This window comes from Salmo salar, chromosome 12, assembly GCF_965601325.2.
Source record: "Salmo salar chromosome 12, fSalSal1, whole genome shotgun sequence".
NCBI lineage: Eukaryota > Metazoa > Chordata > Actinopteri > Salmoniformes > Salmonidae > Salmo > Salmo salar.
This window is the reverse complement of record NC_138302.1, coordinates 92,976,238-93,048,326: the sequence shown is the minus strand read 5'-3', so window position 1 is coordinate 93,048,326 and position 72,089 is coordinate 92,976,238. Positions and strand designations below refer to the sequence as shown.

At 43.7% G+C, this 72,089-nt stretch overlaps 3 protein-coding genes across 5 annotated transcripts in view; all 3 read left to right on the top strand.

The window, feature by feature from the left end:
- LOC106566018 (immunoglobulin-like and fibronectin type III domain-containing protein 1) overlaps window positions 1–9,217 on the top strand; it is a 36,359-nt gene extending 27,142 nt beyond the window's left edge. For all 3 annotated transcript variants that reach the window (XM_014133803.3, XM_014133802.3, XM_014133800.3), the window contains 11 exons: window positions 1–124; window positions 232–525; window positions 699–1,001; window positions 4,160–4,336; window positions 4,533–4,661; window positions 4,861–5,169; window positions 5,315–5,397; window positions 5,535–5,727; window positions 5,896–6,192; window positions 6,366–6,692; window positions 6,998–9,217. The exon at window positions 1–124 is cut by the window's left edge and continues 18 nt beyond it. In XM_014133803.3, coding sequence (XP_013989278.2) covers window positions 1–124; window positions 232–525; window positions 699–1,001; window positions 4,160–4,336; window positions 4,533–4,661; window positions 4,861–5,169; window positions 5,315–5,397; window positions 5,535–5,727; window positions 5,896–6,192; window positions 6,366–6,692; window positions 6,998–7,002 — 2,241 coding nt within the window. In that variant the 3' untranslated portion in view covers window positions 7,003–9,217. The remainder of the gene's footprint in view (window positions 125–231; window positions 526–698; window positions 1,002–4,159; window positions 4,337–4,532; window positions 4,662–4,860; window positions 5,170–5,314; window positions 5,398–5,534; window positions 5,728–5,895; window positions 6,193–6,365; window positions 6,693–6,997) is intronic.
- A 28,804-nt stretch (window positions 9,218–38,021) lies between these two features.
- Window positions 38,022–56,300, top strand: LOC106566020 (uncharacterized). The gene is made up of 4 exons (XM_014133804.3): window positions 38,022–38,535; window positions 53,467–53,945; window positions 54,150–54,255; window positions 54,872–56,300. Exons 1-4 carry the CDS (start codon window positions 38,257–38,259, stop codon window positions 55,268–55,270), a joined length of 1,263 nt encoding a protein of 420 aa, XP_013989279.3. The 5' UTR covers window positions 38,022–38,256; the 3' UTR covers window positions 55,271–56,300.
- A 4,084-nt stretch (window positions 56,301–60,384) lies between these two features.
- On the top strand, window positions 60,385–71,106 carry LOC106566021 (protein phosphatase 1 regulatory subunit 12B). The gene is made up of 7 exons (XM_014133805.3): window positions 60,385–60,747; window positions 63,734–63,750; window positions 63,964–64,075; window positions 64,449–64,553; window positions 66,816–66,875; window positions 69,019–69,069; window positions 70,625–71,106. The coding sequence occupies exons 1-7, from the start codon at window positions 60,640–60,642 to the stop codon at window positions 70,709–70,711; spliced, it is 540 nt and encodes a 179-aa protein (XP_013989280.1). The 5' UTR covers window positions 60,385–60,639; the 3' UTR covers window positions 70,712–71,106.
- The last annotated feature ends 983 nt before the right edge of the window (window positions 71,107–72,089 follow it).

Sequence of the window (72,089 nt, the reverse complement as noted above, 5' to 3'; positions counted from 1 at the left end):
GTGAAAATCATCAAAGAAGGAGCCTGTCACAAGTTGGTCATTGATAACTGTAAAAAAGACGATGCAGGAGTCTATCGCTTTGAGGTGGATGGTCGAATATCTGAGGGATCACTCACTGTGCAGAGTAAGAATGGACAGTTACAGTATGTGGGTTACATCCAGGGTTATGAAAAGCTTCAGTAAGGCTGTTGTTCCCTTGATTAGAGAATTTTCTTTTCTTTCATATTTAAGACCCACCAACATTCAACATGGATTCTCTGAGAGAATTCTCTAAGCCGGTCATTGTGAGAGCATGTGAAACGGCTGAGTGGAAATTGGCCTTTTCGGGTGGTGAGCCAATGAAGATAAAGTGGATCAAGGAGGATGAGGAACTCCTGGAAGGCCTCAATGTCAAGATAGAACAGACTGACATAAAAGCCGGCTTGTGTCTTACCGATTGTCAAAGGAAGAACTGTGGAGAGGTCAAAATCAATATAAAAAATGACTATGGTACATTGGAAGCCACATCCAGACTGATTGTTCTTGGTGAGTTAGGAAGCAGGATATGAAATTAGATTCCTGGCAAGTCCGATGCAGAACATTTTTACAAAATGCCTCAATGATGACATACATTTCGCTTGAAGCCTTTTGTGGAATATCACAAACATCTCATTCTGTTGTTAGGCCACGTTTTCATTTTCATAGTTTTCTCCCAACAGACAAACCCACTCCACCACAAAGACCTGTGGAAATTGTGGAAACTTCTCTAACCGCCATTGAATTCAAATGGAAACCCCCAAAGGATGACGGTGGCTGTCCAGTCAAACACTACATTTTGGAGCGCCAGCAAGTGGGGGGAAGCAAAACATGGACAAATGTAGGGGAGCTCCCAAATGACCCCCTTAAATACAGGGATACTAATGTAAAGCCTGGGAAAAGATACTGTTACCACATCAGAGCCAAGAATGAGGAGGGAGTCAGTGATGTGCTGGAGACAGAGGACATCCAGGCTGGCATGTTGTGTAAGTATTGTTAAAAATCCATATATTTTAGGACAGATCTCTCAATCATTTCAGTTATCAAGAGGGACAAGACAGGGATGCCTGATGTCTATTTTCTTTAGCCACATAAACTCTAGAATCATAATTACAACTCATGGCTTAATCCGGGGCATAGAGATTGGTGGAGATCAACATGCGATCTCATTGTATGCAGATTACATTTTACTTTATTTAACTGAACCAGAACATTCTCTGTCATTTATTTTACTATTGATGGATACATAATGCTGTATCAGGATTCAAAGTGAATTGTGAATCATAATTTCTCAAGCTAAGAAAGTAAATGTAAGTGGAAATGGACAAAGACAAATGAAATACCTTGGAGTACTGATTCCATGCAATCTGGAGGAGGCCTATGAAATCAATTACTCTCCTTTGAATTCAAACCTATCTATTAATGTTCAGAGATTGAGATCTCTCCCTATCTCTATGTTAAGTAGGGTCAACATAATCAAAATGAATATATTACCAAGGTTGATGTATTTATTCCAGACCCTGCCCATTTCAATTCCATCCAACTTTTTTAATAAAATAAACTGCCGGCTCTCCAACTTTATTTGGAATGGAAAGATCTCAAGAGTCAAATTGACTGTTTTACAATTACCCTATAAAGCTGGTGGTCTTGGACTACCTCATATGAATATGTATTACTGGACTGCACAACTGCCTTCCCTTAAACAATGGACAGCTGGCTATACTTGTGCAGGGAGGAGTATCAAAGCCATAAATATAATACCTTATGATTTACAATATATTCACTATTTCGGTTCCAAGGCGTTGAAGAAAAAACAGACAATCCAAAATGATATTGAATCGCTTCAACAGAATCTGGATGAACCTAAGGAATTGCCAAGTTATATCAAGGGTTGATTGAAACTTTACCTAATGGTTCAGAACCTAAAAGGAAAAAATGTGAAACAGATCTTTAGGAAGAAAATGAGGAGATATGTGAAAATGCTCATACCTGCTCCTACAATTTAAGACATAAACTACCACAATTTAATAAGATAATCATAGGACTTACTACACTCCTGCCAGAATGCATGTATTGCACCCAGAAATGTTATATCTCTGTTGGAGACGCAAAAAGCACAAAGGAACCCTATTACATATGCTGGGGTCCTGTGATAAACTGACACCCTTTTGGGATACTGCATGTGCTATCATTTCATTATGTCTAGGAATTTATATCCATCCATCCACGTTATGTCTGTTGGGAAATGTAAATATAGGTGATCAATATTAGAGAAAGTTGTGCAATCAAGGTCTAATTGCTGCAAAAAATGTATAGATTGGAAAGCCTCATTCACCCTCAATAACTATTTGGAGGACTGAACTATCTAGTTACAGATTTGGTATATTATAAAGTTAAACAAAAATCTAAAATATTTGACTGAATTTGGAAAACCTATGTTGATCACATTATTAAATAATGTTTTGTACACTGACGAGGTCTACACTGAGTGTACAAAACATTAGGAACACCTTCCTAATATTGGGTTGCACCCCCTTTTGCCCTCAGAACAGCCTCAATTTGTCAGGCCATGGACTCTACAAGGTGTCGAAAGCATTCCACAGGGATGCTGGCCCATGTTGACTCCAATGCTTCCCACAGTTGTGTCAAGTTGGCTGGATGACCTTCGGGTGGTGGACCATTCTTGATACACACGGGAAACTGTTGAGCATGATAAAAACAGCAGTGGTGCAGTTCTTGACACACTCTAACCAGTGCACCTGGCACCTACTACCAAATAAAATAAAATTGTATTTATCACATGCGCTGAACACAACTGGTGTAGACTTTAGTGGAATACTTGCTTACGAACCTTTCCCAATGATGCAGAGTTAAAAAAAGAAAAAAGTAATCACCACGAGGAATAAAACAAAATACACTAAAATGAAGCTATATACACGGAGTACTAGTACCAGATCAATGTGCAGAGGTACGAGGTACTTGAGGTAGATATGTTCATGAAGGAAAGATAAAGTGACTAGGCATCCAGGTGTGTGTGGACCATGTTAAGTCCTTAGTGAAGTGGACACCAAGGAACTTAAAGCTCTCGACCCGCTCCACAACAGCCCCGTTGACGTAGATGGGGGTGTGCTTTACCCTCTTTCTCCTATAGTCCATGATCAGCTCCTTGGTCTTACTGATGGTGAGGGAGAGGTTGTTGTCCTGGCACCACACTGCTACATCTCCGACCTCCTCCCTGTAGGCTGAGTCATTGCTGTCGGTGATCAGGCCTACCACTGTCGTGTCGTCAGCAAGCTGATGATGGTGTTAGAGTCGTACGCAGCCTTGCAATCGTGGGTGAACTGGGAGTACAGGACTTTTTTTCAAGTCTCTATGGTAGGAAAATCTCAAACTAATCTTATTCTCGAGTGAATGGACATTTGCCAATAAAATGGAGGGGAGCAACATTTGGATTACTCTACGCCTCAATTACACCAGGGCTCCACCTCGTCTCCCGTGTTAAAGTCGTATTTGAAGTCGAAATCAAGGGTTGTAACTGTCGATCTGATGTCCAGAAGTGCTTGGTGGTCACATGATAATAGTATGAACTTTCTGTAAAAAAATGTTTTAAGATAAACACAATACAAGTCACTAAATAGCAAAGTTGGGTTGGAAAGCGTGAGATATTGCCCTTCTCCGTCGGCGCCATCTTAATACATACACAATCCATGTCTCAATTGCGTCAAGGCTTAAAACGCTTTCTTTAACCTGTGTCCACCCCTTCATCTACACTGACTGAAGTTGATTTAACAGGTGACATCAATAAGGTATCATTGTTTTCACCTTGATTCACCTGGTCAGTCTATGTCATGGAAAGAGCAGGTGTTCCTAATGTTTTATACATTCAGAGGGCGTTTTGTTTTTGTTGTTTGTGAAGTCCTATTATTTTTATCGAAACAAAGCAAATCAGTATTTTTACATGAAGAGAGTGTTCTGCCTGACATTACATCCAGCTGGATCGTTCTCTTATTCTACACAGAACATCTTTTTGTTATACCGACTTTACATACAGATTCTGTCATTTCTAGGAAGAATTCTCCACTGTGATTAGATTTGGCACTATATGCATGGTAATGGAAAGCAGAATAACAAGTTATTCTCTCAGGTTACCCAGGACCCCCTTCGGCACCCAAAGTGGTCAGTGCCTTCAAGGACTGCATCAACCTGGCTTGGTCTCCCCCTATCAACACTGGAGAAACTGAAATTTGGGCTTACAACCTTGAGAGACGCAAGAAGGGAAGCAACTTTTGGAGCCCTGCGAACCTAGATGGGCCTATCAAAGGTGCGGCCTCCTCATAGGCAATGGCTCAAGGAAATATATCTACAAATGTGTTAATTTACCTGGAAGTGTACAACAAGAACCTTTCGTAAAAATATATAACTTGCAACCGCGACTCATCACACTTTACTTTTATGTGTAAGACTTTGTAAGTATGCTCTGGCATAATGATACTCTGAACTTTTTTATTTTCTCTCAGACACAACGTTTGCATTGAAAGATGTTATTGAGGGAGCAGCTTATGAATTTCGAGTGTCAGCTATTAACATCTCTGGTGTCGGCGAGCCCAGTCCTCCCTCTGTTATAGTCTTTGCCAGAGATCCCAAAAGTAAGTCATGGTCATCAAAACCATTTATGTTTTTGAAATATTAGAACTATCAGTTACACCAATAGCCTGGCAGAACTAGGCTGATCGCTGTCTTCACCCTGAAATAGAATAGTGAACGCAATGATCAGGCTGGTTCCAACGTAATATTGCACATGTCAACTAAAATACTAACTACTGTATCACATTGCTGTAATTCCAGAACCCCCTGGTAAAGTCATAGACCTAAAGCTAACAGATTCCAGTTACACCACGTTTTCTCTGGCTTGGACTAAACCAAAGGAGGTGGAAGGGGTGGAGGATGAGGCCAAAGGCTACTTTGTGGAGATCAGACCAAATGAGAGCCCAGAGTGGACTCGCTGTAACATCAACCCCATCATCCCCACCTCCTTCAATGTGATTGGCCTGAAGGCAATGGGAATGTACTGGGTGAGAGTGATCGCCACAAACGATGGAGGCGAGGGCGAGCCCCAAGGCTTTGATAATTACATCATCGCCATGCCTCCTCCTGGTAAGGAATAGCAACTAATTTAAATCACTATTGTGATGTTCAATAGTGAATATTGTATATAAGTCGACTGTATCCCTGAAATGTAATTTGATATTCAATAAAAAATGTAATCTGACCGATACTTGAATTTTCTTTACCCTGCAAGTGAGGCCACAATTTACAGGAAAAACAAAGAGCTTCATGGTTGTGAGAAAGGGGAATACTGTACGGTTCAACATCAACTTTGAGGTAAAGGGAAGCAAATGCAGCTTTCAGCCAACAAAATCGACTGTAAAAAGATAAACGCTTTCACTGTAATGACTACTGCTGTATGCTGCTTGTGTCACCAAGTTCTCTGTGTTTACATGGTTTCACATGGTCCACAGGCCTCTCCTTTGCCAGATATCTATTGGTTGAAGGACTGCGTTCCTGTGTCCAAACGTGTCACCATAACCAACTCTGACAGAGGTTCACAGCTTCTGATCCCCACGTCAGAGCGCTCTGATACGGGCATCTTTACCATCATTGTCAAGAACATGGTCGGTCAGGAGACCTTCAGTGTCGAGATCAGAGTTACAGGTGAATGTTAATCATTTTGCCTATATGTTTTTTATAATTTCAACTATAATCTTATGGCATCGGTAGATGAGAATCGTAAGTGAAGTTTTTAATGCCAGTATTAATGCAGTTACTGGAGGTAAGTTCAGCTTCGAATCAGATGACCATGTCTTTCTGACCTGGTTCCAGATGATCCCAAGCCTCCTGGCCCGGTGGAGTTGGAACAGAATGTTCCTGGAACAGTGACTGTGACCTGGACTCCCTCCCCAGATGAGAAGAAGGATGACAGGCTGCACTACATTGTGTACAAACGTGACTCTGTCAAGCGCACCTGGAGGATGGTCGCTGACAGCCTCTTCAACCATAAGTTCACAGTTATCAACATTCTACCCGGCAGAGAGTATAACTTCAGGGTGTTTGCTAAGAATGACATGGGCCTCTCAGAACCTGCTGTGTCCCCTACATGGGGAACCACAAGGAGAAAAGGTTTGTGGCGACAGCAACTAGCCTCCTTGCATTTGTTGAATGAAAGATCATTGAATCGTAAAACTTTTAGCATAGGCCACATCACAGAGAATACTGTAAGTTTGAAATGTTGCCTGTATACAAAACAGTATTAGTTGCGAGGTAATCTTTCTCTCTTTTCTCCTGTAACTCAGAAAAGTTCATACTGGACATGCCAGACGTAAAGGGCTTGGACCTCCAGTGTCCACCATCGTTTTTACTCCGATTGAAAATCCGCACCGCTCCACCAGGCTACGAGTGCTACATGAGCTGTGCTGTACGAGGGGATCCAAAACCCCATGTTACATGGTACCACAACAACGTCAGCCTCAACACCAACACCAACTACCTTATCACCAACGTGTGTGGGGTCTGCACAATGCTCATATTGAAGATCGGACCCAAGGACAGCGGCGACTACAGTGTCATCGCAGACAGTCCCTTGGGTAGGGCAGAGTGCTCCACCAAGCTCACAGTCAGAGGTAGTATCTCACAGTCCCGTCATAATTTTTTAATTACAGGAACAATCTGTAATTATTTTCAAACACCAGGTCTGAGGCGGAGGGTCTTCGTGACTATACTGTGCATTAATTGGCTCATAGACAACAATTATTTATTTTCTGTTTAGTGAATTTCATCCTGTGGCCACAGGATATAATGAAGTAGCATATCTTGACCTTTGAGGGGGTCTTTGATCTATGTACCTCAGTTCTACATCATGGAAGTCCTAGTGTGTGATACTATGTGTAGTAGAATATTAATTCTGTAACATTGGTTTGTTTTCCAGAGTGAAGAGTTCACCCAGATGGATTGATTGGCAGCAGCTGGCAACAGAAACTTATGTATTGACCTATCATATATTCTTCAAATAGACTAGGTGTTGTGTGTGTGGAGGCTCATATGCCCTTTTTCTTTAGTCTAAATGTTACACTCTTGGTTTTCTATGTGCTTACATGCAATGTGTCCTTCTATGTATTCTAGTTGTTAAAACATTGCAAAGCCTGAAATGAACATGACAAGACAAACATATATCACTAACTTTTGTGAAAGCGTCTTTATATATATAAATAAGTAAAGTGAAGAGACAAATCTACATAGGCTACATATCTTGCATTAGGAAATGAGTTTAGCCTATTCATTGAATTAATATGCAGATTCCATATAATATTGGTAATTAAGAGTGATATTATGTGTAATTGTCTTTCAATTCATTATACAGATGTATCAATCTGTTCATATTTGAATCAAATGATATTTAAGTAAGTTACATTTGTCATTTAGCAGATCCTCTTACCCAGAGCGACTTACAGGTTAAATTAAGGTCAAGTGCTTTGCTCAAGGGCACCTCAACAGACTTTTCACCTAGTCAGCTCGGGGATTCAAACCAGCAACCTCTCACTTAGTGGCCCAACGGTCCTAACCGCTAGGCTACCTGCCACCTTTCATGCCCTTTTCCAGTACACAACACACTTGACATCATGCACAGATTCGCGCGACTATTGGCAGCAGTAAGAAAGCCATCGCCATCTGCACCCATTGAACATAACCTAGATTTACGTTTTTATTACTTCTTAACAAAATAAAATGTTGGGTTCTCATACACTTACAATTATGTTTTGATTATTGCTTGAACAGTGAAAGATTATATTTGGTTGTGATCTTTGCAAAATAAATATTTTGGATTCAGCAGTTGTTAGCTATAATACTAACGCTCATTGACAAAGGCTGTAGCAAAAGCTAGCCAAAGAGATATTTTACTGGTTAAAGTTGAAGTGTTTTTTAAGTATAATGCAGTTGATTTGCAATGATGACACAAACATTATATTAAGCAGGACATGCATACAGTATGAGCCTTAAAATCCAATTATAATCCAAAAGTAGTGTGGCAATGTTTGCAAACACAGAAAGGGGTCTATAAGTTTGTTTTATTGTCACATGCACATACACCACCATTCATCCACCAGTGTCGGTTAACTACAGATTTTGTGCCTATGCGCCAGAATCTTGCAAGCTGCGCGAGATCTGCGCTTGGTTAGAGTTGTGTCTTTTCTTTTGCACTGAGTCTGTTGTGTGTTATGTGGCAAATATCATTATTACAGTGTGTCACGTAGTGTAGGCCAGAAGGCTAAACTGAAAAACCTTAACTGAAACTCAAGCCTATATTAAACTTAAACTCTACCAAATAAAATGATGGCCGAGCCACAAAAGCACTTCTGTACAAGGGTGTGTATTTACATAATGATTCCGAAAGAAAACAGTGCTGCCACAAAAGTATACATTATGGGGACAGCTAAACAGTGCTGCCCCATCAACAGCTCACTAAAAACGGTCCCCCCTTTTGTAGGGGAAGCCCCTCCCATCAGCACAAACTCATTAATTAATTAAGCAATTATAAACAAGCGTATATTCTCCACTCAGCTTAACATATCATGAATTATCTTCATTGAACCGTTGCAATCAGTTTATCATAATACAATATAGCACAATATATAATACATATACACAACCCCATCACTACTGACATGGTGTCTTCCAATAAGTCCCTTCACATGAACACGCAATTCAGAACAGTACTGAGAAGCCAGCCGATTGCCGTAGCTCGGGTCCTTATTCCAGCATACCCGGAAGCTACTGTCACGGATCCCAGGTACTGCTGCTCATTCTGTTCACCAGTTCCGGAGGTCAACATCACCGTCCATTTAGGCTTCACTGAACTGGATCATTACTACCAACCCCGGTCTGTCTTGACTGATTACGCACACCTGGTTCCCGTTTCCCCTGATTAGTATGTTATATATGTGCCCTCTGTTCCCCATTGTGCTTGTCGGTTATTGTTCCATTGTCTGTTGGCCGTGTGAGTTGTTTCAGCTTTTGTGCTGCGTGTTTTGTGCATTACGGGTCTCGGCCTGTGTCGTTCTACGAGGTTTACCCTCGCTCTTTTGTATGGGTACATCTCAGTGTTTTGTATATGTGCTTGTTTTGGGTATATTAAAAAAGCCATTATGTATTCCTGCGCCTGTCTCCCACTCCTTTATACCAGCGTGACAGCTACAGAGACAGAGAGAGAGGAACAGAAACAAAAAAACAGAGCGCTCATCCAAAACATTTGATAAGTACAATAATCGTCACTTAAATTAAACATGACAGCTTGTCTGCAAATTCCTTATACCATACTTTTACTGAAGGGAGTTTAGAATAACGTGTGTAATGCAAACGCAACCTGTTTTGCATGTTATTTTGGCATTTATACGCGTCACATATCAGTTTGCAAAGAATGTAAAAAAATATATATTATTGAGTTAATGAAACCCCATATAAACATAATGTATTTTTTGCTTTCTTGAGTAAGGCAGCTCCAAAATGCAGGTTTCAGCCTAGCTCAGGGCTTTCTGTGGTGGTGGGGCAGCCAGCGGAAAATACAGAGCTTAGGGGTTGGTAATGTTCTCTAGTTGCGCTGTGATTGGTTCAGTGTTTTGTCACTCATGGGGACACTTCGTCACCTCAAAATTTACCGGGGTAACTCGAAAATTCAAGCCCCTTGGGTGCTGCCATAGAGTTACATTAGAAGTGCCCATTCAAGAAGGCTCAAGGTCTTTGGCCACAGATACAGTAAAATCACGTTACATCTGCGTAGCTTTGTTTGGACTGATCATGTCAACATCATACTTTCAAAATATTAGCTAGCAAGCTAACAGTCATCATGAATCAAGTCGAAAATCTACTGGCAATAACAGTAATCATGAATCAAGTCGACAATCTACTGGAAAAACCCTTTAAATCTAAATTATGAAGAGAAATTATAGATAAAAACGTATCGGCCGTTGGACATAAACATTACACAAAAAGTTGGAAATCGCAAATTCAACAATGAGTGGTTTGGAAGGAATCAGTGGCTAACTGCAAGCATTGCAAAGCAATCACTAGCCTGCTATTCAATGGAGTGGGTGTGTGGTCCAAGTCAACGGTCATCCAAGTCGGGAACTCGGGCCTCTTTCTAGAGCTCCGACCTGAAGATCACTGACGTCAAATCAATTTTTTTTTCACTTGCGCCAAATTCAACAGGTGTAGACCTTACAGTGAAACACGTACTTACAAGCCCTTAACCAACAATGATTTAACACGTTTTCTTCTTAAAACCTGTTGGGGCTAGGGGGCAGTATTTGCACGGCCGGAAAAAAAACGTACCCGATTTAAACTGCTTACTACTCTTGCCCAGAAACGAGAATATGCATATAATTAGTAGATTTGGATAGAAAACACTCTAAAGTTTCTAAAACTGTTTGAATGGTGTCTGTGAGTATAACAGAACTCATATGACAGGCCAAAACCTGAGAAGATTCCATTGCATCTTTATCGAAAATACAGGATCTATGCTGTAACGTGACACTTTCTAAGGCTCCCATTGGCTCTCTAAAGCCGCTAGAAAGTGGAATGGGGTGTCTGCTGTCTATGGGCAAAGAACAGCAGCAGAGTTTGTGAGTGGTCAGCCTGGGGACAGTGAGACTGAGATGCGGGTTCACGAGACTACTCCATTTTTTTCTTTCAGCCTTTGAATGAATACAACGTTGCCCGGTTGGAATATTATCGCTATTTTAAGAGAAAAATAGCATAAAATTGATTTTAAACAGCGTTTGACATGCTTCGAAGTACGGTAATGGAATATTTTGACATTTTTTGTCACGAAATGCGCTCGCTCACCCTTCGGATACTGACCTGAACGCACTAACAAAACAGAGCTATTTGAATATAACTATGGATTATTTGGAACCAAAACAACATTTGTCGTTGAAGTAGAAGTCCTGGGAGTGCATTCTGACGAAGAACAACAAAGGTAATCCAATTTTTCTAATAGTAATTCTGAGTTTAGTGAGTCCCAAACTTGGTGGGTGTCAAAATAGCTAGCCGTGATGGCCGAGCTATGTACTCAGAATATTGCAAAATGTGCTTTCGCCGAAAAACTATTTTAAAATCTGACACCGTGATTGCATAAAGGAGTTCTGTATCTATAATTCTTTAAATAATTGTTATGTATTTTGTGAACGTTTATCATGAGTAATTTAGTAAATTCACCGGAAGTTTTCGGTGGGTATGCTAGTTCTGAACATCACATGCTAATGTAAAAAGCTGGTTTTTGATATAAATATGAACTTGATTGAACAAAACATGCATGTATTGTATAACATAATGTCCTAGGAGTGTCCTCTGATGAAGATCATCAAAGGTTAGTGCTGCATTTAGCTGTGGTTTTGGTTTTTGTGACATATATGCTTGCTTTGAAAATGGCTGTGTGATTATTTTTGGCAGGGTACTTTCCTCACATAATCAAATGTTTTGCTTTCGCTGTAAAGCCTTTTTGAAATCGGACAATGTGGTTAGTTTAACGAGAGTCTTGTCTTTAAAATGGTGTAAAATAGTCATATGTTTGAGAAATTGAAGTTATAGCATTTTTTAGGTATTTGTATTTCGCGCCACGTGATTCCACTGGCTGTTGACTAGGGTGGGACGCTTGCCCATAGAAGTTAACTACTTAAGTAAAAAATAGATAATAAAAAAATAATAAAAAATAAAAGTAACAAATAATTAAACAGGAGCAGTAAAATAAAAATAGCAATAGCGAGACTAAATACAGGGGGTACCGGTACAGATTCAATGTGCGGGGGCACCGGTAAGACAAGGTAACTGTGGTTGTTACGGATACAGGTATCCTGTGTGTGTATCCTGTATGTGTATTTATTTTCTCTCCTGATCTAGTGATTTATTCATCTGGAGTGGACAGATCATGTTAGCTCTCTAAGGGTTGTATGTGAACGTTTGGCAGCTGCTTCTCTAACCCTGAACTTGGCAAAGTGCGAGTTTGGGAAGGCTACTGTTAACTATCTCGGCAAAGAGGTCGGCCATGGACAGGTGCGCCCTGTTGATGATAAGGTCTTGGCTATCACTGCATTCCCTGCAGCTACCACCAGACGAGAGCTACGCCGCTTTTTGGGGATGGTTGGCTACTACCGTAGCTTCTGTAAAAACTTCTCTGCGGTAGTTGCTCCATTGACCGATTTGCTCAGTCCGGCTAGATCGTTTGTGTGGTCCCCAGATTGTAAGGTAGCTTTTGAGACTGCTAAAGCACTCTTATGTAATACCCCTGTACTTGCTGCTCCGGATTTTGAACAACCATTTAAACTTGAGGTAGATGCTAGTGCCAGAGGTGCTGGTGCTGTTCTACTGCAACAGGATAAGAGTGGATCATCCTGTGGATCATCCTGTGTGTTATTTTTCCAGAAAATGTAACCAATGTCAGACAAACTATGCCACCATCGAGCAAGAAGCTCTAGTGTTGTTGTTAGCTCTGCAATATTTTGAAGTGTATATTGGGTCTAGTGCCCTACCTGTGATTGTATATACGGACCATAACCCCACCGTATGTACAACCAGAACCAGCGCCTTATGCGTTGGGCTCTTATTGTGCAGAATTATAATTTGGAGATCTGCCACAAAAAGGGTTCTGATAATGTGTTCGCAGATGCTTTGTCTTCCCTGTGGCTCAGTTGGTAGAGCATGGTGTTTGCAACACCAGGGGTTGTGGGTTTGTTTCCCACGGGGGGGCAGTACGGAGAGAAGAAAAAAAAAAATGTATGAAATGTATTCACTACTGTAAGTCACTATGGGTAAGAGCGTCTGCTAAATGACTAAAATGTAAATGTAAAATGTCTTGTGTGTAATAATGATTTTTTTTGTATGTTTTGAAAGGTTGCCTTTGTTTATTGATATTATGGGTACCCTTTGTACATACTTTTGGTCGCAATCCCCCCTGGGGTTGCTCTTTTAAGGGTGGGAGTGTTACGGATACAGGTATCCTGTGTGTGTATCCTGTATGTGTATTTCTTTTCTCTCCTTCTCCTCCTCACAGGTGACAATCATCACTCCAATCAGTCATCAATCAGTCCCCAATCAGAAGAAACCTGTCCCTTTTCCCTCAACCAATCACATCCCCTTTCCCTTGGTTTAAAAACCCAGTCAGTTGTTTTCTCCCCAGATCAATCTCTCTGTAGCTCATTATCGTGCTCTGTGTCCAATCTCGCTGTGTCCCTAGCTCTATATCGCTGTATTGATCTCTTTTGTTTTGCATCTACATGTCACATTTGTCCGGTTATCCTGTGAGTGTTGTTTGACTGTTTGGTGGGAAAAGGGGGTACCAAGACAAGTCGCCCATGGGCATACATTACCCGTAGGAATACTTTGTCTAAGTACCCTAGTTAGAACTGGGCGGACCACCCACTGTATTTCTGGTTAGTTAGCTAGCTGTTCTTGAAGTAGGCTCGTCTAGTTTAGGGGTGTTTTGGATTATTGTTTCTTTGCTTGGGTCCAGCTCAGCCCCTTTTCTCACATCCCATTACCGTGTGTTTAGCAATAAACCTTTAGAGTTTGACAGTAGATTTCAGTTGTCTGTGGTTTTTGTTCTCACTGTTACTTGTCACTATTCTAATTTGCATGATTTATGTTACGGGTCTCGTACCCATCCCCCATAGACTGCCGGGCCAAAAGGGATTCGTAACAGTGGTAATATGTACATGTAGGTAGAGTGCATGTACATGTAGGTCATGATTCAACCTTGTTTTGTTTTTTGAGTTCCCAGTTGTCTTGAAAGCACCATAAATCCAGATAATGACAGACTTTGATAACAAAGTTTGATGACAAAATGTGCCCACAAAGTTCCACCTAACTGTTCAAGTGAGCACAGCACAACAAGGTGAGTCCAAATATGTCTTGTATGCTGCTGCATAAATGATGTACAATGCCAGGGAGATATGTATACTGTAGCTAAGAAAGTAATACTAAGTGTATGTTGTGTAGTAAGCTGTTTGTAGCCCTTGTGCCTCATCCCTAATAATTTGGTCCCTTTTCCCCTCATAATTTAGCCGAAGGTTCTGACTGCACATGCAGCCTATAGCCTGTTTTAGAGAAATGTCATCATCGAATATTGTAAGAGCTTTCATTGTCTGCTAATATGCCCCCTTTTATTTATCATACGGTTCTTACTTGGTGTACAGGGAGATTACTGTAAGAATGGCCCATATACTGAATTCTGTCGCTGTACATTTCAAAAGTGCTGAAGAAGCAGTTATATTGCCTAAGTCCGTTGCTGGCATTCATCCCCCAAAAATTACAAGGTTTTCCACACCAAGATTTACATGCTAAAATCGCCACCGGGGTAATATTATGAATTTTACAAATTAAGAATTTGTATGTGTTAATTGTAGGGGTGCCCGTGGGGCTGGGTTTTTAATGAGTGTAGGGTTAGATGGTAGGGTATTCTTTTATTTATTTTTTCAAGCAAAGTATAAGGGAGTTGTACTCCAGTCTAGTTGGTTGCAGTAATGCAACATTAATTATACGCTAACCACCATTAAACCACAGATGGGTTTAGTTATAAGACTCTTTGGTTAAATCTCATTTAAGTAGGAGCGTGTGGACAATGCAAACCCCTAAAATCGCGAGGGAGAGGAGTAAGGCACAAGGAACTTCATCCTGAAAACAGATATCGGTAAGTAGTTAGCTACTGGAGTAATGCTTAAAATTGTATTTTTAAAGTTGGCACAGTTTGCAATTACTAGCTACTTGTCAGCCGTGTTCCATTTGTGTCATGTAGCTAACCATTTTGCTGGACTCAACAAAAAAGGCACAATTTAGCTAGATCCGCACAGTGTTTGATTGCATTGTCCCAAGTGTGGCGGGTGGTATGTGGCACAACCTGATAGTATGCAGCTGTAGTCCCACAGCATGCCCTGTCACTGAAAACACTGGCATCTCACTAAAATGAACATTACTGCTCTTGGTTGTGATTAATCCCCCAACCACATACACTCCTCTCATATGTATTGACCGCTGGCTACGTCCCTTCCGTCTTCAAGAGAGCGAGAGTTGCACCCCTTCTGAAAAAACCTACACTCGATCCCTCCGATGTCAACAACTACAGACCAGTATCCCTTCTTTCTTTTCTCTCCAAAACTCTTGAACGTGCCGTCCTAGGCCAGCTCTCCTGCTATCTCTCTCAGAATGACCTTCTTGATCCTAATCAGTCAGGTTTCAAGACTGGGCATTCAACTGAGACTGCTCTTCTCTGTGTCACGGAGGCTCTCCGCACTGCTAAAGCTAACTCTCTCTCCTCTGCTCTCATCCTTCTAGACCTATCTGCTGCCTTTGATACTGTGAACCATCAGATCCTCCTCTCCACCCTCTCCGAGTTGGGCATCTCCGGCGCGGCCCACGCTTGGATTGCGTCCTACCTGACAGGTCGCTCCTACCAGGTGGCGTGGCGAGAATCTGTCTCCGCACCATGCGCTCTCACCACTGGTGTCCCCCAGGGCTCTGTTCTAGGCCCTCTCCTATTCTCGCTATACACCAAGTCACTTGGCTCTGTCATATCCTCACATGGTCTCTCCTATCATTGCTATGCAGACGACACACAATTAATCTTCTCCTTTCCCCCTTCTGATAACCAGGCGGTGAATCGCATCTCTGCATGTCTGTCAGACATATCAGTGTGGATGACGGATCATCAGCTCAAGCTGAACCTCGGCAAGACGGAGCTGCTCTTCCTCCCGGGGAAGGACTGCCCGTTCCATGATCTCGCCATCACGGTTGACAACTCCCTTGTGTCCTCCTCCCAGAGTGCTAAGAACCTTGGCGTGATCCTGGACAACACCCTGTCGTTCTCCACTAACATCAAGGTGGTGACCCGATCCTGTAGGTTCATGCTCTACAACATTCGCAGAGTACGACCCTGCCTCACACAGGAAGCGGCGCAGGTCCTAATCCAGGCACTTGTCATCTCCCGTCTGGATTACTGCAACTCGCTGTTGGCTGGACTCCCTGCCTGTGACATTAAACCCCTACAACTCATCCAGAACGCCGCAGCCCGTCTGGTGTTCAACCTTCCCAAGTTCTCTCACGTCACCCCGCTCCTCCGCTCTCTCCACTGGCTTCCAGTTGAAGCTCGCATCCGCTACAAGACCATGGTGATTGCCTACGGAGCTGTGAAGGGAACGGCACCTCCATACCTTCAGGCTCTGATCAGGCCCTACACCCAAACAAGGGCACTGCGTTCATCCACCACTGGCCTGCTGGCCCCCCTACCTCTGAGGAAGCACAGTTCCCGCTCAGCCCAGTCAAAACTGTTCGCTGCTCTGGCACCCCAATGGTGGAACAAGCTCCCTCACGACGCCAGGACAGCGGAGTCAATCACCACCTTCCGGAGACACCTGAAACCCCACCTCTTTAAGGAATACCTAGGATAGGATAAAGTAATCCTTCTAACCCCCCCCCCCCTTAAAAGATTTAGATGCACTATTGTAAAGTGGTTGTTCCACTGGATATCATAAGGTGAATGCACCATTTTGTAAGTCGCTCTGGATAAGAGCGTCTGCTAAATGACTTAAATGTATGTAATGTAATGTAAATGTATTTGGCCAGTGAAGCTAATATTTTTAATTTGGCTCTATACTCCAGCATGTTTCATATGAGGCAACAGCACAGAATTACACCTTTTATTTAAGGGTATTTTCTAGGGATGTCCCTGACATCTGTTCTTTAGACCAATCGATTAGTCAACATTTTTAAACGTGTCTTTTCCATATATAGGCACTCTATGTTTGAATAAAATCAACTATATGTAGGCTACTGAGCTTGTCTGATGCTTTAAGCACTGTGAAAAAATTAAGAAATACAAATGACTAAAGAGATCAATATAGCCTAATCAGAAAACCTGCTCCGGCTGCTTATGGCCTTCTTAGATTCTGCCGTTACACTCCTGTACACCAGCGGTTGGAAAACCTTTTCCATTTGGAGTGCCAAGTTATCATACCATTTCTACTGATCTACAGTCTACTGATCTGATACAGAACAGCGCCGGAGAGGATGGCTGCTGTTTCATGGGCTCTTAACCAACCGTGCTATTTTGTTTGTTCAAAATAAGTTACAAAAATGTTGTTTTTTTTAAAACAATGTTACTGCTACCGTCTCTTATGACCGAAAAGAGCTTCTGGAAATCAGAACAGTGATTACTCACCTTGAACTGGACGAAGAATTTCTCTTTAATGAGTCGGACAAGAGGGATTTACTCCAGACACCCGAACAAGGCCTTATCCCTGTCATTCGCAGGAGAAAGAGATGGAAAATATATCGCGGAAAGAGATTGGGGTTCCTTGTGAGGATCTGCCGACAAGTGGCTAATATGCCCTTGCCATCCGTACTACTGGCCAATGCACATTTGCTGGAAAATAAATTGGACGAGCTAAATGCACATATACCCTACCAACAGGACATTAAAAACTGTAATATCTTATGTTTCTATCAAGGTACAAGATGAGACCCAAATAGAGACACAGGAGGCAGATGTTTGGAGTCTTACAATGTTTATTAAGCCAAAGGGGAAGGCAAGAGAATGGTCATGGACAGGCAAAAAGGTCAAAACCAGATCAGAGTCCAGGAGGTACAGAGTGGCAGACAGGCTTGTGGTCAAGGCAGGCAGAATGGTCAGGCAGACGGGTACAAAGTCCAGAAACAGGCAAGGGTCAAAACCGGGAGGACAAGAAAAAGGAAAATTCAAAAAGCAGGAGGACGGGAAAAACGCTGGTTGACTTGGAAACATACGAGACGAACTGGCACAAAGAGACAGGAACCACAGGGATAAATACACTGGGGAAAATAAGCGACAGCTGGAGGAGGTGGAGACATTCACAAGGACAGGTGAAACAGATCAGGGCGTGACAGTTTCACCGAGTCATGGCTGAACGACGACATGATTAACATACAGCTGGTGGGTTACACACTGCATCGGTAGGATAGAACAGCAGCCTCTGGTAAGACAATGCATATTTGTAAACAACAGCTGGTGGACGATATCTAAGGAAGTCTTAAGGTTTTGCTCGCCTGAGGTAGAGTATCTCATGATAAGCTTTAGACCACACTATCTACCTAGAGAGATTTCATCTATATTTTTCGTAGCTGTCTACATACCACCACAGACCGATGCTGGCACTAAGACTGCACTCAATGAGCTGTATACCACCATAAGCAAACAGGAAAATGCTCATCCAGAGGTGGCGCTCCTAGTGGCCGGGGACTTTAATGCAGGGAAACTTAAATCTGTTTTACCAAATTTCTATCAGCATGTTAAATGTGCAACCAGAAGGAAAAAAAACTCTAGACCACCTTTACTCCACACACAGACACGTACAAAGCTCTCCCTCACCTTCCATTTGGCAAATCTGACCATAATTCTATCCTCCTGATTCCTGCTTACAAGCTACAATTAAAGCAGGAAGCCCAAGTGACTCAGTCAATAAAAAAGTGGTCAGATGAATCAAATGCTAAGCTACAGGACTGTTTTCCTAGCACAGACTGGAATATGTTCCCAGATTCTTCCGATGGCATTAAGGAGTACATCACATCAGTCACTGGCTTCATCAATAAATGCATTGATGACGTCGTACCCACAGTGACAATAGGTACATACCCCAACCAGAAGCCATGGATTACAGGTAACATCCGCACTGAGCTAAAAGGTAGAGCTGCAGCTTTCAAAGAGCAGGACTCTAACCCAGAAGTTTATAAGAAATTCCGCTATGCCCTCCGATGAACCATCAAACAGTCAAAGTATCAATTCAGGACTAAGATCGAATCATACTGCACCGGTTCCGCCGCTCGGCTGATGTGGCAGGGCTTGCAAACTATTACAGACTACAAAGGGAAGCACAGTCGAGAGCTGCCCAGTGACACGAGTAGAGGTCGACCGAATGGCCAATTAATTGGGGCTGATTTCAAGTTTTCACAACATTTGGTGATTGGCATTTTTGAACACTGATTATGGCCCGATTACATTGCACTCCACGAGGAGACTGCGTGGCAGGTTGACTACCTGTTACGCGAGTGCAGCAAGGGGCCAAGGTAAGTTGCTAGCTAGCATTAAACTTATCTTATAAAAAACAATCAATCTTAACATAATCACTAGTTAACTACACATGGTTGATGATATTACTAGTTTAACTAGCTTGTCCTGCGTTGCATATAATCAATGCGGTGCCTGTGAATTTATCATCGAATCACAGCCTACATCGCCAAACGGGTGATGATTTAACAAGCACATTCGTGAAAAAAGCACTGTCGTTGCACCAATGTGTACCTAACCATAAACATCAATGCCTTTCTTAAAATCAATACACAAGTATATATTTTTAAACCTCCATATTTTGTTAATATTGCCTGCTAACATGAATTTATTTTAACTAGGGAAATTGTGTCACTTCTCTTGCGTTCTGTGCAAGCAGTGTCAGGGTACATGCAGCAGTTTGGGCTGCCTGGCTTGTTGCGAACTGTGTGAAGACCGTTTCTTCCTAACAAAGACCGTAATTAATTTGCCAGAATTGTACATAATTATGACATAACATTGAAGGTTGTGCAATGTAACAGCAATATTTAGACTTAGGGATGCCACCCGTTAGATAAAATACGGAACGGTTCCGTATTTCACTGAAAGAATAAACGTTTTGTTTTCAAAATTATAGTTTCCGGATTTGACCATATTAATGACCTAAGGCTCGTATTTCTGTGTGTTATTATATTATAATTAAGTCTATGATTTGATATTTGATAGAGCAGTCTGACTGAGTGGTGGTAGGCAGCAGCAGGCTCGTAAGCATTCATTCAAACAGCACTTTCCTGCATTTGCCAGCAGCTCATCGCTGTGCTTCAAGCATTGCGCTGTTTATGACTTCAAGCCTATCAACTCCCGAGATTAGGCTGGCAATACTATAGTGCCTATAAGAACATCCAATAGTCAAAGGTATATGAAATACAAATGGTATAGAGAGAAATAGTCCAATAGTTCCTATAATAACTACAACCTAAAACGTCTTACCTGGGAATATTGAAGACTCATGTTAAAAAGAACCACCAGCTTTCATATGTTCTCATGTTCTGAGCAAGGAACTTAAACATTAGCTTTTTTACATGGCAAATGTTGCACTTTTACTTTCTTCTCCAACACTTTGTTTTTGCATTATTTAAACCAAATTGAACATGTTTCACTATTTATTTGAGACTAAATACATTTAAAATGAAAAAAGTATTCATTCAGTATTGTTGTAATTGTCATTATTACAAATATATATATATAAAAAAAAAATAAAAAATCGGCAGATTAATCGGTATCGGCTTTTTTTAGTCCTTCAATAATCGGTATCGGAGTTGAAAAATCATAATCGGTCGACCTCTAGACATGAGCCTACCAGTTGAGATAAATTACTTCTATGCTCACTTCGAGGCAAGTAACACTGAAACAGGCATGAGAGCACCAGCTGTTCCAGACAACTGTGTGATCACGCTCGCCGCAGCCGATGTGAATAAGACCTTTAACCTCTATGGGACCGGCGGGACGAATTCGTCCCACGTACGTAACAGCCAATTGAATCCTGTGGCGCGATTTTCAAAACCTTTGAAATGCTATTACTTCAATTTCTCAAACATGACTATTTTACAGCTATTTAAAGACAAGACTCTCGTTAATCTAACCACACTGTCCGATTTCAAAAAGGCTTTACAACGAAAGCAAAACATTAGATTATGTCAGCAGAGTACACAGCCAGAAATAATCAGACACCCATTTTTCAAGCTAGCATATAATGTCACAAAAACCCAGAAGACAGCTAAATGCAGCACTAACCTTTGATGATCTTCATCAGATGACACACCTAGGACATTATGTTATACAAAACATGCATTTTTTGTTCAATCAAGTTCATATTTATATCAAAAACCAGCTTTTTACATTAGCATGTGACGTTCAGAAAAAGCATACCCCCCGCAAACTTCCGGGGAATTCACTAACAATTTACTAAATTACTCACGATAAACGTTCACAAAAAGCATAACAATTATTTTAAGAATTATAGATACATTACTCCTCTATGCACTCGATATGTTCGATTTTAAAATAGCTTTTCGGATGAAGCACATTTTGCAATATTCTGAGTAGATAGCCCGGCATCACAGGGCTAGCTATTTAGACACCCGGCAATTTTAGCCTTCACCAAAATCCCATTTACTATAACAAAAATGGCCTTACCTTTCCTGTTCTTCGTCAGAATGCACTCCCAGGACTGCTACTTCAATAACAAATGTTGGTTTGGTCCAAAATAATCCATCGTTATATCCGAATAGTGGCGTTTTGTTCGTGTGTCCCAGACACTATCCGAAATGGTAAATAACGGTCGCGTGCATGGCGCATTTCGTGACAAAAAAATTCTAAATATTCCATTACCGTACTTCGAAGCATGTCAACCGCTGTTTAAAATCAATTTTTATGCCATTATTCTCGTAAAAAAGCGATAATATTCCGACCGGAAATCTGCAATTAGCTAAACAGCCGAAGGAAAATACTGCACGGGGTCGAATCGGGCACGCGCCTAATTCCATTGTCCTCTGATGGGCCACTTAGAAAAGGCGATAATGTGTTTCAGCCTGAGGCTGCCTCGTCATCGTTCAGGTTTTTCCCGGGCTCTGAGAGCCTATTGGAGCCCTAGGAAATGTCACGTTACAGCTAAGATCCTGACTCTTCAATACACAGAAGCAAGAACAACAACACCTTGTCAGACAGGCCACTTCCTGCATGAAACCTTCTCAGGTTTTTGCCTGCCATAGGAGTTCTGTTATACTCACAGACACCATTCAAACAGTTTTAGAAACTTTAGGGTGTTTTCTATCCAAAGCCAATAATTATATGCATATTCTAGTTACTGGGCAGGAGTCGTAACCAGATTAAATCGGGTACGTTTTTTATCCGGATGTGAAAATACTGCCCCCTAGCCCAAAGAAGTTAATCAGGTCAACATTCACAAGTCCGCAGGGCCAGACGGATTACAAGGACGTGTACTCCGAGTATGCGCTGACCAACTGGCAAGTGTCTTCACTGACATTTTGAACCTCGACCTGTCTGCGTCGGTAATACCAACATGTTTCAAGCAGACCACCATAGTCCCTGTGCCCAAGAACACTAAGGTAACCTGCCTAAATGACTACAGACCCGTAGCACTCATGTCTGTAGCCATGAAGTGCTTTGAAAGGCTGGTCATGGCTCACAACATCATTATCCCAGAAGCCTTAGACCCACTCCAATTTGCATACCGCCCCAAAAAATCCACAGATGATGCAATCTCTATTGCACTCCACACTGCACTTTCACACCTGGACAAAAGGAACAACTATGTGAGAATGCTATTCATTGACTACAGCTCAGCGTTCAACACCATAGTGCCCTCAAAGCTCATCACTAAGCTAAGGACACTGGGACTAAACACCTCCCTCTGCAAATGGATCTTGGACTTCCTGACGGGCCGCCCCCAGATGGTAAGGGTAGGTAACAACATATCCGCCACGCTGATCCTTAACACTGGGGCTCCTCAGGGATGTGTGCTCATCCCCTCCTGTACGCCCTGTTCACTCATGACTGCATGGCCAGGCATGACTCCAACATGGTCTCACAAAGGCGGCAAGACCCTCCCTCCTCCTGGATATAGAAATCCTTTGACTTTACTGCCTCTTCAATGGTAAGGTCCCTTACATCATACAGAAACTTGACCTCCACCACTGCTGTGGTGCCCATCAGACCATCCAATGAGGCACCCAGGACCCCAGACACCATGACCCAAAGCCCTGACTCCTGCACGTACATCTCTGTAGCCATTTTCAATGCCTTTATGCCCTCCAATTTGTTATATGTTCCCCACTTTACAGACAAAACCCCATCCAATGACTGTGAACACTTTGAAATGCATTTGTTGTAAGAAATGTGCAATATAAATAAACGTATATTTTATTCATGACATTACGGCTGTAGAATATTTAATAAACTGTACTTTTCCGCAAGGCTCCTGAACTCTAGTGTATGTTCTGCATTATGAAATGATATGGACAGCGACCATGTAACGCTTTTACAACATACAGAAGTGCACTGGTTATCAAGGGGAAAAGTATAGATACATTTTTTTGAATTGAGAGACGTGCTTAAAGTTTTCTGACCGGGTATCCTGGAAGGATATTGACCTCATTCCGTCTGTAGAGAATGCCTAGTTATTCTTAAAAAGTTCTTTCCTCACCATCTTAAATAAGCATGCCCCCTTCAAAAAATTTGAACTAAGAACAGATATAGCCCTTGGTTCACTCCAGACTTGACTGCCCTTGACCATCACAAAAAACCTCCTGTGGTGTACTGCATTAGCATCGAATAGCCCCCGCGATATGCAACTTTTCAGGGAAGTTAGGAACCAATATACACAGGCAGTTAGGAAAGCAAAGGCAAGCTTTTTCAAACAGAAATTTGCATCCTGTAGCACAAACTCCAAAACGTACAGGGATACTGTAAAGTCCATGGAGAATAAGAGCACGTCCTCCCATATGCACACTGTACTGAGGCTTGGAAACACTGTCACCACCGATAAATCTACTATAATCGAGAATTTCAATAAGCATTTTTCTACGGCTGGCCATGCTTTCCAACTGGCTACCCCTACCCCGGGCAACAGCTCTGCACCCCCCACAGCAACTTGCCCAAGCCTCCCCCATTTCTCCTTCACACAAATACAGATAGCTGATGTTCTGAAAGAGCTGCAAAATCTGGACCCCGACAAATCAGCTGGGCTAGACTATCTGGACTCTCTGTTTCTGAAATTATCTGCTGCAATCCCTATTACTAGCCTGTTCAACCTCTTTCATATTGTCTGAGATCCCTAAAGATTGGAAAGCTGCCGTGGTCATCCCCCTCTTCAAAGGGGGAGACACTCTAGACCCAAACTGTTACAGACCGATATCTATCCTACCTTTCTAAAGTCTTTGAAAGCCAAGTTAACAAACAGATCACTGACCATTTCAAATCCCACTGTACCTTCTCCACTATGCAATTTTATTTTTTACCTTTATTTACCTAGGCAAGTCAGTTAAGAACAAATTCTTATTTTCAATGACAGCCTAGGGTTGTTAAATGCATTGTTCTGGGGCAGAACAACAGATTGTACCGTGTCAGCTCAGGGATTTGAACTTGCAACCTTTCAGTTACTGGCCCAACGCTCTAACCACTATGCTACCCTGCCGCAATCTGGTTTCTGAGCTGGTCATGGGTGCACCTCAGCCACGCTCAAGGTCCTAAACGATATCATAACCACCATCAATAAAAGACAATACTGTGCAGCCGTCTTCACCGCATTCTTATCGGCAGACTCAACAGCCTTGGTTTCTCAAATGACTGCCTCGCCTGGTTCACCAACTACACGGCTCAAAAAAATAAAGGGAACACTAAAATAACACATCCTAGATCTGAATGAATGAAATAATCTTATTAAATACTTTTTTCTTCACATAGTTGAATGTGCTGACAACAAAATCACACAAAAATAATCAATGGAAATCAAATTTATCAACCCATGGAGGTCTGGATTTGGAGTCACACTCAAAATTAAATTGGAAAACCACACTACAGGCTGATCCAACTTTGATGTAATGTCTTTAAAACAAGTCAAAATGAGGCTCAGTAGTGTGTGTGGCCTCCACGTGCCTGTATGACCTCCCTACAACGCCTGGGCATGCTCCTGATGAGGTGGCGGATGGTCTCCTGAGGGATCTCCTCCCAGACCTGGACTAAAGCATCCGCCAACTCCTGGACAGTCTGTGGTGCAACGTGGCGTTGGTGGATGGAGTGAGACATGATGTCCCAGATGTGCTCATTTGGATTCAGGTCTGGGGAATGGGCGGGCCAGTCCATAGCATCAATGCCTTCCTCTTGCAGGAACTGCTGACACACTCCAGCCACATGAGGTCTAGCATTGCCTTGCATTACGAGGAACCCAGGGCCAACCGCACCAGCATATGGTCTCACAAGGGGTCTGAGGATCTCATCTCGGTACCTAATGGCAGTCAGGCTACCTCTGGCGAGCACATGGAGGGCTGTGCGGCCCCCCAAAGAAATGCCACCCCACACCATGACTGACCCACCGCCAAACCGGTCATGCTGGAGGATGTTGCAGGCAGCAGAACGTTCTCCACGGCGTCTCCAGACTCTGTCACGTCTGTCACATGTGCTCAGTGTGAACCTGCTTTCATCTGTGAAGAGCACAGGGCGCCAGTGGCGAATTTGCCAATCTTGGTGTTCTCTGGCAAATGCCAAACGTCCTGCACGGTGTTGGGCTGTAAGCACAACCCCCACCTGTGGACGTCGGGCCCTCATACCACCCTCATGGAGTCTGTTTCTGACCGTTTGAGCAGACACATGCACATTTGTGGCCTGCTGGAGGTCATTTTGCAGGGCTCTGGCAGTGCTCCTCCTGCTTCTCCTTGCACAAAGGCGGAGGTAGCGGTCCTGCTGCTGGGTTGTTGGCCTCCTACGGCCTCCTCCACGTCTCCTGATGTACTTGCCTGTCTCCTGGTAGCGCCTCCATGCTCTGGACACTACGCTGACAGACACAGCAAACCTTCTTGCCACAGCTCGCATTGATGTGCCATCCTGGATGAGCTGCACTACCTGAGCCACTTGTGTGGGTTGTAGACTCCGTCTCATGCTACCACTAGAGTGAAAGCACCGCCAGCATTCAAAAGTGACCAAAACATCAGCCAGGAAGCATAGGAAGTGAGAAGTGGTCTGTGGTCACCACCTGCAGAACCACTCCTTTATTGGGGGTGTCTTGCTAATTGCCTATAATTTCCACTTGTTGTCTATTCCATTTGCACAACAGCATGTGAAATTTATTGTCAATCAGTGTTGCTTCCTAAGTGGACAGTTTGATTTCACAGAAGTGTGATTGACTTGGAGTTACATTGTGTTGTTTAAGTGTTCCCTTTATTTTTTTGAGCAGTGTACTTCTCAGATAGAGTTCAGTGTGTCAATCGGAGGGCCTGTTGTCCGGACTGCTGGCAGTCTCTCTTCTCTGTATACATCAATGATGTCACTCTTGCTGCTGGTGATTCTCTGATCCACCTCTACGCAGACGACACCATTCAGGATACTTCTGGCCCTTCTTTGGACACTGTGTTAACAAACCTCCAGACGAGCTTCAATGCCATATAACACTCCTTCCGTGGCCTCCAACTGCTTCTAAATGCAAGTAAAACTAAATGCATGCTCTTCAACCGATCGCTGCCCGCACCAGCCCGCCTGACTAGCATCACTACTCTGGACGGTTCTGACTTAGAATATGTGGAGAACTACAAATACCTAGGTGTCTGGTTAGACTGTAAACTCTCCTTCCAGACTCACATTAAGGATCTCCAATCCAAAATTAAATCTAGAATCGGCTTCCTATTTCGCAACAAAGCATCCTTCACTCATGCTGCCAAACATACCCTCGTAAAACTGACTATCCTACCGATCCTTGACTTCAGCGCTGTCATTTACAAAATACAGTGAGGGAAAAAAGTATTTGATCCCCTGCTGATTTTGTATGTTTGCCCACTGACAAAGAAATGATCAGTCTATAATTGTAATGGTATGTTTATTTGAACAGTGAGAGACAGAATAACAACAAATAAATCCAGAAAAACGCATGTCAAAAATGTTATGAATTGATTTGCATTTTAATGAGGGAAATAAGTATTTGACCCCCTCTCAATCAGAAAGATTTCTTGCTCCCAGGTGTCTTTTATACAGGTAATGAGCTGAGATTAGGAGCACACTCTTAAAGGGAGTGCTCCTAATCTCAGTTTGTTACCTGTATAAAAGACACCTGTCTACAGAAGCAATCAATCAATCAGATTACAAACTCTCCACCATGGCCAAGACCAAAGATCTCTCCAAGGATGTCAGGGACACGATTGTAGAACTTCACAAGGCTGGAATTGGCTACAAGACCATCGCCAAGAAGCTTGGTGAGAAGGTGACAACAGTTGGTGCGATTATTCGCAAATGGAAGAAACACAAAAGAACTGTCAATCTCCCTCGGCCTGGGGCTCCATGCAAGATCTCACCTCGTGGAGTTGCAATGATCATGAGAACGGTGAGGAATCAGCCCAGAACTACACGGGAGGATCTTGTCAATGATCTCAAGGCAGCTGGGACCAAAGTCACCAAGAAAACAATTGGTAACACAATACGCCGTAAAGGACTGAAATCCTGCAGCGCCCGCAAGGTCCCCCTGCTCAAGAAAGCACATATACATGCCAGTCTGAAGTTTGCCAATGAACATCTGAATGATTCAGAGGACAACTGGGTGAAAGTGTTGTGGTCAGATGAGACCAAAATGGAGCTCTTTTGGCATCAACTCAACTCGCCGTGTTTGGAGGAGGAGGAATGCTGCCTATGACCCCAAGAACACCATCCCCACCGTCAAACATGGAGGTAGAAACATTATGCTTTGGGGGTGTTTTTCTGCTAAGGGGACAGGACAACTTCACCGCATCAAAGGGACGATGGACGGGGCCATGTACCGTCAAATCGTGGGTGAGAACCTCCTTCCCTCAGCCAGGGCATTGAAAATGGGTCGTGGATGGGTATTCCAGCATGACAAGACCCAAAACACACGAGAGAGAATAAAGTAGACGGCATCGGTCAAAATCGTGATTTATGACCCTATGTCCGGATGACGCGTCCATGCCCAAATAAGGGCATCCGGTCAGGACATCCTGGCGGGAAGGTGTCACGTGGTTAGGGCCATATAGTTGCATCCTGTTCTGTCACGTGTTAGAGTGTGTGTTATTTTATATCTATATTGCATCTATTCCTTTGAAATTGTCATGATGATTGATGTGTAGGGACCTCGTTGAACTTAGGGGGGTTGTGTTTGAACATTTCAAAGAGGATGGCCCCACACCCCACCTATTTTATTGCTCTTAGGGTTGTTGTCTATGAAGTAGGAATGTCCGGGGATGACGTAAATGTAAATGTTATAAATAAGACCCAGAACAACACATGCGGCCCCAGAACACTGAACAAGATTTTTTTTTTAAACCCTGAACATTAAACAGAATCATTTTCTACCCAGCTTATGAATTAATGCTGTGGGACAAATCAGGTGTTTCTTGGTGGTCTTAAACAAATCTATTGTGAAACAAAAGTGTACACTCTACACACGTTTATTGACTTAAAAAATACCCCAGTAACATGACAGGTATAGTAGAGATGCTACAAAAATCTATTAGTTTGTTTGTATTTTCCAAAGCCTGTCTGGATGTGAACTACATTGTGTCGGGAAAACTTACAGATCTGGGGCTTGTGTGGGATATCCTGCGAGCAAGAGAGCCTGTTATGACTAGGGGGAATTGGAAATGGCAGGATGTCAGGGTTAAACCTATAGCTGGGCCCTTTATCTGTAAGAAAGGCACAGTAAAAAAATGTTTTGTATTAATTATGAGATGTTTTTAAAAGGTCTGTACTAAAGATTTAGAATGAAATAATGGGTATTAATGCTACCCCTTAACGAACGGGAATCTATCATTTCTCTCTCGCCCCGGTCTGTCGCGGAGAAATGCAATTTACATTTTACATTTTAGTCATTTAGCAGATGCTCTTATCCAGAGCGATTTACAGTAGTGAATGCATACATTTCATACATTTTTTCCCCGTACTGTAACGGCCGTCGTCAAAATAAGACCAAGGTGCAGCGGAGGATGTGTTCATCGTGAATGATTTTAATGGACCCAATGAACACTGTACAAAAATAAACCAAAAAACGACCAGCAACAGTTCTGTCAGGTTAACAAAACTAAACAGGAAAATATTCACCCACAAACCCCAAAGGAAAAATGTATGACTCTCAATCAGCAACAACGATCTACAGCTGTTCCTGATTGAGAGCCATACACGGCCGAAACAAAGTAATACACCAACATAGAAAAAGGAACATAGAACGCCCACCCTAGTCACACCCTGGCCTAACCAAAAATAGAGAATCAAAACCCTCTCTATGGCCAGGGCGTGACACTTACTGGTCCAAATAGTCTTTCCTACAACAACATGTCTTTCCTACATTACATGTGCCAGGTAATGGTGGCTGACCTGCTGTACAAACATTGTTTATACATAAAAAACATTATTGCATGTTTCAATATTGCACCATTACCGTTTTTTACCTCTAGGTTTTATGGGTATTATGATGAGTCCACTATGCTGGTCTATTCCTAGCACGTAATGACTACATAAAGCTTGTGACTACACACTCTTTGGATGTATTTGCAGTCTGTTTTGGGTTATGTTTCACTCAATAGAAACTCAATGATGAGGGGAGTATTTTTCTGAGTAGATACAGTAAGATGTTTCTGAACACTTCTAAATGAATCATGATAATGCCATGATCCGTTCATCTGAGTATAGACACATCTTTCCTGTCTTTACTGCTTCTCCTGGTGAGCAGCAATACCTCAATCACTCATGTTTCAGTGCCAGCTGGTGGAGGGAGACCTGGGGAGGATGTTCAAAATCTGGTCTAAAGTCCCAGATAGACACGTGTTTCCACTGCAGCTGAAACTCAATGGCTTGCCATTATTTCAGGACTACGTTAAGTGGCCTGTCATCATTGCAGTATTCTGTGGTAACTCAAAGCCACGTTTCCTCAGTGACTGTTTGAGAGATCTAGTTAGTGAGATGCAAAGGGGTTTGTCATTAAATGGAAACAGTTCTCCATAATTGTGAACTCTGTTACCTGTGATGCTCCAGCTAGAACGATCATCAAGGGAATTAAGTCCTACACTGGGTAGTCAGGTTGGGATAAATGCATCAGAGGTGTCCATGTTGCCATTTTCATTCTCTCAAGTCCGAAATTGTGTCTTGCCCCGAATGACTGCCTACAGCCTACTAGTATCATTTGTGGAGCATGTTAGTCACTTGTATGGTACCCAGTATGTGGTTTACAACATTCATGGTTTACAACAACCCATGTTTGTGAGGATGTCAAGTTACATGGAAACCTGGACTTAAAAGCATTGAAAGTAATGAAAATGTACACAAGTACATTATGTCAATATGCCTCGTGAAGGCAAAGTTGTTGCTATTCCTCTCCTTCACACAAGCAGATGAACTAGATAGACGTCACGCAGGGTAGAGAATTGTAGCATTAAAATGTTATTTAAAACATAATTGTTTTTATTTATTCCCCAAAGCTATTTACAAAGTTTCTGAATTTATGAAGCGAGATGAAAATGGAGATGTGGAGTCGGCGCCTGGAGTGTGGGTGATGAATGGTGTGTTAAAGGGAAGCTCTGAACATCTGAGTCACGCCTGGCCAAGACTGGGTTGAATTTAATACAAATGTACAGAATTATGCCAAGTGAGGGAGAAAACTGAGAGGGGTGTATTTGAGGGTGGAGAATGGTACAGTATGGAGTGAGGGATGTTATGTGCCAGCTGGTGGAGAGAGTGATGGGGAAGATGTGTTCTGACAGAGGATAGACACAACTTCACTGTCCCCAAACCTCACAGAGATCTTGCAAAATGAAACACAGCAATCAAAATCATGATACTCTGCATACAAATGACACACACACACCAAATGAATCTAACTTGGTGACAACTGAGATCACACTAATGTGACATTCATAACACTAGTATTAGAAACTATTTCAGTGTAAAGACTAAGATGTTCTTGTTATACTGTACATTGTTTGTGTGTACTCAAACAAGAAAGGAACACAAATGCAAAAATGTAAGTTTTATATTTTAACATGACTTAATACATGTCAAACAGCATACTGTAAGCACACATACAGTAGAAATGCAAACATACAGTAGATATATTTTCCATATGCAAAGGAAGAAAAATAAGCGTATTTGTACTACTGTACTGTATGTTAGATCAATTGTACGGAATAGATAAATAAACTGTCAAAATACAGTAAAATCTAAATCATAAGTCAAGCAACATACTCCATTGCGAAAACAAAATCAGTCATGTCTGTTGTTTTGGTCTGGCTACAGATTTTCATCAACATAACAGGCGATATTCTCCCTGGCCAGACAGCGGGGGGAAATATCTTCTGGCATGACACATCCACCCCTGATAGGACTCTGCTGGAATGTCACCACAGGCCTCCTCCATTGCCTGGAGAAGGACCGTACGTTCATTTGGTTTGCGATCATACACCTTCGATCGCCATGCTGAAAACTCCTCAATGGGATTGAGAAATGGTGAATATGGTGGGAGGTATAGAATTGTAAACCTGGGATGGTCATGGAACCTGTTGAGGACCTGAGCAGCACGATGGAAACTCAAGTTGTCCCAAATTACAACATACATTTGCTGCTCAGGATGACCTGGCCCTCTGCTGTGGCTGAAAAAGGTTATCATGTAAGGTGTTCAGGAAATTAAGGAGATGGGCAGTGTTGTATAGTCCAATGGTGACATGGCGGTGGAGGACTTCATTGTGGCTCATTTCCCCCATGCTGCCCAGGTACCTCAATGATGGTGCATTGAACAAGGATGTTCCTTCCTCTCTTCCTCGTCTTCACGAAATTGTATCCAGCCTCATTTATGAATACATCTATGAATATCAGTTCCTGGGGGATGGAACTTGCATCCAACTCCATGATTCTCTGTATAGTAAGTTCACTGGCAACATCAATGAGTATCTGTTTCAAGAGTATACAGTGCCTTGCAAAAGTATTCACCCCCATTGGTGTTTTCCCTATTTTTTCGCATTACAACCTGTAATTTAAATTGATTTTTATTTGGATTTCATGTAATGGACATACACAAAATAGTCAAAATTAGTGAAGCGAAATGAAAAAAATAACTTGTTTAAAAAAATAAAAAACGGAAAAGCGGTGCGTGCAAATGTATTCACCCCCTTTGCTATGAAGCCCCTAAATAAGATCTGGTGCAACCAATTACCTTCAGAAGTCACACAATTAGTTAAATAAAGTCCACATGTGTGCAATCTAAGTGTCACATGATCTCAGTATATATACACACCTGCTCTGAAAGGCCCCAGAGTCTGCAACACCACTAAGCAAGGGGCACCACCAAGCAAGCGGCACCACCAAGCAAGCGGCACTACCAAGCAAGCGGCACTATGAAGACCAAGGTTCTCTCCAAACAGGTCAGGGAAAAAGTTGTGGAGAAGTACAGATCAGGGTTGGGTTATAAAAAAAAAATTGAAACTTTGAACATCCCACGGAGCACCATTAAATCTATTATAAAAAAATTGAAAGAATATGGCACCACAACAAACCTGCCAAGAGAGGTCCGCCCACCAAAACTCACAGACCAGGCAAGGAGGGCATTTATCAGAGAGGCAACAAAGAGACCAAAGATAACCCTGAAGGAGCTGCAAAGGTCCACAGCAGAGATTGGAGTATCTGTCCATAGGACCACTTTAAGCCGTACACTCCACAGAGCTGGGCTTTATGGAAGAGTGGCCAGAAAAAAATAAGCAAACATGTTTGGTGTTCGCCAAAAGGCATGTGGGAGACTCCTCAAACATATGGAAGATGGTACTCTGGTCAGATGAGAGTAAAAATTAGCTTTTTGGCCATCAAGGAAAGCGCAATGTCTGGCGCAAACCCAACACCTCACATCACCCCGAGAATACCATCCCATACTGTGGGGATGTTTTTCATCGGCAGGGACTGGGAAACTGGTCAGAATTGAAGGAATGATGGATGGAGCTAAATACAGGGAAGTTCATGAGGGAAACCTGTTTCAGTCTTCCAGAGATTTGAGACTGGGAAGGAGGTTCACCTTCCAGCAGGACAATGACCCTCAGCATACTGCTAAAGCAACACAAAAGTGGTTTAAGGGGAAAGATTTAAATGTCTTGGAATGGCCTAGTCAAAGTCCAGACCTCAATCCAATTGAGAATCTGTGGTATGACTTAAAGATTGCTGTACACCAGCAGAACCCATCCAACTTGAAGGAGCTGGAGCAGTTTTGCCTTGAAGAATGGACAAAAACCCCAGTCGCTAGACGTGCCAAGCTTATAGAGACATACCCTAAGAGACTTGCAGCTGTAATTTCTGTAAACGGTGGCTCTACAAAGTAGTGACTTTGAAGGGGGTGAATAGTTATGCACGCTCAAGTTGTCTTATTTCTTGTTTGTTTCACAATAAAAAATATGTTGCATCTTCAAAGTGGTAGGCATGTTGTGTAAATCAAATGATACATTACCCCAAAAAATACATTTTAATTCCAGGTTGGAAGGCAAAAAAATTGGAAAATGCCAAATAGGGTGAATAGTTTTGCAAGCCACTGTAATACTAGTACATTACTTACTTGAACATATTCATAACTTTTTTAACTTTCACTCTTTGTGAATTCCTTTCAAATGGGATTGTGGATTTGCTTCATCTGTAGATTGTTTCTTTACGGATGCAGCTTTGGTTGAAAACTTACTCTGATGTTGTGGAAGATGGCAGGGTTTCAATCTGTTGTTGGATTTCCTGCAGTCTTATGGCATTATTTTCAACTACCATTTGCACAATGGCAGCCTCCTGTTAGTTTGTAAATAGATGCATTCTACCACCACATGGTGGTCGTCTTTCAGTTCCACAAAAACAAAATAGCATACAGTACAGTAAAAAATACAGTATTACAGTATACAATATAAACATGTTACAAAGTAGTATAGCTGCCAATTTCATACATACAGTAATACATGAAACATTTACTTTGTTTTCGCTTACAGTATTTATTGTAATCTACAACCTTTACTGTGATTTATGTTTTACTACTGTCAAGTAGTAAAAGTAGTAGATACAGTTGAAGTCGGAAGTTTACATACACTTAGGTTGGAGTCATTAAAACTCATTTTACAACCACTCCACAAAGTTCTTAACAAACTATAGTTTTGGCAAGTCGGTTAGGACATCTACTTTGTGCATGACACAAGTAATTTTTCCAACAATTGTTTACAGACAGATTATTTCACTTATAATTCACTGTATCACAATTCCAGTGGGTCAGAAGTTAACATACACTAAATTGACTGTGCCTTTAAACAGCTTGGAAAATTCCAGAAAATTATATCATGGTTTATTTGGAGGTAAAAGGCGGAGGCTTGCAAGCCGAAGAACACCATCCCAACCGTGACGCACGGGGGTGGCAGCATCATGTTGTGAGGTTGCTTTGCTGCAGGAGGGACTGGTGCACTTCACAAAATAGATGGCATCATGAGGATGGAAAATGATGTGGATATATTGAAGTGACATCTCAAGACATCAGTCAGGAAGTTAAAGGTTGGTCACAAATGGGTCTTCCAAATGGAAAATGACCCAAAGCATATTTCCAAAGTTGTGGCAAAATGGCTTAAGGACAACAAAGTCAAGGTATTGGAGTGGCCATCAAAAAGCCCTGACTTCTATCCTATAGAAAATTTGTGGGCAGAACTGAAAAAGCGTGTGCGAGCATGTAGGCCTACAAACCTGACTCAGTTACACCAGCTCTGTCAGGAGGAATGGGCCAAAATTCACCCAAATGATTGTGGGAAGCTTGTGGACGGCTACCCGAAATGTTTGACCCAAGTTAAACAATTTAAAGGCAATGCTACCAAATACTAATTGAGTGTATGTAAACTTCTGACCCACTAGGAATGTGATGAAAGAAATAAAAGCTGAAATAAATCATTCTCTCTACTATTATTCTGACATTCACATTCGTAAAATAAAGTGGTGATCCTAACTGACCTAAGACCTAACCTAAGACAGGGTCTTTTTACTAGGATTTTACTAGGATTAAATGTCAGAAATTGTGAAAAACTGAGTTTAAATGTATTTGGCGAAGGTGTATTTTATCATATACCGGTATTGATGTAGGTTTTTACTTTACCTTTTATAATGTTTGGTTTGTTAAATGTGATACGCCAAGTGTAATGTCAATTTTTATGGTTTACTTCGCTACTTGAGTTCTCTCTCCGCTCTTTCTCTCCATGCCACTTTCCACACAGACCTAGCCACACCCCTTTTCACTCAAGGAGCGCATTTGATGTTCCTCAACCATGAGACACTTGCATTCAGTCTGCATGGTCAATGCAGCACATGTAACAATGTTGATAACACAATGCTGTTCACTTAGCTTCTTAATATAAATCCACTAGGGTTTTATAATGACACTATTCGTTTGTGTTTCTTACATCAGCAAACAGCTAGTTTGTATTTTCTTAGCAAGTTGCCCTAAATCTTGTGAGACGCTAATTGTTAGCTGCTAATGCTAATAGCTAGCTAGCTGATAAATGTCCTGAGTAAGAGCAAACATAGCTAGCTAATACAGCTTGATAATACCAGTGATGGTGTAGACCTAAATCAGCATGTGGTTTGTGCAACAGTATCTTCTGAATCAAAGAGGAATACGCAAAGCAAGATATGTTAGCTACATGAAGTAGCTAAGAGAGAACATGCAATGTAGCCAAAGAGTATCGGAAACCCGTAGGAAACACTTATCAAGACTTTGGTTCCTACCACGTCACAATTACTCCTCCCTGACATTTTAAATTATTGTCATCTCAAAAAACACTGTATTCAAAGTGCCCACTATTATATTCTAACTATAGAATTGGAATAGTCATTCTATTTCCATGATTCCAACAGTTTTGCTCTAATTCGCTAGTCAAATTGCAATTGCAACATTTGGTTAAAAATAAGTCCTATATTACTTGCCCATATTGTGCAGCCCTACCCAGTGTGGAAATTAACTCAATTGAGCAGTGGTGTAAAGTACTTAAGTAAAGGTACTTTCAAGTACTACTTAAGAAAAAATACATTCAAGTACTACTTAAGTCGTTTTTTTTGTTGGTATCTGTACAATTTTTATTTTTGACAACTTTTACTTTACTACATTCCTAAAGAAAATACTATACTTTTTATGGTCCAATGGTTCAATTCACGCACTTGTCAAGAGAACATCCCTGGTCATCTACTGCCTCTGATCTGGAGGACTCACAAACACAAATGCTTTGTTTGTAAATTATGTCTGAGTGTTGGAGTGTGTCCCTGGCTATCCATACATAAAAAAAAACAAGAAAATGGTGGCATCTGGTTTGCTTAATATAAGGAATTTGAAATTATTTGTACTTTTACTTTAGATACTTAAGTACATTTTATCAATTATATTTACTTTGATATTTAAGTATATTTAAAACCAAATACTTTTAGACTTTTACTCAAGTAGTATTTTACTGAGTGACTTTGACTTTTACTTGAGTAATTTTCGAATTACATATATTTACTTTTACTCAAGTATGACAATTGGGTACTTTTTCCACCACTGCAATTGAGTGCAGGAAACGCAGAAATGATAGAAATGCTGAAATTTGTTTTGGTTGAAGTTGAATTGAACAGTATAAAACAATCAAAATGGAGAAAGACTCATTGAAATCACTTAGAATGTATGTGTTGCCACCCTTGGATCATTCACTACTCATTAAGCAAATGTAGGACTTTTATTATTCAAAAACTAAAAATACCATCATACCGTCCAATTTAAAAAAAAATACCGTGATATAATATTTTGGCCATATCGCCCAGCCCTATACCAAAGGTCTGATTGCAAAGTGAACATTTACGAGTGTAAAGCAAAACATGTGCCAGTAGTATTGCAGATTTGGTGTATGGTTCTGCTAAATGAGTTAAAGGTTTGGGTCATTGTGCCTCATATGCCAGTTTAAGTGTGTAAACAATTGGGGAAAACTGCAATAATTAAATGTTATTAGTTTAACTGATGGTGTGCTCTGTTAAAATGTTGAAATAGAATGTTCAGAATAGCAGACACAGTTCAGTCAATGGATTGTACTTTAGAATTCTCTACACTGGTGCCTCCCTGCTCCTACTTACACTGGGCACCTAAAAGTTTATAAGATAGAACAGTACAAAAATCTTAAATTAAATACAGAAAACAATCCCATGTATCCTGTAAGGTAAACTGTCTGTGGACAAGGTATGACAGCATTCCATGCTTTGTTTTTTGATTACCTGGCCAATGTCTTCAAACGCTCACATGTTAGCAGTTGTTGCACAAATCCAATCCAATTCATGGTGCTTATTTTATCATTTCTCATGTTCCCTGTTGCAACTTCTAATAAACCAGATTTGATGTGCCCTTTTGTTTAAATACAGCATTTAATAGCAGAGGATCAATGTAATTTGGGGGAGTATAGCTGGTTTAATGTAGCCACACATAAGGTCTGTCTGGCAGCCTGCATCATGCCCACCTCTCGACCGGGGACCTAGGCAGGAACTCAGTCGTACCTTTGTGCAATATGTGGGCCAGATCTGGGCCGCAGCTTTTTAATTTTACATGCATCCAGCAGAACTGGGCCATACCTTTTAGAATTCATAATTTTACAGTTTGTGGGTCACTGCTGGGGCTGATCTGTTTAGTCTTATGGTGATGCAGTATTTAGGCCAGTTTTGAGCGGGACCCAGGCATATACTGGGCCAGAAAAACACAATGTATGTGGCCCACAGCTGCACTGGAATAATTTCGCTATCTGGGTTGGAGAGGGGCAGGGCTCAGGGAACATTTTAAATTGTGATTGACAGCATTGGGCCTGCTAAAAAAATAATAATGGCTATATACATTTTTTCGAAATATATTGACTGTATGTTCACATGTGCAAGAAAATCATTGATATATTTCTTACATACATTTTCCTAAGGCCTAAATATGTTCAACTGTCAAAATATATACAAGACCATAGGCCTACATGAATTTTCTGAGTTGTCATAGAAAAAGTGTAAAAAAAACGTACATTGTTCATATAATATCAGATCAAACTTCAATAAAGAGGCGTATAACACGTGACAGTAGCCTTTAAACATTGTATGCAAGTTACATTCGATTACAAAACACATTGAGCGCTAGGCTACTACAGCAACTCCGACCACAACGAGGGGGTGTCACGCTTCTGATACTAACATTAGAACACTTGCCTGACTTCAGTCGATGTCCAATGAATGAACGGGGTGTTGCAGAGTAGAGAGAGCACAGTAGCATACCCTAATAAATCGAAGCACCACTTTATCTCGAGCAAGACGAGAGCTATCATTCTCACCGTCTCCTGTGTACGTGAGTCTCTCCGGGGAACAAGGTATCCGAAATGACTAAGCGCAAATCAAAGACTGCCGCCAACTTCAAGCCAGAGCGCGAGGACAACTCTTTCTTAATAGAATCCCATCCAGTGTCCGAGTCGCGAGGAAGAGTGAATCAACTTGCGCTGCCATGCATGTTGTTCCTTATGGTCGCGATTGGAGGGGCATCTGCGGGCTGGTTTTGCCTGCAACAGCAACAATCAATTGATCAGCTATCAGAAACGTTTAGGGCCATGCAAATAAGAATCACCAAGTTTCAGCAGCAGATGGGGATGAGAGAGGCACAGGTAAGGGACTGATCTGATTGTGAAATTGTCACATGATCATGAGTAGGCTATATCGTTGGTCTTTGCAATAATGTCAATCAAATGAGCCCGGCTGAGAATGACAAGGGCTTTGGAGTTGTTATTAAAGCATTGAGGAGAAAGGACAGGAAAGTATTGTTAGTATCAATTCCTCCCGTCACAGAATATACACTGAACTAAAATATAAACTCAACATGTAAATGGTCCCATGTTTCATGAGCTGAAATGAAAGATCCCAGAAATGTTCCATATGCAGTAAAAGCTTATTTTTCTCTGATTTTGTGCACAAATATGTTTACATCCCTGTTAGTGGAAAAATGAGCCGTCTCTTTTACGTGATCTGAGCCAAATGAGTCGGCTCACCGAAAACACTTGGAATGCCCATCGCTACAGCATATAGTTCTACAGTAGGTTCTATAACAGTTCCACAGTAGGTTTTCTGAGCAAATAATGTTTGTTTATGGACATAAAATAATATAAAATCACTAGGAAATCAGCTCAAAGTCATTTTAATTTCCGAAATCTATTACCAAGTATTCCCACTCATAATTGAGAGGCATATGTGGTCATATCCCAATATAAACAGGTTTTGAAATAATTCTGTTTTTGTCAAATACTATATCTGTTTGTGATTATTGTGATCAATTTGCGGTGTACAAATTGATTATAACTATGTTCCGGCCCTCTGACCATCTGCTCAATGAAAAATTGGCCCATGGCTGAATGTAATTGGGGACCCCTGGCCTATACTGTACACATGCATACTGGATTTGATAGCTATCTATATATAGTATGCTACCAGTCTGCACGTTCATGCTCATGTTTCCCAACCACACATGTTGAAATTAATGGAAATTACATTTGTTAAGCAACAGAACAAACAGCAGCAGCTGTTTAAAGATCAGTCAGGGCCTCCCTCTACCCTTTAACACTATCAAGCTATTTTCACAGCCCTGTATGCCAGCAGCTTGCCTGGCTACCCAGACTCCTTGCTCTGGCCAAAAGCTACGTCACGTCCATGGACATTAGTTTCTTCTCCGCAATGGATCTGAGTACATCCCCGACCCTTTACCGAATGCGAACACATTCGGTGGCTGTATGATTGATCCAGAAACCAATAGGTTGGGCCAGAGCCAGAAAACATGTGGGTAAAGCGTAAAGCGGCAGTTTGAAAATTCGTCATTGGCTTGGATGCTGTGATTGGTTAGAGACGACCCAATCGCTGATGACTTTGTTTTATACAACACCCCTCGTGCCACTCGTCAGCACAAACAACATAAATGATGGCATTCTCAGACCAAAGTATGTAGCGAAAGACAGAGCAGCGGAAGATTTAATATGAGTTGTCAGGCTAACCAGAAACAGCTGTATGACTGAATGTCCTTGTAGGTAACTGATATTAAACGTGAGTGAGAAAAATCTTTGCTTATGAACATAATCAGAAAGCCTGCACAAAACAGCATATATTCCTCTTCACTCTAACCAGAACCGCAATACAGTATTGTAGGTTTTCTTTCTTAGTTCTTGGTGTTTGTTGTTGGTCCAGCACGGATGTGGAGAATATTTTCCTATTCCTTGGAATAGTAATTTCTAAGTCAATAAATGGGATGAGCAGTTGCCGATAAGGTCAATCAAAATCTATTTGGTTTTTTACAAGTTGCAACAGGGAGACACCTCCAGCACAGAAGCAGAGAAATGTCTAACTAGCTGTCTCTGAGAAGGCCCTTACATCCTAAATCAGCAGACAACTGCTCAGGAAACACCAGACAGAAAGGCTTGTTAGGAATTCAAAAGAAAATGCATTGGCTTTGTAAGCTGCTACAGAATCACAGAATCACATAATCACCTCAACTCTCCCAAACAGAACACTGGAAATCATGTGTATTACAGAAAGGTAAAATGCAGAAATATGCTAAACATTGTTTTAATCACTCTAAAATGAATGAACCTTATTCATCTTAAATATTGCCATTACAACTACTCAATACCACAACTTGTTTTCCTCAGAATTGCAGTGTAACTACACCGATATAACAATGTAACTGCAACATGCCCTGCCCTGCGACGAACCATCAAACAGGCAAAGCGTCAATACAGGGCTAAGATTGAATCATACTACACCGGCTCCGACGCTCGTTGGATGTGGCAGGGCTTGCAAACTATTACAGACTACAAAGGGAAGCACAGCCGCGAGCTGCCCAGTGACACGAGCCTATCAGACGAGCTAAATCACTTCTATGCTCGCTTCCAAGGCAAGCAACACTGAGGCATGCATGAGAGCATGAGATGTTCCGGACGACTGTGTCTCCATAGCCGACGTGAGTAAGACCTTTAAACAGGTCAACATACACAAGGCTGCGGGGCCAGACGGATTACCAGGACGTGTGCTCCGGGCATGTGCTGACCAACTGGCAGGTGTCTTCACTGACATTTTCAACATGTCCCTGATTGAGTCTGTAATACCAACATGTTTCAAGCAGACCACTATAGTCCCTGTGCCCAAGAACACAAAGGCAACCTCACATCCGTAGCCATGAAGTGCTTTGAAAGGTTGGTAATGGCTCACATCAACACCATTATCCCAGAAACCCTAGACCCTCTCCAATTTACTCCCTGTTCACCCATGACTGCATGGCCAGGCACAGCTCCAACACCATCATTAAGTTTACAGATGACACAATAGTGGTAGATCTGATCACCGACAACGACGAGACAGCCTATAGGGAGGAGGTCAGAGACCTGGCCGGGTGGTGCCAGAATAACAACCTATCCCTCAACGTAACCAAGACTAAGGAGATGATTGTGTACTACAGGAAAAGGAGCACCGAGCACGCCCCCATTCTCATCGACGGGGCTGTAGTGGAGCAGGTTGAGACCGCAAGGCACTTCAGAGGGTAGTGCGTACGGCCCAGTACATCACTGAGGCTAAACTGGAGGCTATTTTATAGATGACATCGCCGAAGTCGAGGATCGGTAGGATGGTCAGTTTTACGAGGGCATGTTTGGCAGCATGAGTGAAGGATGCTTTGTTGTGAAATAGGAAACCGATTCTAGATTTCATTTTGGATTGTCGATGCTTAATGTGAGTCTGGAAGGAGTTTACAGTCTAACCTAGGTATTTGTAGTTGTCCACGTATTCTTAGTCAGAGCCGTCCAGAGTAGTGATGCTGGACGGACGGGCAGGTGCGGGCAGTGATCGATTGTATAGCATGCATTTAGTTTTACTTGCATTTAACTTGTTAGGGCTAGGGGCAGTATTTTCACGGCCGGATAAAAAACGTACCCGATTTAATCTGGTTATTACTCCTGCCCAGTAACTAGAATATGCATATAATTATTGGCTTTGGATAGAAAACACCCTAAAGTTTCTAAAACTGTTTGAATGGTGTCTGTGAGTATAACAGAACTCATATGGCAGGCAAAAACCTGAGAAGATTTCATGCAGGAAGTGGCCTGTCTGACAAGGTGTCGTTCTTCTTGTCTCTGTTTATTGAAGCGTGAGGATCTTAGCTGTCCCGTGACACTTCCTACGGCTGCCATAGGTTCTCAGAAGGCGGCAAAACGCTGAATCGTGGCTTTGCAGGCTCTGGCTGAAACAAAGTAGCGCGTTTGGGTAGTGGCTGGTTACAGTACTGTGAGACTCAGGCACGTGCCCGCGTCGACCGAAAGCTTTGTTTTCTTTCCTCTGTTTAGCTAAATGGACATTCCCGGTCAGAATATTATCGCTTTTTTACGAGAAAAATGGCATAAAAATGGATTTTAAACAGCGGTTGACATGCTTCGAAGTACGGTAATGGAATATTTAGATTTTTTTTGTCACGAATTGCGCCATGCGCACGATCCTGATTTACCATTTCGGATAGTGTCTGGGACGCACGAACAAAACGCCGCTATTCGGATATAACGATGGATTATTTTGGACCAAACCAACATTTGTTATTGAAGTAGCAGTCCTGGGAGTGCATTCTGACTCCCAGGATTTTTATCCAGATTTTTATCCAGCCGTGTCAATACTGCCCCCTAGCCCTAACAGGTTAACACAATGTCCAAAGAGGGGCCAGAAGTATACAGAATGGTGTCGTCTGCGTAGAGGTGGATCAGAGAATCACCAGCAGCAAGAGCGACATCATTAATGTATACAAAGAGGAGAGTCTGCCCGAGAATTGAACCCTTTGGCACCCCCATAGAGACTGCCAGAGGTCTGGACAACAGGCCCTCCGATTTGACACTGTCACAGTTGTCGTACGATGAAGGAGGAGACCAAGGTGCAGTGTGTATATCGTTCCACATTTTATTATAACAGTGAAACTATGCAAGACATATAAATAAACTAATAAACAAAACAATAAACCGTGACGAAGAGGTGCAACATACACTAACAAAACAATCTCCCACAAACCTAGTGGGAAAAACAACAACTTAAATATGATCCCCAATTAGAGACAACGATGACCCGCTGCCTATAATTGGAGATCATCCCAAAAAACAACAACATAGAAATACATAAACTAGAACCCCACATAGAAATACATAAACTAGACAAAACCCCCAACATAGAAAAAAGAAACTAGAACCAACATAGACATAAAATAAACTAGACAAAACCCTCTGTCACGCCCTGACCTACTCTACCATAGAAAATAAAAGCTTTCTATGGTCAGGACGTGACAGTACCCCTCCCAAAGGTGCGGACTCCGAACGCACAACCTTACACAACAAAAAAATACAGGGAGGGTTAGGGTGGGTGTCTAATGTTGGTGGCAGCTCTGGTGCAGGATGAAGATCCTTCACATCCCGCGGATCCTCCTGCATCGGATGCGGTTCTGGTGCGGGACAAAGAACCCTCACATCCTGCTTATCCGCCAGCATAGGAGGCGGCTCCGGTTCGGGACATAGCCCCTGCTCCGCCAGCTGATCCCTCCGCTTTCGAGTCACCGGACCGTGGATCATCGCCGGAGGCTCTGGACTGCAGACCGCCGCTGGAGACTCCGGACTGCAGACCGTCGCTGGAGACTCCGGACTGCAGACCGTCGCTGGAGACTCCGGACTGCAGACCGTCGCTGGAGACTCCGGACTGCAGACCGTCACTGGAGGCTCCGGACTGGGAACCGTCGCTGGAGGCTCCGGACTGGGAACCGTCGCTGGAGGCTCCGTACTGGGGACCATCGCTGGAGGCTCCATTCTGGAGACCGTCGCTGGAGGCTCCGTACTGGGGACCCTCGCTGGAGGCTCCGTACTGGGGACCCTCGCTGGAGGCTCCATACAGGGAACCTTCGCTGGAGGCTCCACACCGGGGACCGTCGCTGCAGGCTCCGTGCCATGGATCGTCACTGCAGGCTCCGCGCCATGGATCATAACTGGAGGCTTCTTGCCATGGATTATCACTGGAGGCTCCGGGCCATGGATTATCACTGGAGGCTTCATGCCATGGATCATCACTACAGGCTCCGGGCCATGGATCATCACTGGAGGCTTCGTGCCATGGATCATCACTGGAGGCTTCTTACGTGGAGCCGGAACAGGTCTCACCAGACTGGGGAGACGCACTGGAGGTCTGGAGCATAGGGCTGGCACAACTCGCCCTGGCTGGATGCCCATTTTAGCTCGGTGTGTGTGGAGAGCTGGCACGGGACGCACTGGGCTATGAAGGCGCACTGAAGGCATAGTGTGTAGAGCCAGCGCAGAACACACTGGACCATGGAGGCGCACTGGAGGTCTAGAGCGTATGGCTGGCACAACCCATCCTGGCTGGATGCTCAGTTTAGCCCGGCAAGTGCGGGGCGCTGGCACAGGACAAACTGGGCTGTGAAGGCGTACTAGCGACACAGTGCGTAGAGCTGGCGAAGGATATCCTGGACCAAGGAGGCGTACTGGAGACCAGGAGCGCTGAGCCGGTACAGTCCATCCTGGCTGAATGCCCACTCTAGCACGGCAAATGCGGGGCGCAGGCAGAGAGCGCACCAGGCTATGAATGCGCACTGGAGATATAGTGCGCATCACAGCATAACATGGTGCCTGACTGTTCACCTGCTCCCCACGGTAAGCACGGGGAGTTGGCTCAGGTCTCCACCCTGACTCTGCCAATCTCCTCTCGTGCTTCCGTCGTTGCCGTGCTAATTCCTCATATCGTTGCCGTTCCTCTCTCGCTGTCTCCACCTGCTTCCATGGCAGGGTCTTGTCCCCTGCCATTACCTCCTCCCAGGTCCAGGACGTCCTCCACTCTCTCTTCTCCCGGGCCCAGGATCCCTGCTCCTCCTGGGCACGCTGCTTGGTCTTTTTGTGGTGGGAAATTCTGTCACGGTTGTCATACGATGAAGGAGGAGACCAAGGCGCAGCGTGTATATCGTTCCACATTTTATTATCACAGTGAAACTATGCAAGACATATAAATAAACGAATAAACAAAACAACAAACCATGACTAAGAGGTGAAACATACACTAACTCAAAACAATCTCCCACAAACCTAGTGGGAAAAACAACAACTTAAATATGATCCCCAATTAGAGACAATGATGACCAGCTGCCTCTAATTGCAGATCATCCCCCCAAAAAACAACATAGAAATACAGAAACTAGAACCCCCACATAGAAATACAGAAACTAGACAAAATCCCCAACATAGAAAAAAGAAACTAGAACCAACATAGACATAAAATAAACTAGACAAAAACCCCTGTCACGCCCTGACCTACTCTACCATAGAAAATAATAGCTTTCTATGGTCAGGACGTGACATACACACTGAACTCTATCAGAGAAGTAGTTGGTAAACCAGGCAAGGCAATCATTTGAGAAACCAAGGCTGTCGAGTCTGCCAATAAGAATGTGGTGATTGACAGAGTCGAAAGCCTTGGCCAGGTCGATGAATATGGCTGCACAGTAATGTCTCTTATCAATGGCGGTTATGATGTCATTTAGGACCTTGAGCGTGGCTGAGGTGCACCCATGACCAGCTCTGAAACCAGATTGCATAGCGGAGAAGGTACGTTGGGATTCGAAATGGACGGTAATCTGTTTGTTAACTTGGCTTTCGAAGACCTTAGAAAGACAGGCTGGATAGATATTAGTGTCACCCCCTTTGAAGAGGGTGATGACCGCGGCAGCTTTCCAATCTTTGGGAATCTCAGACGATACGAAAGAGAGGTTGAACAGGCTAGTAAAGGAGTTGCAACAATTTAAGGAAGATCATTTTAGAGAGGGTCCACAGCCAGGGTCCACTGATGGACAGCAGCAGAAAAAAATTATCTATTGATTCTGTTTCCTCGTGGCAGAATCTGCACAAGGCTGACTGTTCAATGCCCCATATATTGAGCATTCTTTTTGTAGCAAGTGTTTTATATAATAGCTTAAGATGTAACAAACTGATTGATGTGTCAATTGTTGTTTTACATGTCAGTTCATAGACCCGATGCCAAGGTATGGGGACATTAAAAACCTGTTCCCAACTGACTTGATTTATGCGGTATTGCTGTCAAACCTTTTGACTTTAAGTGAAACTGATTTTGAAATTTAAATTGTAGCCAACCATTTAAAAAGGAGGATACTTTAAACAGGGATCCATTGTCAAGCCACCGAAAATGTAAGGTTTTCATCTGCAAAAAAGCAAAGAGACCAATCTTACACATAGGATGGGCCTCTCATAGTAGCTTGCTAGAAAACCAATTTGGATTTAAGTACAATTTCAGTACAATGTAGGCTTTAACCTCTCTAGGATAGGTGGCACCAAATCGTCCCACCTACGTAACAGCCAGTGTAATCCCGTGGCGCGTTATTCAAAAACCTCAAAAATGCAAAAACTTCAATTTTTCAAACATATGACTATTTTACACCATTTTAAAGACAAGACTCTCGTTAATCTAACCACACTGTCCGATTTCACAAAGGCTTTACAACGAAAACAAAACATTAGATTATGTCAGCAGAGTACCCAGCCAGAAATAATCAGACACCCATTTTTCAAGCTAGCATATAATGTCACATAAACCCAAACCACAGCTAAATGCAGCACTAACCTTTGATGATCTTCATCAGATGACAACCCTAGGACATTATGTTACACAATACATGCATGTTTTGTTCAATCAAGTTCATATTTATATCAAAAACCAGCTTTTTACATTAGCATGTAACTAGCATGTGACTAGCATTCCCACCGAACACTGCCTCACCTCAAATTACTCCCGATAAACGTTCACAAAAAGCATAACAATTATTTTAAGAATTATAGATAGAGAACTCCTCTATGCACTCGATATGTCCGATTTTAAAATAGCTTTTCGGTGAAAGCACATTTTGCAATATTCTCAGTAGATAGCCCGGCATCACAGGGCTAGCTATTTAGACACCCAGCAAGTTTAGCACTCAGAAAAGTCACATTTACTATAAGAAAAATTGTATTACCTTTGCTGTCTTCGTCAGAATGCACTCCAAGGACTTCTACTTCAATAACAAATGTTGGTATGGTTCAAAATAATCCATAGTTATATCCAAACAGCGGCGTTTTGTTCGTGCGTTCAAGACACTATCCGAAAGGGTAAATAAGAGTGACGAGCATGGCGCAATTCGTGACAAAAAAATGCTAAATATTCCATTACCGTACTTCGAAGCATGTCAACCGCTGTTTAAAATCAATTTTTATGCCATTTTTCTCATAAAAAAGCGATAATATTCCGACCGGGAATCGGGAATCGAATAAATATCTAAACTGCGAAATCACTACAGAATGAATTAGTGTAATATTCCCGTGAATAGGTGTTTCCCTCTCCACGGTTTCAAGATTCTACTGTATCTGTTTTGCAAAGTGTTCAATCACAAAGTTAATAGCTGTTATCAGGTGCGTCGTAAAAGCTAGACCAAGGCGCAGCGGGTATCATGCTCATCTTCTTTATTTGTTATAAGAGAACACTTAAACAAAATATAAACGAATGCCAAACAACAGTTCCGTAAGGACACAAGCACTATACGAGAAAACAACCACCCACAAAATCCAAAGGAAAACAGGCTGCCTAAGTATGGCTTCCAATCAGAGACAACGAAAGACACCTGCCTCTGATTGGAAACCACACTCGCCAAACCTGGAAAACAGAACACAGAAAATGAAAACTAGAACACAAAATCCCCTAGACAAAACCCCCACAAAACAAACACCCCCTACCACGCCCTTACCAACTACAATGACAAGTCCATTGTCCATAGAAGTCCTTAGTCCATAGAAACTGGAGAAATTATCCAGGTCCTCAATGAGGCCTTTCAAAGTTGAAGATTGAGGACTCGAGAACTTGACTCATCGGCGTACATCAATCAAAATCAATCAAATGTATTTAGAAAGCCCTTTTTACATCAGCAGATGTCACAAAGTGCTATACAGAAACCCAGCCTAAAATCCCAAACAGCAAGCAACGCAGATGTAGAAGTACGGTGGCTGGAAAAACTCCCTAGAAAAGCAAGGAGCTTAGGAATAAACCTAGAGTGGAACGAGGCTCTGATGGGTGGCCAGTACATGGCCATCAAGGCCAAACCCGGACGACGCTGGGCCAGTTGTGCGCCACCCTAAGGGACTCCCAATCACGGCCGGACTGGAGACAGCCAGGAGTCATCAGGCCAGGTAGTCCTGAGGCATGGTCCTGGGGCTCAGGTCCTCCGGGAGGGGAGGGAGTGAAAGAGAAAGAATTAGAGAGAGCATAATTAAATTCACACGGTACACCAGATAAGACAGGATAATTACACCAGATATAACAGACTGACCCTAGCCCCCCGTTACATAGACTATTGCAGCATAGGTACTGGAGGCTGAGACAGGGGTGGGTCGGGGGGCACTGTGTGCCCAACCGACGCTAACCCCGGACAGGGCCAACCAGGCAGCATATAACCCCACCCACTTTGCCAAAGCACAGCCAACACACCACTACACTCAATCATAGGACGTACTGAGGAGATGAGTCTTCAGTAAAGACTTAAAGGTTAAGACCGAGTCTGTGTCTTTCACATGGATAGGCAGACCATTCCATAAAAATGGAGCTCAATAGGAGAAAGTCCTGCCTCCAGCTGTTTGCTTAGAAATTCTAGGGACAATAAGGAGGTCTACATCTTGTGACCATAGCATACATGTAGGTATGTACGGCAGGACCAAATCGGAGAGATAGGTAGGAGCAAGCCCATGTAATGCTTTGTAGGTTAGCAGTAAAACCTTGAAATCAGCCCTAGCCTTAACAGGAAGCCATTATAGAGAGGCTGGCACTGGAGTAATATGATCACATTTTTGGGTTCTAGTCAAGATTCTAGCAGCCGTGATTAGCACTAACTGAAGTAGATTTAGTTCTTTATCCGGGTAGCTGGATAGTATAGCATTGCAGTAGTCTAATCTTGAAGTGACAAAAGCATGGATTAGCTTTTCTGCATCATTTTTGGACAAAAAGTTTCAGATTTGATGGAAAAAAATCAGTCCTTGAAATATTCTTGATATGTTCGTCAAAAGAGAGATCAGGGTCCAGAGTAACGCCGAGGTCACTGTACAACCACCGTGATTAATTGTCAGATCCAAAAGCAGATCTCTTTGTTTCTTAGGATCTAGAACTAGCGTTTCTGTTTGGTCCGAGTTTTAAAGTAAAACATTTGCTGCATCCATTTCATTATGTCTGAAACACAGACTTCCAGGTTAGGCAATTTTGGGGCTTCACCATGTTTCATTGAAATGTACAGCTGTGTGTCGTCTACATAGCAGTGAAAGTTGACATTGTGTTTCTGAATGACATCACCAAGAAGTATAATATATAGTGAAAACAAGTGGTCCTAAAATGGAACCTTGAGGAACGCCGAAACGTACAATTTATTTGTCAGAGGACAAACCATCCACAGAGACGAACTGATATCTTTCCAGCAGATAAGATCTAAACCAGGCTAGAACTTGTATGTGTAGACCAATTAGGGATTCTAATCTCTCCAAAATAATGTGGTGATCGATGGTGTCAAAAGCAGCACTAAGGCCTAGGAGCACGATGACAGATGGAAAGCCTTGATCTGACGCTATTAAAAGGTAATTTACCACCTTCACGAATGCAGTCTCAGTGCTATGACTGAAGCATTTTGTATACATTATTTGTCTTGAGGAAGGCAGTGAGTAAAAAAATGTTTTTGAGGAATGGGAGATTCGATATAGACCGATAGTTTTTAAAATTTTCCAGGTCAAGTTTTGGCTTTTTCAAGAGAGGCTTTATTACTGCCACTTTTAGTGAGTTTGGTACCCATCCAATGGATAAGGAGCCATTTGTTATGTTCAACATAAGAGGGCAAAGCACAGGCAGTAGCTCTTTCAGTAGTTTAGTTAGAATATGGTCCAGTATGCAGCTTGAGGGTTTAGAGGCCATGACTGTTTTCATGAATGTGTCAAGAGATACAGGACAACTGAGCTTTGGAGAAATATGCAGATTCAAAAAGTAGTTCATAATTTTCTTTCTAATGAGGAAGTTAATGAATTCATCACTGCAGAAGTGAAAGCCAACCTCTCTTGTTGAATGCTGCTTTTAAGTTAGCTTTGCGACAGTATACTTTTTTTGGGGGGATTGTTCTTATTCTCCTCAATTAGGTTGTAAAAATAGGATGATCAAGCAGCAGTGAGGGCTCTTCAATATTGCACAGTACTGTCTTTCCAAGCTAGTCGGGAAGACTTCCAGTTTGGTGGAGGGCCATTTCCATTCCATTAATACTTTTGTCTCTATTCCCTTCATTTTTAGCCCCTTAATGTTATCATTTACATTTTACATTTACGTCATTTAGCAGACGCTCTTATCCAGAGTGACTTACAAATTGGTGCATTCACCATATGATATCCAGTGGAACAACCACTTTACAATAGTACATCTATATATTTCTTGGAGGGGAGGGTAGGGGGGAGGGTTAGAAGGATTACTTAATCCTATCCCAGGTATTCCTTAAAGATGTGGGGTTTCAGGTGTCTCCTGAAGGTGGTGATTGACTCCGCTGTCCTGGCGTCGTGAGGGAGCTTGTTCCACCATTGGGGTGCCAGAGCAGCGAACAGTTTTGACTGGGCTGAGCGGGAACTGTGCTTCCACAGAGGTAGTGAGGCGAGCAGGCCAGAGGTGGATGAACGCAGTGCCCTTCTTTGGGTGTAGGGACTGATCAGAGCCTGAAGGTACGGAGGTGCCGTTCCCCTCACAGCTCCGTAGGCAAGCACCATGGTCTTGTAGCAGATGCAAGCTTCAACTGGAAGCCAGTGGAGTGTGCGGAGGAGCGGGGTGACATGAGAGAACTTGGGAAGGTTGAACACCAGATGGGCTGCGGCATTCTGGATGAGTTGTAGGGGTTTAATGGCACAGGCAGGGAGCCCCGCCAACAGCGAGTTGCAGTAATCCAGACGGGAGATGACAAGTGCCTGGATTAGGACCTGCGCCGCTTCCTGTGTGAGGCAGGGTCGTACTCTGCGAATGTTGTAGAGCATGTACCTACAGGATCGGGTCACCGCCTTGATGTTAGCGGAGAACGACAGGGTGTTGTCCAGGGTCACGCCAAGGCGCTTAGCACTCTGGGAGGAGGACACAATGGAGTTGTCAACCGTGATGGTGAGATCATGGAACGGGCAGTCCTTCCCCGGGAGGAAGAGCAGCTCCGTCTTGCCGAGGTTCAGCTTGAGGTGGTGATCCGTCATCCACACTGATATGTCTGCCAGACATGCAGAGATGCGATTTGCCACCTGGTTATCAGAAGGGGGAAAGGAGAAGATTAATTGAGTGTCGTCTGCGTAGCAATGATAGGAGACCATGTGAGGATATGACAGAGCCAAGTGACTTGGTGTTTAGCGAGAATAGGAGAGGGCCTAGAACTGAGCCCTGGGGGACACCAGTGGTGAGAGCACGTGGTGCGGAGACTGATTCTCGCCACACCACCTGGTACGAGCGACCTGTCAGGTAGGACGCAATCCAAGAGTGAGCCGCGCCGGAGATGCCCAACTCGGAGAGGGTGGAGAGGAGGATCTGATGGTTCACAGTATCAAAGGCAGCAGATAGGTCTAGAAGGATGAGAGCAGAGGAGAGAGAGTTAGCTTTAGCAGTGCGGAGAGCCTCCGTGACACAGAGAAGAGCAGTCTCAGTTGAATGACCAGTCTTGAAACCTGACTGATTTGGATCAAGAAGGTAATTCTGAGTGAGATAGCAAGAGAGCTGGCCAAGGACGGCACGCTCAAGAGTTTTGGAGAGAAAAGAAAGAAGAGATACTGGTCTGTAGTTGTTGACATCGGAGGGATCGAGTGTAGGTTTTTTGAGAATGGGTGCAACTCTCGCTCTCTTGAAGACGGAAGGGACGTAGCCAGCGGTGAAGGATGAGTTGATGAGCGAGGTGAGGTAAGGGAGAAGGTCTCCGGAAATGGTCTGGAGAGGAGAGGAGGGGATAGGGTCAAGCGGGCAGGTTGTTGGGTGGCCGGCCGTCACAAATCGCAAGATTTCATCTGGAGAGAGAGGGGAGAAAGAGGTCAAAGCATAGGGTAGTGCAATGTGGGCAGGACCAGTGGTGTTGTTTGACTTAACAAACGAGGATCGGATGTCGTCAACCTTCTATTCAAAATGGTTGACCATTGTCATCCGCAGAGAGGGAGGAGGGGGGGGGGAGGAGGATTCAGGAGGGAGGAGAAGGTGGCAAAGAGCTTCCTAGGGTTAGAGGCAGATGCATGGAATTTAGAGTGATAGAAAGTGGCTTTAGCAGCAGAAACAGAGGAAGATAATGTGGAGAGGAGGGAGTGAAAAGATGCCAGGTCCGCAGGGAGGCTAGTTTTCCTCCATTTCCGCTCGGCTGCCCGGAGCACTATTCTGTGAGCTCGCAATGAGTCGTCAAGCCACGGAGCAGGAGGGGAGGACCGAGCCGGCCAGGAGGATAGGGGACATAGAGAGTCAAAGGATGCAGAAAGGGAGGAGAGGAGGGTTGAGGAGGCAGAATCAGGAGATTGGTTGGAGAAGGATTGAGCAGAGGGAAGAGATGATAGGATGGAAGAGGAGAGAGTAGCAGGAGAGAGAGAGCGAAGGATGCTACGGCGCAATACCATCTGAGTAGGGGCAGAGTGAGTAGTGTTGGAGGAGAGCGAGAGGGAAAAGGATACAAGGTAGTGGTCGGAGACTTGGAGGGGAGTTGCATTGAGATTAGTAGAAGAACAGCATCTAGTAAAGATGAGGTCAAGCGTATTGCCTGCCTTGTGAGTAGGGGAGACGGTGAGAGGGTGAGGTAAAAAGAGGAGAGGAGTGGAGTGGAAAGAAGGAGGCAGAGAAAAATCAGTCAAAGGTAGACGTAGGGAGGTTAAAGTCACCCAGAATTGTGAGGGGTGAGCCATCCTCTGGAAAGGAACTTATCAAGGCGTCAAGCTCATTGATGAACTTTCCAAGGGAACCTGGAGGGCGATAAATGATAAGGATGTTAAGCTTGAATGGGCTAGTGACTGTGACAGCATGGAATTCAAAGGAGGAGATAGACAGATGGGTCAGGGGAGAAAGAGAGAATGTCCACTTGGGAGAGATGAGGATTCCAGTGCCACCACCCCGCTGACCAGATGCTCTCGGGGTATGCGAGAACACGTGGTCAGACGAGGAGAGAGCAGTAGGAGTAGCGAGTAGTGATCATTAGATCTAACAATTCAATGCCAATAACAAATAGGTATGCTGACAGAGGGCAACCTTGTTTTACGCCTCTTGGCAATTCAAAGTTCTCAGAGAAGTAACCCTTATTTATTATTATTTAGGATTGTTGTACATGAATTTTACCCATCTTATGAGAGACTCTCCAAAGTTGAAGAAATTCAAGCACATAAACAAATTCTAGACGTATCAAATGCTTTCTCAAAATCTGCTATAAAGATTATACCTTGTTTCCCTGCAACACAAGCTTTAACCGATATCTGTTTTATAACCCTGCCCAGATGAGCTCAGGAGGTCTGATCGAGGAGAGGATACTGGCTTTGGAGGCAGCTCAGAAACAGGCCCAGCAGAAGGCGGTGGTTACCCTGGCAACGTCAGAGCAGTTGAAGAGCATCGACCTCAAATCCCAGTTATGGGCACTCCACAACGAGATGAACACCAGGCTGGCTGAGTTCCAGCAGGTAGCCATCTCCTCCGCAGCCCTGCAGGTCACGATGAAGAACAAGAGCGACAACTTTGAGTCGGTCAAGGAGAGCGTGGCGGCCGTTTCGAGCTCCAACTCTGCGCTAGCAGTGAGCTTGGAGCAGATGACCAGCACGGTGGACAACATCAAATCCAGGCTGGACGAGCAGGTGTCAACGGTGGACGGCTTGATGTCACAGCTGGTGGGACAGGTCACTGAGCAGAGGGAACTGAGAGAGTTTCTGAGTCTTCAGAGGGTAGTGCTTCATAACAACCACCAGGAAGTGGGTGAAATCAAGTAAGCTTGAACTCACTCACTAGCTATATGAATAGTGAAAGTTACTTGATGGCTGTACTTTATTTTTCATGACTATAGGCAGGAGCTTTTCCTGACAGACACAGGGTTTTTCTTGGTCAGGTCACATGCTTAGATAGAATATACCAGTCTATATGTTGGTTCTAAAATTCTATGGCTCATTGAGTCTCTGTCTGTGTGTTTCAGGGAGTTGCTGGAGGAATGGCAGGCCAAGAAGTCCCAGGCTCTGGAGCAGCAGCTGCAGTTAGTGACCAGGACCCTGGATGAGCAGCTGGAGGCTGTTCACAGCCAGGTAGGCCCCTCTTCCACCACAGCTAATTATTATATTTCTGTATCCGTGGACTGCAAGGAAAACGTACAATAAAACTATTCCTCATCTTCTAATTTTTTTATGAAAGAACATCATGGTTTTGAGGCTTATAGTGTAGACTTACACACAGTGCTCTTGCAAAAGTAATTACATCTGCTTTCTGACACATACAGTAAGTTAGTCAAGTATTGTATAACTTCAGGTTGACTTAATAGATCACTCTGTTCTGTAAACACCAAACAAGCGTGATCAGAAAAAAGCAAATACTTTTATCGACAAAGGGTTGAAAATGTTAAACTAATATATAACTAATATCCGAGAGGCGCATTAGCTCAGTTGTAGCTCAGTTGGTAGAGCATGGTGTTTGCAACGCCAGGGTTGTGGGTTCGATTCCCACGGGGGGCCAGCACAGAAAAAAAAATAATAAAAAAAAAAAAATGTATGAAATGTATGCATTCACTACTGTAAGTCGCTCTGGATAAGAGCGTCTGCTAAATGACTAAAATGTAAAAATGTAACTCTTTCAGACACCATACACGATGACCCATGCTCGAGTGTCCTCTTGAATATACAGTACGGATTGTTCTCTGTCTTTCAGCTGGTGAATGGTGGTCCACTCAGCCAAGAGGAAGTAGACTCCGAGGCGGCAGAGGCCTCGGAAATGGCGGAACGGGAGCAGGAGGTAACAGAGGAAGAACCTGCTGAGGAGGAGGTAGAGGAGGACATTACTGTGGGGGCAGTGAAACAGGAAGCTGAAGAGGAGGACGTTACTGAGGAGGCAGTGGGACAGGAAGCTGAAGAGGAGGAAATGGAGCAGGAGGAATCAGTGGAAAAGGAAGTGACAGAGGAGCCAGAAGAACAGCTAGTTGTAGTGGAGTCATTGGAAGATGGTGTCACAGAAGAGCAACTGGAGGAGGAGGATCCAAAGGACGAGGAAGAGGAGATTGATGATGACAATGACTTCCCAGAGGACTGGTCTCCTGAGGAGCAATGGTAGGAGGAGGAAAAGGTTCAGGCACACGTTGCTGACTCTGGTATGGCTATTGCAGACATTTTGGCAATTGAAACATTACTGTATTGAAAGAAGTGGAGGCCACTCAACCAACATGAGGCGTGGTGCATTAACAAAAATGTGATCATCATTGAAAAGATAAAGGCGCAACACTCACTCACCATTAAAAACATATTATTTTATTTAGGCACCTATTAATAGCCTGACAAAATTATGACATAGGGGCCTATATATACATGTCCATTCCCTCTGTATACTTTTTCTGATGAAAGTCATTGATGAAGGCCGAAATGTCACGTTTTTAACAGTTGCTTGAATAACATAATGATACAGTATGTCTTTAATGGTGAGTGAGCGTGGGCCATTTCCTTTTTAATTAATCATACTTTACTGCATTGCCAGAAATTAAATTACATTTCACCAAAATGGCAAGGTCTTATGGAAATATTAAAGATATATTTCTAAAGATAAAGACACGTGCCTATTGAGGACCCACTCCTCAAGACCCACACGCTCATACAGGGTCTTTAAAGTTCATCAGGAATACTTCAGATAAAAATAAAGACTGTCAGTGCCAACTGTTAACAGTTGTCTGTACCTAAGTATGCAGTCTGACGTTTTCAGTTCTCTTTTTAAATATGAATTTCAGAGCAATAACATCAGTTTTTAAGATGAGTGACAAAAGTTACTTTCCAATTTGTTGGCAAAGCCACAGAAGGTCCAAACACTTACCAGCTTGGTTATGAACTTATTTGATAATATTTCAGTTGTAAATGTCCTTACTAAAAAGTTGTACATCAAAATGTGTGTGATTATTGGGTTTTGATTTATGTAAATACATTTTATTAACTGTCCATATTATTGACCTAGCCTACATTCAGTAGCTGTGATTATTAATGGAATCTCATTTTATTTCTGTCATGTTATAGATGTGACATTTTCTAACCTGCAAATTGCATCACAGATGTCATTGATGCACTTTTGTAATAAAAAAAGTGTATACTTTATTTATTTACCTCTGCTTCTGTCCTCTTATTTGTTGTAGTTATTATTAGCCTAACAATGATTTAAACCTCAATTTACAAGAAAGCTGTTAAAATATTATTCTTCAGCTCATGGTTTTAGTACATTTATGTGAGCAACTGAAAGCTTGCCTCTGTCTAAAAGAGAATGGAATGAAACCTTGACCGTAATGTGATCTGTAACAAAACACCTCACAACCTCTTCCCAAAGGTTATTTATAGTGTTGGCTTAGCCTATGGCTGTGAGAACAGTATAGCCCTGTGCTGGACATGCTGTACATGTGGTTGGAGTTTCCTCTGTCTGGTGCTGGACATGCTGTACATGTGGTTGGAGTTTCCCCTGTCTGGTACTGGACATGTTGTACATGTGGTTGGAGTTTCCCCTGTCTGGTACTGGACATGTTGTACATGTGGTTGGAGTTTCCCCTGTCTGGTACTGGACATGTTGTACTTGTGGTTGGAGTTTCCCCTGTCTGGTACTGGACATGTTGTACATGTGGTTGGAGTTTCCCTTGTCTGGTACTGGACATGTTGTACATGTGGTTGGAGTTTCCCTTGTCTGGTACTGGACATGTTGTACATGTGGTTGGAGTTTCCCCTGTCTGGTACTGGACATGTTGTACATGTGGTTGGAGTTTCCCCTGTCTGGTACTGGACATGTTGTACATGTGGTTGGAGTTTCCCTTGTCTGGTACTGGACATGCTGTTCTTTTACCGCCAGGCTTTTTGTGAGCTCTTTTGAAACTTTGTATAATGCCACCAGGTGGTGCCAGGATCTACAGGTCAGTGTCTCATCCTCACTGTGTTACAAAGTGTGACCGAGAATTTTCAATACAGTTCTGATGTTATCACCCAGTTCTGGTAGTAAAATATTACCAGGAGATGGTGGCAACATTTTCATTTTCATATACTGTTTAGATAATATAGATTACCAACCTGGTGCGTGTGATTAAACTGTGATGAACACTGTTTTTCTTGATTCATCTTGTGGAGTGGTATTACAGTAAATATCACTTTTCAATTGGTCTGAGCAAAAACATTCGGTAGATATTAATCTCGGTTAACCAAGGACAAAAATATTGTGTAATTATGTCCACAAGAGATTAGATAGAGATAGCTATATGGCTTGCTATAATATTTCAGGCCAGAAATATAATTTCTGCTATTGTCACCTTTAATATTATGCTCATATCCCCTCTCTGTAAAGTGAAGATAGTGATTATTTGTCCATAAGGTATGTATATTGTATTTAAAGAATGCTGAAGCTAGAAGTTATTCTTAGACAGGCACTGACCACTAACCCATCAGGGGAGCACTAATCAAAGGAAGTAGAGATTATGAGCCCCAGCCAAAATGACTTCCTGTTGTTGTCATCATTTCCCTCTACCCCCACTCTCTCCCCCTCTCTCCCTCTCCCCAGATCCCTCCTACCCCCCTCTATCCTTCACTCCAGATCCCCTCCTACCCCCTTCTCTCCCTCTCTCCAGATCACATCCTACCCTCCTCTCTCCCTTTCTCCAGATCCCTCCTACCCTTCTCTCTCCCCCTGTCTCCAGATCCCCTCCTACACCCCTCTCTCCCCCTCTCTCCCTCTCTGCAGTTCCCCTCCTACCCCCTCTCTCCCTCTCTGCAGATCCCCTCCTACACGCCTCTCTCCCCCTCTCTCCCTCTTTGCAGTTCCCCTCCTACCCCCTCTCTCCCTCTCTCTGATCCCTACTACCCCCCTCGCTCCAGATGCTCTCTCCCTCTCTCCAGATCCCCTCCTACCCCCTCTCTCCTTTTCTCCAGATCCCCTCCTACCCTCTTCTCTCCCCCTCTCTCCAGATCCCCTCCTATCCCTCACTCTCCCCTCTCTCCCTCTCTCCAGATCCCCTCTCTCCAGATTACCTCTTAGCCCCTCTCTCCCTTTCTCCAGGTCCCTCCTATGCCCCTCTCTCCCTTTCTCCAGATCCCTCTTACCCCATCTCCATTTCTCCAGATCCCTCCTACCCCCCTCTCTCCCTCTCTCCAGATCCTCTCCTACCCCATTTCTCCAGATCCCTCCTAACCCCCCGCTCCGTCGTGCCCTCTCTCCAGATCCCTCCTGACCCCCTCACTCCCTCTCTCAAGATCCCCTTCTACCCCCCTCTCTCCCTCTCTCCAGATCCCCTCCTACCCCATTTCTCCAGATCCCTCCTAACCCCCCGCTCCCTCGTTCCCTCTCTCCAGATCCCTCCTGACCCCCTCACTCCCTCTCTCCAGATCCCCTTCTACCCCCCTCTCTCCCTCTCTCCAGATCCCCTCCTACCCCTCCTACCCCCCTATTTCCAGATCCCCTCCTACCACTTCTCTCTCCCTCTCTCCAGATCCCCTCCTACCCCCTCTCTCCAGATCCCCTCCTACCCACTCTACCCCCCTTCTCTCCAGATCCCCTTCTACCCCTTCTCTCTCCCTCTCTCCAGGTCCCCTTCTACCCCCTCTCTCCAGATCCTCTCCTACCCCTTCTCTCCCCCCCCCTCTCCAGATCCCCTCCTACCGCTTCTCTCTCCAGATCTCCTCCTACCCCTTCTCTCTCCAGATCCCCTCCTACCCCCCTCTCCAGATCACCTCTTACCCCTTCTCTCTCCAGATTCCCTCCTAACCCCCCTCTCCCTCTCTCCAGATCATATCTCCCGCTCTCTCCCTCGCTCCAGATTCCCTCCTAACCCCCTCTCTCCCTCTCTCCAGATCCCCTCCTACCCCCCTCTCACCCTTTCTCCTGATCCTTCTCCTACCCTCCTCTCTCCCCCTCTCTCCAGATCTCCTCCCATTCCCTCTCTCCCCCTCTCTCCCTCTGCAGATCCCCTCCTATCCCCCTCTCTCCTCTCTCCCGCTCTGCAGATCCCCTCCTACTCCCTCTCTCCAGATCCCCTCGCTCCAGATTACCTCCTACCCCCTCTCTCCCTTTCTCCAGGTCCCTCCTACCCCCCACTCCCTCATTCCCTCTCTCCAGATCCCCTCCTACCCCTTCTCTCTCTCTCTCTCCAGATCCCTTCCTACCCCCTCTCTCCAGATCACTACTACCCCCCTCTCTCCCTTTCTCCAGATCCCTCCTACCCCCTCTCTCCCTCTCTCCAGATCCCCTCTTACCCCTTCTCTCTCCAGATCCCTTCCTACCCCCTCTCTCCAGATCACTACTACCCCCCTCTCTCCCTTTCTCCAGATCCCTCCTACCCCCTCTCTCCAGATCCCTTCCTACCCCCTCTCTCCAGATCACTACTACCCCCCTCTCTCCTTTCTCCAGATCCCTCCTACCCCCTCTCACCAGATCCCTTCCTACCCCTTCTCTCGCTCGAGGAAAGGATCCCCTCCTATCTCCCTCTCTGCAGATCCCCTCCTACCCCCTCCCTCCCTCTCTCCAGATCCCCTCTGTCCAGATCCCCTCCTACCCCCCGCTCCCTCTCTCCAGATCCCTCCTACCCCATCTCCCTTTCTCCAGATCCCCTCCTTCCCCCCGCTCCCTCTCTCCAGATCCCCTCCTTCCCCCCTCTCTCCCTCTCTCCAGATGCACTTCTTCCCCCCTCTCTCCCTCTCTCCAGATCCCCTCCTACCCCCCTGTCTCTAGATCCCCTCCTACCCCCTCTCTCCAGATCCCCTCCTACCCCTCCATATCCCCTCTCTCCAGATCCCCTCCTACCCCTTCTCTCTCTCTGCTGTTGCATCATGCCAACACTAACAAGGGAATACTGGCAGCCATGTTTGTGAGGCTGTGAAATTAGATTTAAAAAACACGGATTACATTTTTTTATTATCTTCATAACAAATTCCAATGTCCAACAGATCCATATTAGTCCATAGCTCAGACCAAAGGGTGATTAAAGAAAGAGGGGGAAAGAGAGACTGTGAGGCAGAAAGAGAGAGAGCGAGAGGCTGTCATGCAGAATGAGAGCCGAGTGCCTTACTTTGATGTTTTCATTTTTGTTGAATCACCACAGTCTCATTAGCGGCACTGCTGTCAAGTCCCAGGCAGTGTCCCTCCCCATGCAGTCTACAGCACCGCCCAGCGCCCACCCTCTTCCTCCTCCACAGCTCCCTCCCTTCTGCTACTCACCTTCCACTCATCTCATCTCAGGATCACTCAACATCACCTGGAGAGAGATCACACTCCTGACCACAGCTATTTCTGTATCATTAGAACTATTTTGATTTTGATCACACTCCTGACTCTGTCCCTTCACCACCTTCATTCACATCACAGGGATTTTAACTGTGTGTCACTGGACTGTTCATGCAGTAGTCTTTTAGAATCAAGTTGTTTGGATCAGACCGCTGGACCCCACTTGAACCTCATGCCGTGGAGAGTAGCCTGCAGCGATGTCATCTCATCTCTCCCCCCGCAACGCAAAGGATCAGCCACGCACGAGAAAGTCATCCACTGATTTGTCTCCCGCTAAACCCTCACCGACCTCCAGAAGCCTCAAAGTAAGAACAGATTACTTCTCTTTTCTATGGGCAATAACAAGGAGACGCCTGGAAACATTGCCATGTGTTGAAAAAAGCTGTGGATCAGATAAAATGCCATGCTTGACTTATGACTTTAACCATTAGTTTGGAGCGCTCCAGACTAGCCAAGCAGTATGTTGATGTCTAATACCATAGGTGTTATGGCATACTGCTCATGCTTTTAGTGGAAACCGTTGTAATTGTTTCATGAAGATTATAGTGAGCGATGGTGATTAGCCCTCTTGAGCCAGGTGGCTTATGTGGGAGTAAATTTGACTAAAGGAATAGGAAGTTTTAGAATCAGCTGCATGGACGTAACTATTCAAATATCATTGTAAAACACATTAAACATACACAGTGTACTCATACACAGACTCTCTCTCTTTGTGAGGTCCAGAATCCGTCCAATACAGCCTCAGCATTTTCCTCCCACGACGGGTCATATAAGTGTCAGATAACTTTTGAGTTTCCATGACATCATCAGCTCCAAGCAATTTTTTCATAAGGCAGAAAGTTACCTCAGAATTTGACTGAGAGGAGTTCTGTGTAACTTAATGAAATAACAAAGAGACAGCTGACATATATACAACTCAGATTGTCATTGAAGATAGTTATCTGACAGGATCAACTAGATCAAACCCTTTCAGAGGCATGCGTTCAAGTGGGTCCCCCTGATATCCCTCTGGACAAGACTCAGCACGTTCATTCACACAAGCCAGCCGGGAAAACAAAACAGGAAAATGTTTAATATGTTTAATAAGAAGTTGATCTCAACTGTTTACTCAAGCAGTGATACGATATAAATACGATACGATATAAAATGTGATATATATATATATATATCACATTTTCTTCTTTGGAAGAGCTAGTCAGCAGACAGGAAGTCCCCCATTGGATCTAACAGAGTAGGAGGGGAGCACAAAGAAAGACTGGCCTGGTCCACAAACAACCACTAGCTACTACATTCTGGGCACTGGTGTGAATCTGAAAGGATTCTATTGGTGTAAAGATTAATCAATACAAGCTTACTAGAGAACCAGATGGACCTACAACCATATTGTTTACATCATCCAACTATTTTTGATCTACATGAAATGCCTAGGGGTTAGATATTATAGGGGTTATTTCTGCCTGGGTTGGTCATGGTGGAGGGGTTAGATATTATAGGGGTTATTTCTGCCTGGGTTGGTCATGGTGGAGGGGTTAGATATTATAGGGGTTATTCCTGGCTGGGTCTGGTCATGGTGGAGGGGTTAGATATTATAGGGGTTATTCCTGGCTGGGTCTGGTCATGGTGGAAGGGTTAGATATTATAGGGGTTATATCTGGCTGGGTTGGTCATGGTGGAGGGGTTAGATATTATAGGGGTTATTTCTGCCTGGGTTGGTCATGGTGGAGGGGTTAGATATTATAGGGGTTATTCCTGGCTGGGTTGGTCATGGTGGAAGGGTTAGATATTATAGGGGTTATTTCTGGCTGGGTCTGGTCATGGTGAAGGGGATAAATATTGTAGTGGGTATTCCTGGCTGGGTCTGGTCATGGTACAAGGTTTCGCTGAGACATGTTAGACTCAGAGCAGGCCCTCTCCATCACAGCCCAGCTTCTCCCTGTGCCAGATCCAAGCAGAGCTTCAGGAGGTAAGCCTTGTTAATGATAACTTACAATGGTTCCAAACACAAAGACAGACTCTTTAATAAGAGAGAGCTGACTGTGTTGACACAGACGAAGAGAGAACGTCCTGAGAGCTTGTTGATGTCTGATGGGAACCATTCCTGTGTGTTTATACATGATCCTTCTAGAGCCCCTTGAACAATTCAGGTGAATTTATATCTGTCTCCATAGAGCCTTACTTGGTGTGTTATGTCTAAACACTGCAATGAGTTCTTATGCCTGTGTGTATGACCTTAAGTTAGTTTTCCAGACTTCAGTTCAAGTCTCTTTTATTCTTGAAGCAATAATAGACGAGTGCACAAAAAACAAGAAAATATTTATGTAATCTTACATTGTTAACTAAATCAATTGACGTCATTTACGGATATCACAATGTTAAGCAATGTTTTAATGTCTTCACTCTTGCTCACTGTTGCATACCATGGCGTAAAAGCCTAAATATTTGGCTTTGAGGGCTGAACTCTTGAAATTGCCTGACAAAGTGCTTGCTCGTCATGGTTCCCTAGACACATAGAAAGCGGCACAGGCTTGAAAACGGAAGCAGGCTGTCCGCTGTAGCCTGAGAACACAGAGGTCAGGGGCTGGCCCAAACACTGTAAGAGAATCACTGAGGACATTTTCTAGCGGGAATGATTATGTCTGCAGTGGAACACATCTCCTATTCTATTCTATAGTATTGTATCAGGAATAACCTTTTCAACTCTTCTACTGAAATAAATCCACAAGGCAAGTAACTGAAGTAAGAAATGCCCTGAATATTAATGCCATTGCCAGCATTTCCATTTTTGCGGGAGTGTCTCTTTAAAAACAGATTCATATCCCCTGTTTCCAACCCTTCAGCAGGCAATAACCGTCAAGACTCCCAAGCTAAGCCGCTGCCATAGTTATTACCTTTTTTGGATGTGTTTAGTTTTATCTCTGGGTCTCAGTTTGTACATGTGACTGTTTCCACTGTCCTTCTCTAACTTGGCGTGAGTATTGAGTTTCATCCCAAGATGCTCTCTGCTGATATCCACATGCTTGGCTGCAGGACAGTGTGAAGGTCTTCTGTTAGAGTCTTCTATGAGAGTTCATAACTAGGGCCAGGGGGTTTTCCTGGCCACGTGAGCTGAAAATTAAAAATGGAATTACAGCACATAATCTTTATGCATACAGGACACAAAGTCCTTTTACAATGTGCTCATCTTGACAGCTCTGCTGTCAGAATACATTACACCTCAGTGTTGCAGATCATCCAAAACTACTCATGTTCTATGCATTTTGTAAATGACATATCTTCTCTGTTTGTTTTCAGCATGAAAGAGTGTCCAGGTAAGATGCTTTCAACTCAATTCACTTCATCAAAAGACACAGGTGTGCTTTAGATTTTCACTATCAGGCATTGAAACATATCCTAACAGCCATTGGTCACTCAGGCCTCCATTGCAACTGATTGTTATTACAATTAGGGTCAAAGGTACATTGATGATTAAGCTCTGACACAGTGCAGTAGTTTCAGGTTCAGCTGTGCTATCTTACCCTCAGACTGGACTCGTCTGGTGCTTACGACCGAGAGGCCTATGATGCTCGAAGGGAAAACAGAATGGCAGCGCGGAAAAAAGCAGAGGAAGAGGCAGGATGCACTGACTATAAGAAGGTAACCTGTAACCTAGAAAAATTGCCGTAGGTTGCTAATGATCTGTTATAAATCTGTTATGTCACGATAATGACATTGTTATGTAGCCCTTATGACTGTGGGTTCAAGTACGGTGTAACCCAAAATCTCCACAACTGGTATTTTTTTATGAAAAAAAAGAGAAAAAAATATTTACGTGGTATTTCATTGCACTGGTGAGAGGTAGCTCACAAGTAAGTATTTCACTTCACTGTTTACACCCCACTGTATCCTTTGATTTGAATTGGAGATCAGGCTACATGAAAAGCACAACTGGTTGATTACCTAAGTCAAATTATGTGGCATGTTATGATGTTCTGTATCTGAGTTTGCTGTGGGATCCTGTGCATCACAGATGTACGAGGAGGCCTTGTCTACCAATGAGAGGCTCAAGTCCAGGCTGCAGGGCAGCAAACAGGAGCTGGTGTTGGTGCAGACTCAGCTGGAGAGAGTCACACAGGTGATTATCCCTAACTGGTATTCATTCACCACACAAAATAGTTCCCCAACAAACATTGTAAACATGAAGATTTTTTTTTTTCCTCAACCAGTGGTTGACTTGGGCAGGAGCTCACCGGAGCCGAGTACCGGCACCTCAAATGTTCTACTGCTTGAGCTACTGTTCGTCTTATAGAATATTAGCTTCTGCACCTACATCTACAGTAAACAGCACAGGCACTCAAAATTAGTACCGGAACCTATTTCAGTCCAAGTCAAGCGCTGTCTCCAACAAACCATCATCCTAAACATCAAATGAAACTGCAGAAATCAGATGAAGAGTCCAATGAAGAAGTACAGTGCATTCGGAAAGTATTCAGATCCCTTGACTTTTCCCACATTTTGTTACGTTACTGCCTTATTCTAAAATTGATTACACGTTTCCTCATCAATCTACACACAATACCCCATAATGACGAAGCAAAAACTGGCTTTAGAAAGTTTTGCATATGTATAAAAATTATAAAACAGAAATACCTTATTTACATACGTATTCAGACCCTTTGCCATCAGACTCGAAATTTAACTTAGCTGTATCCTGTTCCCCTTGATCATTCTTGAGATGTTTCTACAACTTGATTGGAGTCCACCTGTGGTAAATTCAATTGATTGGACATGATTTGGAAGGGAAAATACCTGTCTATATAAGGTCACAGAGTTCACAGTGCATGTCAGAGCAATAACCATGCCATGAGGTCGAAGGAATTGTCTGTAGAGCTCAGAGACAGGATTGTGTTGAGGCACAGATCTGGGGAAGGGTAACAAAACATTTCTGCATCATTGAAGGTCTCCAAGAACACAGTGGCCTCCATCATTCTTAAATGGAAGAATTTGGAACCACCAAGACTCTTCCTAGAGCTGGCCGTCCGGCCAAACTGAGCAATCGGGGGAGAAGGTGACCAAGACCCGATCGTCACTCTGATAGACTTCCAGAGCTCCTCTGTGGAGATGGGAGAACATTCCAGAAGGACAACCATCTCTGCAGCACTCCATCAATCAGGTCTTTATGGTAGAGTGGCCAAATGGAAGCCACTCCCCAGTAAAAGGCACATGACAGCCCGCTTTGAGTTTTACAAAAGGCACCTAAAGACTCTCAGACCATGAGAAACAAGATTCTCTGGTCTGATGAAACCAAGATTGAACTCTTTGGCCTGAATACCAAGTGTAACATCTGGAGGAAACCTGGCACCATCCCTACGATGAAGCATAGTGGTGGCAGTATCATGCTGTGGGGATGTTTTTCAGCTGCAGGGACTGGGAGACTAGTCAGGATCGAGGGAAAGATAAAGAGAGCAAAGTACAGGGAGATCCTTGATGAAAACCTGCTCCAGAGCGCTCAGGTCCTCAGACTGGGGCGAAGGTTCACCTTCCAAAAGGACAAGACCCTAAGCACACAGGCAAGACAATGCAGGAGTGGCTTCGGGACAAGTCTCGGAATGTCCTTGAGTGGCCCAGCCAGAGCCCAGACTTGAACCCGATCAACCAGCTCTAGAGAGACCTGAAAATTACTGTGCAGCAACGCTCCCCATCCAACCTGACAGAGCTTGAGAGGATCTGCAGAGAAGAATGGGAGAAACATTCCAAATACAGGTGTGCCAAGCTTCTAGCGTCATACTCAAGAAGACTCAAGGCTGTAATCACTGCCAAAGGTGCTTCAACAAAGTACTGAGTAAAGTGTCTGAGTACTTATGTAAATGTGATATTTCAGTTTTTTAAATGACATTAAAAATGTCAAAAAATCTGTTTTTGCTTTGTCGCTAAGGGGTATTGTGTGTAGATTGTTGAGGGAAAAAAACAATGTAATCAATTTTAGACTAAGGCTGTAACGTAAAAAAAATTGTAAAAAGTCAAGGGGTCTGAATACTTTCCGAATGCACTGTATGTGTCTGTTTGTGCAATTGTATTGCTTATCACTGTGATTTCCAGCGTACAGTTCTTGTCAAATTCATGGTTGAATAACTCTTCCATATCCTACTGCATTGACCACTGCACAATAGAATCAGGAAAGTTGCAGGAGTATGAAAAATATGACAGGTTATGCAAGGAAGATGCATTGGCTTATTCGAGAGGTAAATGCTTGGGAGGTGTTATTTGTGAAGTACGGTAGTATGCTTGTGAGGTGACCATGGTTGTTTTCAAAGGTAAATATGAGAAATGTCTGCCGGCTTCAGGGATTGCGCTCTTCTCATTGTCCCCATTTTAATCATGGGCTTTTGCATTGCAGAGAAAGATAACAATGACTGAAAGGTCCAATGAGAGGTCCATGCTTGAGACAGAAAAACGGGTGAGATCCTTATGTCACTGAATGTTTGCTTATGCACTTTTAACTTCTCTCTTGGCCTGGTACAGCATGTCTATTCAATATATGTTATTTTAATAGCTCATAGGTTCAGTCATGGTCAGGCTGGTAGTCCTATCATGTTCAGTCTCACTGTGACATGTCTCCTCTCCTCTCTGGTAGCCTCATCATGTTCAGTCTCACTGTGACATGTCTCCTCTCCTCTCTGGTAGCCTCATCGTTCAGTCTCACTGTGAAATGTCTCCTCTCCTCTCTGGTAGCCTCAACATGTTCAGTCTCACTGTGACATGTCTCCTCTCCTCTCCTTTCTGGTAGCCTCAACATATTCAGTCTCACTGTGACATGTCTCCTCTCCTCTCCTCTCCTCTCTGGTAGCCTCATCATGTTCAGTCTCACTGTGACATGTCTCCTCTCCTCTCCTCTCTGGTAGCCTCAACATGTTCAGACTCACTGTGACATGTCTCCTCTCCTCTCCTCTCCTCTCTGGTAGTCTCATCATGTTCAGTCTCACTGTGACATGTCTCCTCTCCTCTCTGGTAGCCTCATCATGTTCAGTTTCACTTTGACATGTCTCCTCTCCTCTCTGCTAGCCTCAACATGTTCAGTCTCACTGTGACATGTCTCCTCTCCTCTCCTCTCCTCTCCTCTCCTCTCCTCTCCTCTCCTCTCCTCTCCTCTCCTCTCCTCTCCTCTCCTCTCCTCTCCTCTCCTCTCCTCTCCTCTCTGGTAGCCTCATCATGTTCAGTCTCACTGTGACATGTCTCCACTCCTCTCCTCGCCTCTCCTCTCCTCTCTGGTAGCCTCAACATGTTCAGTCTCACTGTGACATGTCTCCTCTCCTCTCCTCTCCTCTCCTCTCTGGTAGCCTCAACATGTTCAGTCTCACTGTGACATGTCTCCTCTCCTCTCCTCTCCTCTCTGCTAGCCTCAACATGTTCAGTCTCACTGTGACATGTCTCCTCTCCTCTCCTCTCCTCTCCTCTCTGGTAGCCACAACATGTTCAGTCTCACTGTGACATGTCTCCTCTCCTCTCTGGTAGCCACAACATGTTCAGTCTCACTGTGACATGTCTCCTCTCCTCTCTGGTAGCCTCATCATGTTCAGTCTCACTTTGACATGTCTCCTCTCCTCTCTGGTAGCCTCAACATGTTCAGTCTCACTGTGAAATGTCTCCTCTCCTCTCCTCTCCTCTCCTCTCCTCTCCTCTCCTCTCCTCTCCTCTCCTCTCCTCTCCTCTCCTCTCCTCTCCTCTCCTCTACTCTCCTCTCCTCTCCTCTCCTCTCTGGTAGTCTCATCATGTTTAGTCTCACTTTGACATGTCTCTTCTCCTCTCTGGTAGTCTCATCATGTTCAGTCTCACTGTGACATGTCTCCTCTCCTCTCCTCTCTGGTAGCCTCAACATGTTCAGTCTCACTGTGACATGTCTCCTCTCCTCTCTGGTAGCCTCATCATGTTCAGTCTCACTGTGACATGTCTCCTCTCCTCTCTGGTAGCCTCAACATGTTCAGTCTCACTGTGACATGTCTCCTCTCCTCTCTGGTAGCCTCATCATGTTCAGTCTCACTGTGACATGTCTCCTCTCCTCTCTGGTAGCCTCAACATGTTCAGTCTCACTGTGACATATCTCCTCTCCTCTCTGGTAGCCTCATCATGTTCAGTCTCACTGTGAAATGTCTCCTCTCCTCTCTGGTAGCCTCATCATGTTCAGTCTCACTGTGACATGTCTCCTCTCCTCTCTGGTAGCCTCATCATGTTCAGTCTCACTGTGACATGTCTCCTTTCCTCTCCTCTCTGGTAGCCTCATCATGTTCAGTCTCACTGTGACATGTCTCCTCTCCTCTCTGGTAGCGTCATCATGTTCAGTCTGACTGTGACATGTCTCCTCTCCTCTCCTCTCTGGTAGCCTCAACATGTCCAGTCTCACTGTGACATGTCTCCTCTCCTCTCTGGTAGTCTCATCATATTCAGTCTCACTGTGACATGTCTCCTCTCCTCTCCTCTCTGGTAGCCTCAACATGTTCAGTATCACTGTGACATGTCTCTTCTCCTCTCTGGTAGTCTCATCATGTTCAGTCTCACTGTGACATGTCTCCACTATTGTGACATGTCTCCTCTCATCTCTGTAGGAAACACGTGTCCTGCAGAAGAAGATATCAGACATGGAAGATGAAGTGAAGGTATCTGTCCAGTTGCAATAACGGTCAATTTACTGAATTGAGACTGAGAGATGTCCAAGGTCTAACCAATTCGGGTTCGTTTTCTTGTGGCTTAATGCCAGTTCTTGTACTTCTTGACAACATCTCCAATAGACTAAACCTAGCCACAGCAGAGACAGAACATATTTCCAAAACACAGTCTCTGCAGGAGGCCTAGCCATCACAAAGTTGCCCTGCAGACAGACAGAGCAAGCTGCTGAACAGGGAATATCCCTCTGGGACGTGCCTTGGTACTGTAGTGTGTCTGTCTCAAACGACACCCTGTTCCCTTTATAATGCACTGCTTTCTGGTCAAATGTGCCAGTTACAATGCAGCCTGAGTCTCAAGCCAGCAGTGACAAAGCATAAATGGTGTGTGGTGTGGTATTCTAAGCTGACATCATTTGCCACCATTATGTCATCATTATGCTCCGTTGGCTGTGAAATGTGTGAGTGCATTGATTTATATTCATGAAGTGAGTACGCCATTGGTATTCCTCCGCAATCACTACTGCCAACCATAACCCTAACCCCAACCCCAACCCTAACCCCAACCCTAACCATAACCCCAACCCCAACCATAACACCTAACCCCAACCCTAACCCCAACCATAACCCCAACCCTAACCCCAATCATAACCCTAACCTTATCCCCAACCCTAACCCCAACCATAACCCCAACCATAACCCCAACTATAACCCAACCCCAACCCTAACACCAACCCTAACCCCAACCCTAACCCCAAACCTAACCCCAAACCCAACCATAACCCCAACCCTAACCCCAACCATAACCCCAACCCTAACCCCAACCATAAACCCAACCTTAACCCCAACCCCAACCCTAACCCCAACCATAACCCCAACCCTATCCCCAACCATAACCCCAACCCCAACCATAACCATAACCCCAACCCTAACCCCAACCATAACCCCAACCCTAACCCCAATCATAACCCCAACCCTAACTCCAACCATAACCCCAACTATAACCCAACTATAACCCAACCCTAGCCCCAACCCCAACCCCAACCCCAACCCTAACCCCAACAATAACCCCAACCCTAACCCCAACCCTAACCCCAACCATAACCCCAACCATAACCCCAACCCTAACCCCAACTATAACCCCAACCCTAACCCCAACCCCAACCCTAACCCCAACCCTAACCCCAACCCTAACCCCAATCATAACCCCAACCCTAACCCCAACCCTAACCCCAACCATAACCCCAACTATAACCCTAACCCCAACCCTAACCCCAACCCCAACCATAACCCCAACCATAACCCCAACCCTAACCCCAACCATAACCCCAACCCTAACCCCAACCATAACCCCAACCCTAACCCCAACCCCAACCCTAACCCCAACCCTAACCCCAACCATAACCACAACCCCAACCCTAACCCCAACCATAACCCCAATCATAACCCAAACCCTAACCCCAACCATAACCCCAATCATAACCCCAACCCTAACCCCAACTCCAACCATAACCCTCTCTGCCTGCTTGTTGTCTGCTGTCCTCCACAGGTCCAGACAGAGCTGAAGAATGAGAACCAGAGACTGAAGGACGAGAACGGAGCCTTAATCCGGGTCATCAGTAAACTGTCTAAGTGAGAAGAGAAGGAAAAGGAAGAGAGGGGGATGATACAGCTTTATTTCCCATGTTTACACCCACTTCTCCAACCCCACCACCCCCACCACCACCCCCACCAACACCCCCACCAACACCAATAGTCTTCACACGCAGTTTGCATATTTGCACATTTTTTGTATTAATTTATGGATTGTTATAATGCATAATTATATAATCACAGCACATAATAATACTGTATGAATGTCTGCAAATGTTTAATCTATAAGCTGATGTAACAGTTTATATATTATCACGTTTTGTATCACTATGTGACATTTGAAATGTTTTTAATTTTTTTATTTTTTACTCCATCACATGAACAGTCTCCTACGCCTTGTATAAGTTATTTATAAAGATTTTCTATTCTGTAAACCAACGCAATCTCTTGTATTCAGTGTCATCAACTGGTCACGTGTGGTAATGCATCATACTGCAGAGGCCTACAGTATATACTGTAATGTGAATCAGGATTGGTACACATTTGTAAGGGTTATAGATTATATACATTGTTATTCATATAGTTTATATGAAGTAGTGAATTTGAAAAGAGGAGGAAGTGCGGAGGAGGAGAGGAGGGAGTGTGGAGGAGGAAAAGAGGGAGTGAGGAGGAGGAGAGGAGGGAGTGAGGAGGAGAGGAGGAGGAGAGGAGAGGAGGGAGTGAGGAGGAGAGGAGGGAGTGAGGAGGAGGAGAGGGAGTGAGGAGGAGGAGAGGAGGGAGTGAGGAGGAGGAGAGGAGGGAGTATGGAGGAGGAGAGGAGGGAGTGAGGAGGAGGAGAGGAGGGACTGAGGAGGAGGAGAGGAGGGAGTACAGAGGAGGAGGAGAGGGAGTACGGAGGTAAGGCAGAGGGGTACAGTTCTTTGGAATTCTTGCAGTATGGTGGCCATGGAGGATCAAAACGCTATGCATAAAGAGGAACCATTTTTCTTTTTTAAGCAGCAAGGTTGGCGGTATTGCATTGCGAATGTAGCTCTGCGCTGTTTGGGTCCGCCCCGTGCTCAAAAGAGTTCCAAAGACCCAGGAAGACGGGGATTTAGTTGCCTGCATTGCAGTAATTTTACAAACCCACTCAGTTTCAGTTCACAGAGGAAATGTTAGAAGAACACAGATGTTATTTGTCCTATTGTAAATACAATTGGAAACATTTAAGGCAGACAGAATGATGGTTGCTGCTCAAGATACAATAAACACAAGTAACACAGGACCAATCTATAAAACGATCTTAATCAATCTAAGTACACTCAATAGGAGGGATAGGGAAAACAAGTCAGGAAGTAACAGTATTAATTTATCACCACAATTAAACTAATATTTAGAGTAATAACTGCCATACTGGAATGGAGGTTATACTGAATGGTTTG

Excerpts from the sequence above, each read along its gene's own strand:
- LOC106566021 (XM_014133805.3), top strand. The coding sequence starts at position 60,640 with ATGTCATCTCATCTCTCCCCCCGCAACGCAAAGGATCAGCCACGCACG. Across the intron at positions 64,554-66,815 it reads AGCTGGAGAGAGTCACACAG|AGAAAGATAACAATGACTGA; the intron begins GTGATTATCCCT and ends TTTGCATTGCAG. Across the intron at positions 69,070-70,624 it reads ACATGGAAGATGAAGTGAAG|GTCCAGACAGAGCTGAAGAA; the intron begins GTATCTGTCCAG and ends TGTCCTCCACAG.
- LOC106566020 (XM_014133804.3), top strand. The coding sequence starts at position 38,257 with ATGACTAAGCGCAAATCAAAGACTGCCGCCAACTTCAAGCCAGAGCGC. Across the intron at positions 53,946-54,149 it reads CAGGAAGTGGGTGAAATCAA|GGAGTTGCTGGAGGAATGGC; the intron begins GTAAGCTTGAAC and ends TGTGTGTTTCAG. Across the intron at positions 54,256-54,871 it reads TGGAGGCTGTTCACAGCCAG|CTGGTGAATGGTGGTCCACT; the intron begins GTAGGCCCCTCT and ends TCTGTCTTTCAG.